Consider the following 62,112-nt stretch of genomic DNA (forward strand, 5'->3'; position numbering starts at 1 on the left):
CTGTTTTTAATTAATACTTTTATTTAGGAAGGATACATTAAATTGATTCAAAGTGAAAGTAAAGACATTTACATTGTTGCAAAAAATGAACAGCAAATCAGCATATTAGAATGATTTCTGAAGGATCATGTGACACTGAAGACTGAAGTAATGATGCTGAAAATTCAGCTTTGCATCAAAGGAATAAATTACAATTTACAATATATTCAAATAGAACACAGTTATTTTAAATTGTAATAATATTTGGCAATTTTACTATTTTTGGTTTATTTCTAATCAAATAAATGCAGCCTTGGTGAAACTTTTTTTCAAAAATCATTAAAAAAAATTGACTAAACTTTTAAACAGTATGTACAAAAGTAATTTTGTACAAAATTATTAGACTTTACTTTTTAATAATTAATAAATCATTATTTTGTAATAAAATATAATTTTTAACTTCATACTAATGCTGATCGTGTTATGTTTTTTTTTTGGTTTGGATGCACAATATCACATATTATATGGATACCACTTGACAGAATTTAATAAATTTAATGAACCTACCTAATGTAAAATAAATAAATAAAGTACCTAAAACATGAAAAGAAGCGCTCAGCTCACAGTTCTCTGACTTTAAAATTTGTATTATATTAATTATTTTCTGTATATATATATAATATTTATTTTTTTATTTAATTGACACTTTATATGGTCTGTTATAGGGAAGTACACAAATTGTTTAGTTTTATTTATATTTAAAATTACTGTTGTTTTTCTACAATGTCCTTTGTAAATAAAACCAAAATTATAATATATAATTATTTTGTCATGGTGACTAATCATCCACTAACAGCATATAAATTGAGTTATTGTACAAGACAATTCTCTGAAAATGCTTGTTGACTTTTGTATATTTTAAAGCTATAATAATTTCCATTTTTAGAATATTTATGAAATAGTTCAATGTTAATTTAAAACCACTTCATGCTTCATTTATGAAGTCTATATATTTTCAAATAAAGTATAAAAATAACTATAATATTTAGACTATTTAAAATATTTAGTCCTCATAAATGAAGTGGTTTCATGCCATTCAAAATGGAATCTGTAAGATTTTTAATGTTTTAAAGAAGTCTCCTATGCTCATGAAAGTTTCATTCATTTGATCAAAAATACAGAAAAACAGTAGTATTATAGCAATTTAAAAAAATCAGTTTTCTATTTTATTATACTTTAAAATATAATTTATTTCTGTGATGCAAAGCAGAATTTTCATCAGCCATTATGCCAGTCTGCAGTTTCACACAATCCTTCAGAAATCATTTTAATATGCTGATTTATTATCAATGTTAAAAACAGCTGTGCTGCATTTTTTTTTTTTTTTTTTTTGAAAGTGCGATATTTTTGTCAGGATTCTTTGATGAATAAAACGTTTAAAAAAAAAAACAGCATTTATTTCAAAATGCTGTTTATATCAATTTAACACATCCTTGCTAAATAAAAGTATTAATTTATTTCAAAGAAAGAAAGAAAAACATTTACTGACCCAAAATGTTTTAACAGTAGTGTGTTACAAAAGATTTCCATTTAAAAAAAAAGCAATTCTTTTTAACGTTTTATTCATCAAAGAATCCTGAAAAAAGCATCACAAGTTCAAAAAACAAAAATAATAAGCAGCACAACTGTTTTCAACATTGATAAATCATAGATTTCAGAAGAATCATGTGACACTGAAGACTGGAGTAATGATGCTACAAATTCAGCTTTGCATCACATGAATAAATTCTATTTTAAAGTATAATAAATAGAAAACCACTATTTTAAATTGCAATAATATTTCACAACATTACCATTTTTTTCAGTATTTTTAATCAAACAAACAGCCTTGATGAGCAGAAAATCTTATCTGACCCCATACTTTTGAATGGCAGTGTATATGGTGCACCTGTAAAATGACTGGCTCATGCTCTTATAATAAATGTATTTTTTATGCACAGACAGATAAGAGAGATTTCAGGAAAGACTTTTTGCCGTCCTGTGGGCGTTTTTGTTCCTAACTCCTGCCAGTGACGCGGCTCTCCTCACACACACAGCTCTTTTTGTGTGCAGAACGTCAAAGAGAATATGAAAAGGTATGTCTCTCAAATGAATATCCCCATGACGTGAGAAGCTGCTCATTTTCCATTTGCTGTCAGGACGAAGATTAACTCACCACCCCTCCTCCCTCTCTTCACAACCTCATAAATAGCAAAGCGCACAGTCTCATTGTATTACAACAATTGTAGCACATACAGTTCAAAGACCGACAAACTTGTTTAATAATAAAAAGAAACATCAGCATGTACTCAACTAAAAGCGAGGGACCGCGCAGAGGAAGATCTTTTGACTCCATGAACCTTGGTCTGACGCTGGAAGAGAAGCAACTTAACAATGAGGTAAGTGCTTTTTTCCCAACAATTCTATCATTTTAAATTTTTACTTGTATGGTCAATTTACATAGATTTTATAAATATGTTATCTTTCAGAACTGTTACTAAGTTTTCAACAGGTGAACCTGTATATAAAACTAGAGTTTCCATTCAAAAAATGATGTTATTTAAGGTTTATAATGCCAAATGTTGATTTCCAAAAAGCATAGATTTCTTAAATGACAAATGTGCATGAAACCAAAGTTAACAGATGCACCGCTATCCAATTGCACAAAAGCTTTCCATTCAGTTTTACGAGCTTGACACCGTTACCAATAAGATGTTGCAATCCTTCTTGCACCAAATGTAAAGATGCATCAAATTAAGTGCACTTAACAGAGGTGTGTGTGGAAGAGTGATTAATTGCGTCCTAATCCCAGTGTTAGATTAAAACAAGAAGGCGCTAATAATAGGCTTCCTCGCTCTCCAAATGAGATTGTTTTAAGACGGCAGACACTGGCCCGTCTTTGTTAAAGCGAGACGGTGAGACGCTGTGCTCTGAACCGTGCCACGGTCAATTCACTAATGCTGTCGGGAATCCTGCTGTCGGGAAGACGAGGACAGGGACGATTGCTCTCCCACATGCGCGATAAAAGAAACATGGTCAGTAGACGACAAGCTTTGTTTGAGGGTCAATTAAAGCTACTATTTCGTAGTTAATAAATTGTTAAATTATTAATGAATAATTATTATATGGCATAATATTAAATAAAAAGCAATGCATGTTTAATGTAGATTATTATTTATTTAATACTGTTTTATTATAATTATTTGCTTAAATATTATTAAAGATCTTTAGGTATTTTGGTATGAATTACTAGTGAAGGAGCTGATGGTCATTCTCTCATACTCATAAAGTAATTAAATGAAACAATTAATTCTTATATGCTGTTTAACGCTAATTAATTTAATACTAGGGTTTTTCTGGACCTCTTTTGGCATTTTGGTTTGAACTCTATTTATTGCCAGTAAATGATTGATGGTCATTCTCTCATGGTCAGTAGATTTTAATGCAAAAGCGTTTATTTTAATAAAATAAATAAAACAAACACACATATTTTTTAATGGGAGTACATTTATATACTTCATATATCACTAATCATACTTAATGGCGTAATTTTTTGAACCTAATCCCATGTCTGCAACCTTGGGACAGGGCTTGTGGAGCGTCCCTCTGCTGGCGCTTATGTTAAGCAGGTCATGATGACTGTCGCTGTCCACGGTGCTGAACTGACGCAGGAACCAGCACCTTTAATCGGATGACCTGTTCGTAACTGGAGTTTGTTGTAGTTTAGGATTATTTAAAAACAAACCCCTCAGTGGCTGATAATAAGTAAATCTTAAAAAAAAAAAAAAAAAAAAAAAAAAAAAAAAAAAATACAGCTTAAATGCTGCCTTAAAAAATTCTAGTTAAATGCACGTTTTGACCACTTTGAATTTCACGTCTAATAGAGTTAAAACTCCTAAAAATAAGAAAAAATGACAAAATTAATTTTGATAAATTATCAAGTTACAATATAAATACATACAGGGTCTATAAATTAATAAAAATAATAAATTCACTATAATAAATTCCCCCCACAAAACTTTTTTTATGTTATATTATAACGTACTGTTATTTATATTGTACTATTATTTTTTTAATGTTGTTTTCTAAAGTTTGTCAGTGGATTTTGAGGGATGGAAAGGCAATTAAATTAAATTAAATTAAATTAAATTAAATTAAATTAAATTAAATTAAATTAAATTAAATTAAATTATTACATGGTTCAATATTAAATTAAAATATTATTTATACAATATTACATAGAGATATTAAATTATCATTAATTAATGTATTGTTATGTTTTATTTTATGTATGTATATATGTATGTATGTATTTGTTTATTTATTTATTTATTTATTTGATATTATTTAATGCTAACTAATTTAATACTAAAGATTTTCTAAACATCTTTTAGCAGTATGGTTTGGCGTGATGGCCATTCTCTCATGGTCAGTAGATTTTGAGGGAAAAGCAATTTAATTTAATTTAATTTAATTTAATTTAATTTAATTTAATTTAATTTAATTTAATTTAATTTAATTTAATTCTTATAAGGCTCAGTATTAAATTAAAATATTATTTCTACAATATTACAAATTAATTAATTCATTAATTTAGTTAATATTTATTTATTTATCAATATTTAGTGCTACTTAATGTAATACTAAAGATTTTCTGGTCATCTTTTGGCATTTTGGTTTGAACTCTATTGCCAGCAAAAGAGTAATGGTCATTCTCTCATTTATTTATTTATTTTTAATTAATTAATTAATTTTTTTATTTATATTTAATGCTAATTAATTGAATACTATAGATTTTCTGGACATCTTTTGGCATTTTTGTTTAAACTCTATTGCCAGTTAAGGAGTAATGGTTATTTTCTCATGGTCTGTAGATTTTCGATGAATGCAAAAGCATTAGATTTAATTAAATAAATAAAATAAAATATAATTAAAAAAAAATGTGTAAATATATTCTATAAGATAAATTAATTAATTTATATATCTCAAAGTTTTTGCACAAAAAGTTCAAAACATTTAGACAAATAAAAAGAAAGTTTTACACGTGGCCTTCAGTGATTAAGTGTTGTTTACCACACTCTTTAATCCACATGATCTGATTGACAAGCCATGAGCACAAGACTTAGCGTTGGATTTAAAGTGGTCTGATGTTGTTGATGCTACACATGAACATCAAGTCATGTAAAGCAATAAATGATCATTTTCCTAATTCTACCTGACGTAATTCATAAAATCACATTTATTTATGTTCTGTACTTGTGTTGTACAGATGAACAAATCAGCTTTTCCAAAGATCGAGGAGAACAAAGACAACAAAACCGCCTCCACGGAGAGAGGCCGGGCTGCTGTTGTGTTCTCTTTGAAGAATGAAGTCGGTGGGCTTGTCAAGGCGCTAAAACTTTTCCAGGTGAAGGACAAATTGATTTTTGTTGTGGTTTCTTGCATGTTTTAATATTCCCAAATTAACCATCACATACAAATCAACAGGAAAACCACGTCAACCTCGTGCACATCGAGTCCAGAAAATCCAAACGGCGCAACTCAGAGTTCGAGATCTTCGTGGACTGCGACAGCAACCGCGAGCAGCTGCACGAGATCATTCAGCTACTAAGGAAACACGTGAACGTGCTCGAGATGGATGCGCCTGACAATCGTCTGCCTGAAGAAAGCGGTACATGAATTAAAAACAATATCAGATCGATTTTTCAATTACTATACATATACTCAACACTGGGTTTTTTTGCAGAGATGGAGAACGTGCCATGGTTCCCGAAAAAGATTTCAGATTTGGATAAATGTGCAAATCGTGTGCTGATGTATGGATCAGACCTGGATGCGGATCATCCAGTAAGCAGCAATGTTTAATCTCAATTTACGTCATCAGTATGATGTCATCATGTTGCTCACACGATTCTGTTCCGACAGGGATTCAAGGACAACGTCTATCGCAAAAGGAGAAAGTATTTTGCAGACTTGGCTATGAACTACAAACAGTGAGTTTCTAAATGTGCTTTAACATAAAAGTAATATACATTTAATAACAGACTAATGTTAGTTTTGTCTTTTCCATCAGTGGAGATCCCATTCCCCGTATTGAGTTCACAGAGGAAGAGGTGAAAACTTGGGGAGTGGTGTTTAGGGAGCTGAATAAACTGTACCCCTCACACGCCTGCCGCGAGTACCTGAAGAACCTGCCCTTGCTCATTAAACACTGTGACGTCCGAGAGGACAACATGCCACAGCTGGAGGACGTCTCACGCTTCCTCAAAGGTGAGAGAAAGGGACGTCAGGAAAGGATTTGTTCAGGATTTATAGACTACTTTGTTTATAACACTGCTTTGTTACCTGTTTCAGAGCGCACCGGCTTCACTATTAGGCCTGTGGCTGGGTATCTCTCCCCAAGAGACTTCCTGGCAGGTCTGGCCTTCCGTGTGTTTCACTGCACTCAGTACGTCCGACACAGCTCAGACCCCCTCTACACACCTGAGCCGTAAGTAATCAAACAATCAAATATCAGCCAACTTATGACATGAATACACGTGTGTATATATATATATATATTCTGTTATGTGTGTGTGTGTGTGTGTGTGTGTGTGTATGAATGAAGTTTATTTGCAAAAACAAATAATCATGTAATAAAATAATCATTTTCAAAAATCATGTTTTTTATTATTTAATGTTTTTGTGTGTTTTATTGTGTTAGTTAGCTGTATTGCTTTTTTTTTTTTTACTTAATCAAAATTACTCAACTGCAGTTTAACTGAGATTAACTGGAATGCACAATGAAAAAACAAAAAACATTGAAAACAACAAAGAAATAATATATACATTATTCGTTCTATTTTGTATTTTTATCTATAAAATAAACACAAAAAATATAAAAAGAAATCTATTACAATTATCTACTTTTTATCTATCAATTTATTATAAGTTGAATTAATAATATATATAGAAAAATTAGTATAGATAGAAATAACATTAATAAAAAATTATTTGCTTTATTTTGTATTTTTATCTGTAAAATTAATTCGCTATTATATATAACATTTATATATATATATATATATACATTATTTGCTCTATTTTGAATATTTATCTTTAAAATGAATTTACAATTATATATAACATTAATAAAAAAACAGATAAAAAAATAATATACACATTATTTGCTCTATTTTGTATTTTTATCTGTAAAATTAATTCACAATAATATATTACATTAATAAATAAATACAAATACTGTTATATATAGTATTTTTATCTATAAATCTATAAAATTAATTCACAGTTATTATTACAATTATAATTTACTTTTTACTATCTATTTATAGAATTTATTTTATATATTTATTTATTTTAATATTTAAATTTATTAGGTACACATTATTTGTTTGTATATTATATGTATATAATATTTATATATCAGAATATGATTTATGTATTTACATATTATTTGTTTATTTTACATATACTATAATTTAGTTTTTATATGCATAGAAATTATTAAATGTCTTTTCTATATTTCATGTTATATACACATTTTTGCATGTCTTTATGCACTGAAATATTATCTATTTATATATATATATATATATATTATATATATTTCTTTATGCATAAAATATGTAAAATGTGTATATAACAGATTTATTAAATAACATTTAATATAAAAATGTACTGCATTGCACATACATAAATACAAAAATAAAAAAAATAAAAAATTAATGAATATATACACATATATGTGTGTGCACGCATATATCTATCTGTCTATCTATCTATCTATCTATCTATATATATATATATATATATATATATATGCGACAGACTTTAATTAAAAATCTGTATTGATATGTATATGCATATGCACATAAATTACATTTTCATATTAAATGTTTTTATATTTCATATGTGTTATGTACACATTTTTTATGACTTTATGCATTATGTGTGTGTGCGTGTATATGTGTGTATTTATATATATATATATATATATATATATATAAACATATAAATGTATGTATTTTAAATTAACTGATCACGTGAACATGTTTGTCTTTTTTAGAGACACATGTCACGAGCTGCTTGGACACGTCCCTCTTTTGGCCGAGCCCAGCTTTGCTCAGTTCAGTCAGGAGATTGGTCTGGCATCACTGGGAGCATCAGACGACTCTGTACAGAAACTCGCCACGGTAAGTAACACCAGGCTTTAAAATTTGACTTTTTGGTAAGAGGTGTTTTGATGTGAATATACTGCAAACACAGAAATATTAACAATTCCATATTATGCTTTAGTGTTATTTCTTCACTGTGGAGTTTGGCCTCTGTAAGCAAGAAGGGAAACTGAGAGCTTACGGGGCCGGTCTGCTATCCTCCATCAGCGAGCTGAAGGTAACGAATCACAAAATGCTTTCTCCACATGATGCATAATGCATGTTTTTCACCTTATAAATAGAGATGAACTGCTTCCTTTTCTTCCAGCATGCACTCTCTGGAAATGCCAGAATCTTGCCCTTTGACCCCAATGTGACAAGCAAACAGGAATGCATCATCACCACCTTTCAGGATGTCTACTTTGTTTCGGACACCTTTGAGGAAGCAAAAGTCAAAATGAGGTGTGTAGAATAGAAACAGAAAACGAAACTGAATTTTTACAGTGAATGGAAATATTTAGCATTATAGTTGTCATTCAAATCTGAATTTATTCTTTAGGGAGTTTGCAAAAACCATCAAGCGGCCATTCTCCGTGCGGTACAACCCGTACACACAGAGCGTAGATGTTCTGAAGGACACGACCAGCATCAACAACGTGGTGGAAGAACTAAGACATGAGTTGGACATCATTGGAGACGCACTAAGCAGGCTAAACAAACAGTTGGGAGTCTGAAAAACTAAACATTTCCTAGCAAACCGTCAGTTACTTCATGTACCAATTCATTTGTTTTGTCACAGTTTTTACTTTACTCTCCAAATCATGCATGGCATCAATATGTCATGCTGTTATGTACCCACCAAATGAAGTCAAATCTGTGTCTGTTTATAAAATTAGTTTGACTTTTAAATGCGTGGTTCTACAAAAGCTGTGCTACATGCTTGCAAGTGGAGTTCTTGTATTTTATATGAGATTTCTACTTGATAAGGAGGTATTTATGCAAGGTGACCACAAAGGTTTCGGTTAGTCTGTTGTGCAAAAATGATGTCTGCTAATATAATGGTGGTTTCAGTTTGCATGTACGTAATTTGTTTCAAATTGGCACCTTATGTTTATTTATTCAGAGATGCTGTCTAAGCAGATATTTTAGTATACAAACAGAAAGTTTTGTATGGTTGTGAGTCTATGAAATATTTAGTATACACAGTGTATGCTACGTGTTATTGTTTCTTTATTTTAAATGGATGTCGACATGGAGTAGAACCTGGAATAATCTGTATTTATTAAAATGCATGTAAATATTGCATTGGACATGAAAGAATATTTTTACAAATTAACTTATTAAATGCTTAGCGTCTCTATATGTAATACGTTTAAAACTATGAACGAAGTATGCCTATCAGTTCAAGTTTAAGCTTTAGAGAAATGTTTTGCTAGAGAATGTATTAAAAATTCATATGCTTATAATAAAATAAATATTTGTTTTTCTACTGTAAATGCCCTCTACTGTTATACAGTTTCGTCTTTTCTTCTTTCCAGTTTTACGCTCTATTTTTGTACTTAATTTCCTGGTTTTTGAACACTGTCGTCCTTTCTGATTCTTGTTTGTGAGTTGTATTTTACATATGAAACAATAAAATAATTTTCAAATATATACGTTTAGTTTTAGAATTAAAATTACGTTATATAATCGCGTTTTAAAATTGTATTTAATACTGTAATTTTAATATTTAATTATTTGTCTTAATATGTGTATTCTTAAAATACTAAAAAAAAAAAAAATAGTTTTTATATCAAGTATAAACAATGTAATATTATATGTTTATCTTTAATTATTGGAATTTGAATACCATAAAATTTAATATTTGTTTTAGTACTTATATATGTATATTTGTTTTAAATACTGCCAATAAATTTAGTTTTTATATCAAGTATAAAAAACTATAATTTTATCGTTGATTATTAGAATCATAATATTTAATTATTTGTTTTAGTATGTATATATGTATATTTTGTTTGGTTTTAAATGCTGAAAATAAATGTAGTTTTTATATCAAATATAAAAAAATATTTTATATTTAATAATGTAATTTTATACTTTACTTCAGTTATTATAATTTAAATACCATAATATTTATCTACGTATCCACATGACCACTCTGACCTATTATATTTTTGTATATAATTTCCGCGTCTTCGAATACTATCGTCCTTCCTGATTCTTGTTTGTGACTTGTATTTTACATATAAAAAGATAAACTAAATTTCAAATACACACATTTTGTTTCAGAAATAAAATTACATTTTAAAATCGCATAGAATTGCATTTTATATATTTTTTAAATAATTACATAATTTAATGTTGTACTTTTAATATTTAAATATTTCTTTATGTCTTAATATGTATTTATGTCATTTTTTAAAGCCTGAAAATAAATTTTGTTTTCATAACAAGTTTAAAATATAATGTTATCCTTTTATCATTAATTATTATAATTTAAATATCATCATATTTAATTATTTGTTTTAGTACGTATATATTTGTTTTAAATACTGAAAATAAATTTCATTTTATATCAAGCATAAAAAATATTATAATTTTATCTTTAATTATTATACTTTTAATTTAATAATATTTAATTAGTACATATAAATGTATTTTTGTCTTAAATACTGAAAATAAATTTGGGTTTTATATCAAATATAAAAAATATTTTAATTTATATTACAATTTTCTACTTTACTTTAATTATTATAATTTAAATACCACAATATTTAACTATTTGTCTTAATAGGTATATGTATATAATTTAAGTGTTAATATTTAAAAAAATATATTTCATTACTGCAATTCTTTCATTTCAAATAAACAATTCTAACTGTAATATATATTCATATAATTTGTTTTTAAAATATTGAAAAAGTGAAATCTAAAAAGAATGATAATGATATTTAATATTATAATAAGGTAGTTAGAATTTATTTATTTATTTTAAATTTAAACAATGGCAATAAATAAATATATAAAATATTAAAAATACTTAACAGAAGCTAGACCCGAACCGCTAAGCCCCGCCCATTTTGGGACTCATCGTTTCCATTCTACCTAATAATATTTCCTAAATCTGGGGAACCAGTGACGTTTATATGATTTCATGGGGATGTCATCATTTTGCGCTTAAATCTGATGGAAGGAGCTCAGCTGTCAAAATGTGTATTGTACACGTGGGTAAGTTTTATTTACTTTTTATTGTGCAAAATGTACACACTTGCAGTAATGATACTGTGGTCCACGATCATTCAGTCCACGAGAATACGCGAAATTCACATTTGTTCAAGTATAAATCAATATAAATAATTTGAAATAATCATACAAAGCGTGATTTCGCCTCACAGGGAGCCAACAGTTACGGCCAGCTCGGACAGGGAAACACGGAAGATCAAGCCGAGCCGCGGCGTGCAGACGGCGGACTGCAGGCAGAGCAGATTCGCTGTATAACCGGAGGAGGCGGACATTCGGCTGTCATCACTGGTTAGATGACCTATAACACTATGAAAACAATATATATTAATGCAAACTCTCTGAAAGGACACGTCATTACTTGCCTGAATTGCTGACCTTTTATTTGTAGAAGAGTATCGCACACTAGTGGTCAAGCTGAAGTATTACAACAACATTTTTCCCCAGAATCAGGGGATCTGCTGATGTGTGGACAGAACCACAAAGGTCAATTAGGGCTCAGTCACACGTCAGAGGTCATAACCTTTCAACCCTGCCCTTTGCCTGGGTGCGCAAGAGTTCAGCAGGTGTCCTGTGGTTGGGACTTCTCTGTTATCCTGACTGGTGAGTGATCAAATTCATATTCTGGACTGTATGTGACAGATTATGGGTAGAAAAATAAAAGGGCTTGGGTGTTGCAGACATCAGTTATTTTTGAGTGGTTCTGTTTAGAGTTTGATTAGATCAGGGGCTCTTAGATCCGCCTGTGGAGACTTCCTCTCGTTTAATTCAGTGCTGAATAACTGATATCTGATCTGTGTCTTTCAGGTGACGGTCGGGTTTTGGCATTCGGCTCCAATGCATTTGGACAGCTGGGCGTCTCGCCAAGAATAACACACTCAGCAGAACCTTTACACGTGAAGGTGGGACTATAATGAGACTCTTGCATGCTCGTATGTCTGAGGACTGTAATAATATCAAGCTTTGTTTTGCTTGCAGACCCTGGATGAGCCGGTAACTAGTGTGGCTGCAGGGCTCAGACATGCATTAGCAAGTACAGGTATTAAATATAAATATATTATTTATATGTGTGTGTGTATATGTATACTGCCAGTCAAAAGTTTTTGAACAGTTAGATTTTTCTTTTTCTTTTTTTTTTTTTAAAGATGTCTCTTCTGCTCACCAAGTCTGCATTTATTATTATTATTATTATTATTATTATTATTATTAAAAGGTAAAGCAGATGAGTATTTTTTTTTTTTTTTCAGGATTTTTTGTTGAATAAAAGGCTTTTGTAACATTATACATTACACCATTTAAAAGCTTGAAGTCAGCATTTTATTTATTTATTTATTTATTTTGGAAATTTTGAAATTAAAGAAATTAATACTTTTATTTAGTAAGGATGCTTTAAATTGATCAAAAGTGATGATAAATTCAGTTATAATGTTACAAAAGATGTCTATTTCAGATAAATGCTGTTTTTCTGAACTTTCTAATCAAAGAAACCTGAAAAACAGTTATTTTAAATAGTACAAATATTTCAAAAATAGTGAATAGTTTAATTTCATAATTTAATGATTAGAGTTATTATAATTGAAATATCATAATATGTAATTATGTGTGTGTATATGTATATTTGTTTTAAATGTAAAAATAGATATTTTATAGCAAATATAAGAAATGATTTGGTTTAATAGGATCATTTATATAATATAATAATTATTATTAAATATCATAATAATATGTATAAATATGTATGTATATTAAAAATGAAACTTTTAATTTTATATATAATATATATATATATATATATATATATAAAATATTTTACTAATAACATTTAAGTATTGAAAAATGTTATTATAATTAGATATTAAATATATTTATATTCATTTTATTTTTAATACTATTTATGTGTACAGGTATAACATACGAATATGTAACATCACATTGTTTATATCATGTAATTATTATAGTATTGAATTATTTGTCTTAATATGTGAATGCATATATCTGTTGCAAATATCAAAAATCAAATTATAGTTTATAGTTTATTTATACTCATTTTATTTTTAATACTAATTATGTATATTGTAATATATTGTAATGCTAGTATAATTGAACATTGGATAATATGTGTGTGTGTGTGTGTGTGTGTGTGTGTGTGTGTGTGTGTGTGTGTGTCTGTGTCTAAAGCATCAGGTTGTGTTTATCAATGGGGAACTGGCCTGTCGAGTCACGCTAAGAGAATGTTAAATCCCCAACCTGTTCCTGCACATCTATCCTCTAAGGAGCCCTGCCTTGTCCCGGGTAACATTCACGCACACGCAGTTGAGCTTAAAGCTGAATCAACCTCACATTAGATCTTATAAAAAATCAATACCATTTATTAGTATACCACATTAATGTCTGTTAAATTATAAATGTCATTTAATAGTTATTTCTAGCACTTGTGCTGACTTTCTCATCTGCAGGGTTTGATCATGTGACCCCACAGAAGGTAGTTGCCGGCTCCACCCACTGCATTTGTTTGATAGGTGAAAGTACTTTTCAGTCAAATCAAACTGATTTTGCTTTCTGGATCTTAAAAGTGTCACCAATTCATTTGAATCCCATATTTCTACAGTCGAAGGTGACGTGTTTTTCTGGGGAAGCAATAAACATGGTCAGCTGGTCAGCGAGAGCCTCTTCCTGCCTCTTCCTGTGGCTCTGGATCGATCTCCGCTGCGGGGAGAAAGAGTGACCGACGTTCACAGCGGCTGGACGCATCTTGTCGCAAGAACAGGTGAGTCATACTACACAAATCTTTCTTAATGTTTTTTTCTGTTATTACAGTTAACAATATATTATCTGTTCACAGAGAGTGGGCGGGTCTTTACATGGGGCAGAGCAAATTATGGACAGCTAGGACAGACCAATCAGAGTACGGAAAAAGAATCTGATGTTTCAACAAGTTTTGGCCAAAGTATAAGCCGCCCCGTCGAGGTTAAAGCTTTATTTGGAGCAACACAGGTATGTGTTATGTATGCTTTGGTAAATTTTAAATATGAGATTAAAATTATGAGATACAAAGTCAAAACTATGACTGTCAAAATTTTTTGAGATAAAAAGTCAGTTTTGACAGTCATAATTATGAGATAAAAAGTTGACATTAAGAGATAAATAATTTAAATTATGAGTTTAAAAAGTCAAAACTATGACATACGTATGGCATACTTAAAAAGGTGAAATTATGAGATTAAATAAAAATTATGAAATAAAAAAACTCAGAATTATGACTCATAATTATGAGATAAAAAGTTGAAATTATGAAATAAAAAAAAATCTAAATTATGAGTTTAAAAAGTCAGAACTATGACATAAGTCATAAATATTACAATTATTAGATAAAAGGACAAAATAAGATACATTTAAATTATGAGATAAAGAACTGAAATTATGAGGTTTATAAGTAAAAATTACAGGTTAAAAATGTCACAATTTTGACAGTCATAATTATGAGATAAAAGGTTGAATTTCTGAGAATAAAATATCAAAATAATGAGATCAAAAGACAAAATTCTGAGATAAATTGAAATTATGAAATAAATAATTGAAATTATAAGGTTTAAAGGTCAAAATGATAGGATAAAAAGTCACAATTTTGACAAATTTGAGATAAAATGTTGAAATTATGAAATAAAAAAATTAGAGTTTAAAAAGTCTAAACTATGACATAGTCATAATTATGAGAAAAAAAGTCAAAATGATATGATTAAGAACAACATTTGACATAGTAATAATTATGAGATAAAAAGTTCAAACTATACAATTTTAAAAATCAAAATTATGAGATAAAATGCAGTTATGAGATGAAGAATCTAAATTACGAGGTTAACGGGTCAAAATTATAGGATAAAAATGTCACAATTTTGACAGTCATAATTATAAGATAAATAAAATAAAATTATGAGATAAATAATCTAAATAAAGAGATTAAATCGTCAAAATGATGGGATAAAAAGTCACTTTTGACAAATTTGAGATAAAATGTTGAAATTATGAAATAAAAAGTCAAAACTATGATATGCTAAGTCATAATTATGAGAAAAAAAGTCAAAATGATAAGATTAAGAACAACATTTGACATAGTAATAATTATGAGATAAAAAGTTCAAACTATACAATTTTAAAAATCTAAATTCTGAGATAAAAAGACTTATGGGATTATGGGATAAATAATGGGATAAATAATCTAAATTATGACATTAAATAGTCTACATTTTGAAATAGTCATAATTTTAAGATAAAAAAAATAATTATGAAAATGTTTTTAAAAATTGTAGGTTTAAAAAGTCAAAACTATGACATACTTATGAGAGAAAGTCAGAATTATGAGATAAAAACATTCAAATGTCGAAAGTCATAATTATGAGGTAAAAAGACATTATGAGATTAAAAATCAAAATAATGACATACTAAGTCATAATTAGAAGATACATAGACAAAATAATGACACTGTTAGAATGAGATAAAAAGTTGAAATTTTAACAGTCATTTATTCAAAGACTTATGAGACAAGTCAAAATTATACTAAATTACAGTAAAGGCATACAAAAAGTCAAAATTATGGCATACTTTTGCTTTTGTGATGGAAATGGGCTTCCATACATAAATGACCCTTCATAAGATGTACTTTTATGCTTATGTATATGTATATGTATATGTATAGAGAGTTAAGCTGATGTGTGGCCACATGTATACATATATCTTTACAATGGTTTTGAACGTAACTTATCCAATCAGAATTTAGAGCACAGCTATAGATATAATTATTGCTAAACTCATTGGAATAATGTTCTTTGCTCAAAGGCAAGAGAATGCAGCATGTATTGTCTTCCAGCAGGGGGCGAACACATTCTTTACATTCCCACAATGCTTTTCTCATCCTGCCCGGAGACACAGCGCTGATTTAAATTGAAGGTCATCGCTTACCTTAGAGAATGCAGCATCTGTGGGTATACGTATTGAAGAGAGTGACTCAACGACACAGTATTTTATGCTCAATCTCAGGCTTTATGTGTTTGCGTCACTGGGCCTTAAAATTAAAGAACAGCCTTCAGGTATTGTGAGCGAGAGAGTCTTTTTGCATATTTTTGAAGTTCAAGTTCTGCGGAGAAGGACACGCTGTTCAGACATTGTCATGGCTTGCGAAACATATTTCTGGTTGTCACGATCTCCTTGCGTGACTTTGTTTTGAGCTTTCGCCATTCCCCGCCTGGTCGATGGACCTCACGTCATATTTAATCCTCAAAAGTTGCTTATGCTACAATGTCCTGCCACTGGCGACCCGTCCGCACACCGTACACTGATGAGAGGAAACGAGGACGGTACAGGGGACGGTATCCTCTGTAACACCTCAAAAGGGAGGGAGAAAGTGTAGCAGCGTTTTGCCCTCGGTGACAAACAGAATCTAAAGTTTTAGGACTGAATTGTGGTTGACGGAAAGACTTTGCCTGAGGCTTAAAGGAATTTTATCATTGAACTCCTCATGTCGTTCCAAACCCATGTTACTTTCATTCTTCTGTGGAACACAAAATTAGATTTTGAAGAGTCCTATAATAGCTGTGTGTGTGTGTGTGTGTGTGTGTATGTTATATAAAAAAAAAATTAAGCTATTTTAAATAAGAACTTAAACTAATTGAAGGTTTAGCTTTGACAACTAATTAATTAATTACTAACTGAACATGAAAACTGAAATAAAAATCCATTTCAGCTATTTATACTATTTAATAACTATTTAATAAATAATATTATTTATATTGTAAATATGGAAGCCCATTTCTGCCACATAAGAAAAAAATCATAATTATGAGATTAATAAGTCAAAGTCATGACATAAAAAGTCCAATTATGAGATAAAAGTGTAAATTATGTGATTTTAAAAAGTTGTAATTATAATGTTTAAAAAATCAAAATTATTTAAAAGTCAAAAATGTAAGATACATTTCACAAAATGATAAGTCATAACTATGAGATAAAAAGTTACAATTTTCAAAAGTCATTTTGTCAAAATTATAACAAAGGCAACATTTTATGTGGTAATTTGAATTTTTATCTCATACTTTTAACGTATCTCATAATTATGTCAATTATGATCTCATAATTTTAATCTTATAATTAATACTAAACATGGCTGGAAATATTTTTGAAATAGAAAAACTAATGACGGCAACAGCACATAATTGTTACAAAATGACTAAAAATTTAACTAAAATTAAAAATAGACATGAACATAGACATGAAAATACACTATCCAAAGTTAAATATTTATAATTCATGAACGAAAACGTTTTGTAATATGATTTTGATGTACAATTTGCATGATAATGCAATGTCTGATTTTAAAATTGTTTTCAAAGGACTAATTTTTAGATTTTAAGTTTTCAGTTGATATATAATTCCACATAATTTTATGTGGTTATTTGAACTTTTATGTCATACTTTTGACTTGATTTCGATCTCATAATTATAAGACTAGAAATATTTTTGAAATACGAAAACTAATCAAAATTACAAAAGCACATAACTGTTACAAAATCACAATAACAATATTAAATATACATATTAAAAAATCAAAAATATTAATTAAAAAGATGAACTATGTACATAAATCATCCAAATGATTAATCCATAATCATAATTAGTTGAACATAAAGTCATAATAAAAAGTTGAATTGTGAGTTTGAGGACAGAATTATGACTGATTTTAAAATTGTTTTCAAAGGACTAATTTTTAGATTTTAAGTTTTCAGTTGATATATAATTCATAATTATGAGATAAAAAAGTTTAAATTATGAGATAAAACAGAATTATGACCAAGACAAAATTTTGTGTGGCAATTTGAACTTTTATATTATACTTTGACTGTCTCATTATTTCGATCTCATAATTATTACTAAGTAAGACTAGAAATATTTTTGAAATACAAAAACTAATTAAAATATTTAAAAAATGATAAACTATGTAAATAAAACATAAACAATTTGACTTAGTCATAATTATGAAATAAAAGATTTAAATTACGAGATTAAAAAAACTGAATTATGACACACAAAATTTTATGTGGTAATTTGAACTTTAATGTCAAAATTAATAATCTCATAATTATTCCTAAGTATGACAAGAAATATTTTTGAAATACAAAAACTAATCAAAATGGCAAAAGCATAATTGTTACAAAATTACAAAAAATTAACCTGAAATAAAAAATGAAAAATATTAAATATAAATATTAAAAAATACAAAATATTAATTAAAATTATGAACTATGTATATAAATCATTCAAATTTTGACATAGTCATAATTATGAGAGAAAAAGTTGAATTTATGAGATTGAGGGGAAAAAAAACTGAATTATGACCAAGACAAAATTGTATGTGGTAATTTGAACATTAAAAGTTGAAATTATGATATAAAAAAAAAAACGTATTATAATTTTGATCTCATAATTATTACTAAGTATGACTAGAAATATTTTTGAAATACAAGAACTAATCAAAATGGCAAAAGCAAAATTATCTAAACTAAAGTTAAAAAGAAAAATTATATATAATAAGAAAAAAGTTGAAATTATGAGATTAATACTATAAAATATTACTACACAAATGACTGAAAATTTAAGTCATTATTTGCTGACAATTGCTGCTACTAAATTTTGGAGTCACTGAGTTAAACTTGAGTATCAGAATTAAAAAATAGCGATTTAATGAGATTGGAAATTGCTGCTTCACTAATGAACTCATCTGTACTCTCGAAAGAGAGCTAGGCCGGATATTACAATTTTCAATCGATAATGCCTTACATTTTAGTGGAATATAATGCATATGGGACAACTTTTATGATAGTTTAACACTGCTTTTGTGTCTTTTGAATCTTGACAGCATCAGTTTCAGCCTCATGAAGCTTTTAAAACCTTAAATTGTACTAGTCAGTTTATTTGAACACCCCTGACAGTCTATAATATTGTGTCTAGACTGTTGTCAGAAGCATTTTGGCCAATCACAGGGATTGCCTCCAGACCGTGAGATTTCCTATCAGTAGATGAAACACAATACTGTGTTCCAGCCAAGATCTGGAGCTGAACTCCCAGTAATGTGCGGTATGATTCTTAAAATGAGTTCATTCACACTTGGAGGTGCAGCCGACAGCATGTTTCACACTTCCACCCAGAGCGCTGGAGTCTAGCTGTCTGTGTCTGAACTCCCACAGTGCAGTGCTGTACCTGAGGCTTCATCACAGCGCCTCAACATGTTTGGTGTGGGGACATTTATCCTGCACTTCATTATCAGAGGCAGATGGGAACAACTGTAGCTAAATAAACAGCTGTCGGCACTGGCTAGGATGTCAGGGTTCTGTATTTATATCTATATCAAATATATAAACAGTATGGTTTCTATTTAATTTTGCAGTAGATTTTATAATGTTGGTTGTATATTGTTGTATAATAAAGAGTACACACACATATATTTACATATTGCAAACATCAAATGCATTTACTTGATTTACATTATATTATATTAATTACTGAATTATATGTCATGTCAGTGTTCTATTTTTAGCAAATATCAAATCTATAATGTTTTATATTTAATTTTATATTTAATTTAGTTTTTTTTTTTTAACTTTGTAATTTGAATATGAATAATCTATAATTATATAAAGTAATATTAATGATATATTATTTTATGCCTTATGCTTTATTTAAAGGAGCATTTTATTATTTTTAGGCCTGTGTATAATTAATTAATTGTATTAATTATTTAATTTATAATTTAATAATTTAAAAAAAAATTATTAAAATGTATTTTGTTGTTTTTATAATTCATTTTAATTTAATTTTTAATTTAATATAGATATAGATAATATTTATGACATTAAAAAATCAGCATTGTTATTTATTTATTTAATATTAATATATGTAATCAACATTAATATTTTAAGATAAAAAGCCAAAATGATAAGAGATGTAGTCAGTCTATAATTATATAAATTAAACTTAATATTAATTATATATTATGGATTTTTGCTTTATTTAATGGCACATTTTATTCATTTTAGGCTTATAATTAATTAATTTTATTTATTTTTTCGTTTAGTTTATTTTTATTTATTTTTTATTTATTTTTATTGAATTTTTATTTTATTTGTATTATTTATTTATATTTATTTATTATTATATTTATTTATTTGTTATAATTTAATAAATTTAAATTTATTTTTAATTTAATATATATAGTGTGTGTGAACAATGTTTTATATTTTGTTTATTAATTTGTTTATTATTCAAATTACGAAATATAAAACATTGTTCGCACACACACACGCACACACACACTAAATATATTAAATTAAAAATAAATTTCAAATTATTAAATGATAACAAATAAATAAATATAGTGTGTGTGTATATATATATATATATATATATATATATATATATTTTTATATTTTGAAATTAATATATATATATATATATATATATTTTGTAATTTGAATAACATGAATAGTTATATATTATCTATATATTAAAATTCAAAATAAATTTTTACTTATTAAATAATAAAAAATAACCAAATAAAATTTCAATTAAAATAAATAAATTACATTCAATAAAAAATACATTAAAATAAAATACAAAATAAAATAATTAATACAATTAATTAATTATATATGTGTTTAAAAGTCAATATTTTAAGATAAAAAGACAAAGTTATGACAAAGACAAAATTTTATGTGGTAATTTTGTCTCATAATTATTAAGTATGTCTCGATTTTGACAAGAAATATTTTTGAAATATGAAAACTAATCAAAATAGCAAAAGTACAAAACAGTTACATGTGTTTTATTTATTTTCATTGTTGATATTAATGAGTTCATCATTTTACATTAATTTTTGAAAATTAATTACATTAATTTTTAATTACATTAATTTTTACATTTTTATTTTAATATAGATAGATATAAATAATATACATTATTCATATTATTCAGACTACAAAATCTAAAATTAAATATTTTAATATTTTTCATATATATAATAATTTTAGGGAGGATTGTGTCATTCAAGTAATCTCTTTTTCTGAAACGTTGGTTCTTGACCAGAATAAGTGGACTAGACTTTATGCTGATAGTCAAAAGCCTAGCTAAGCAAGACTAGTGTTTAGTCTACATGTTGCAGCATCTCTTGTCACTGATCTGACAGCAGTCCTTAATGTTTGGACAGTCCCTGTCCCCCTGTCCTCAGTCCAATGCTGTTTTGACTGGCTGTGTGTTGTGTTTGTGTGGTGTGGGGTCAGCTGGGGACGGATGGGTAGATGTGAGGAGGAGTTAGGCTTGTTTTGTTGGTGATGACGAGAGGAACAGACTACATCAGGACACATCATTCAGTGGAGTCTGACAGGAGGCTCCTGCTTTTGTTTGTACTGTATCTGCAAAAAACCTTCCTTTGTACTTTTACTATTAGTTGATGCAGAACTTCAATATTAAATTATTCCTATAACAGTAGACATTGCTGTTTTGTTTGTTTGTTTGTTTGTTTCATCACCAACTAATATTTCTGGTGTGTGGCCTACCAGTATATCATCTCTCATCTAAATAAATAAATAAATAAATAAATGGAAAAAAACATTATTCAGAATGTTCTAAATTAATACATAAAAGCATTTTCATATATTATAAAATCACAGATTTACACAGAATTACACAGAAGTTGTCATTATGACGAAGTCGAAATCATGAAATAAAAAGTAAAAAGTTACAGTTACACAAAATCAGAATTATGGTTAACAAAAACAAAATTGTAAGATAAAAATTGTGACGTGGTTATTATTATGAGAAAAAGTTAAAATGATGAAAAAGTCATGATTATGGTAAATATGAAATATTATGCTCAAGTTAGGAAATGATCTGTAAATTATTTTACATTAAAAATAAATACATTAAATAAATGCATGCATAAAGATATTCAGTAAATCATTCTAAATAAATTGAAGTATTCTATAAATTATTACATTATTAATAATGTAATAATAATAATAATAATATATTATTTATAATATATATATTATTATTATTCAATTAAAAATGAATACATAATGAATAAATAAATATATGCATAAAAATATTTAGTAAATCATTCCAGATAAAGTATTCTATCCATTTAAATTATTAATAATATAATAATTAATAATAATAGTGAGAAATTATTAAAATAATGATTAAATATTATGCTCAACTTTAAGTTTAAATTATTTTACATTAAAAATTATTATTATTATTAATAATTATTAAAGCAAAAATTAAAGATTATGCTCAAGTTAAGAAATTATCTGTGAATTATTTTACATAAAATTAATACATTAAGTATATGCATAAAAATATTCAGTGAATCATTTTAAATCAATTTAAGTTTTCTATAAATTGTAAAATTATTAATCATTTAATGATTAATAATAATAACAGCAATACTAGTAATAATTAAAATAAAAATAAAATATTATACTCAACTTAAGAAATGATCCGTAAATTGTTTAACATTATAATGAATACATTAAATACATGCATAAAAATATTCAATGAATCATTCTAAATAAATTGAAGTATTCTATTAATTATTTATAGTTTAATTAATAATAATAATAATAATAATAATAATAATACATTATTAAAACAAAAATTAAATATTATGCTCAGCTTAAGAAATTATCCATAAATTATTTTACATTCAGAATTAATACATTAAATGCATGCATAAAAATATTCAGTGAGTCATTCTAAATAAATTGTTTAATTATTATTTGTTTAATAATAATAATAATAATAATAATAATAAAATTAAGAAGATAAAATATGGCAACATAAGAAATTATCTGTACATTATTTTACATTAGGCATGAATACCTTAAATCCATGCATTAAAATATTTAATTAATAATTCTAAATAAATTATTACTAATTAATAATAATAATACAGTATTAAAATTAATTAAAATCTGTAAATTATTTTCCATAAAAATATTAAGTGCATGCATAAAAATATTCAATGAATCATTCTAAAAGAATTGAAGTATTCTATAAATGATTCCAAATTAATGCATAAATGAAAGTATTTGATAGTTTATTCTAAATTGAGTATATTTTTAACTTTTAACTGCATGTATGTCCATTTAAAACAATATTGAAATTATAATGCTCAGTTTGTGACATGGTTTGTTTTCTAATTATTCTTATTTCTAAAAAAATATAATTATCTTTTGTTTCTAACTGTATGTCTTAATAAAGTAATTTAATTATTTATATATATATATTATTAGATTTTTTTTTTTTTTAATAGAAATGCATTAAATCTAAATTTGGGAATTGTTCTGTAAATTATTTAAATAAATAAATAAATACTCTGATTATTCTAAATTAGTAAATAAATAAAAATATTTATAATTTATAATATTCCTTAAATTATTCAGAATTGATAATAACAAATTAATAAATCATAATACATACATACATAATTATTTTACCATTTTTCACCAGTTTTACTGTGTCCTCATGCTTACAGTTGATATTACAGGTCCGTATTATATAAACCTTATGAGATGGTGTTACGTGACTGTAGCCACTTCCAGAGTAAACTCAAAGACAGAGCAAAGACAGAATATTTGGTCATGAAACAAGAGAAGTTTCAGCCTGCCATTTCCCATGATGCATTGGTATAATTTCCACTAATACGAGAGTGTCTGTGTGGATGGCATCCTCCCAACTCCGGCAGAGAGCATTACCGATGTGTTTTTGTCCACGAGCAGCCCATTTCCTCCGCATAACGAGCTCTGATCACCAAACATTAATAAACCAACCAGAGACGCCCAGTCACCCACTCACATCCTTGTGGGTCGTCATGGTAACGGACATATGACTCCAGCATCGGGGGCCGCTCGTGTGTTTGTGCTATTTTTGAGTGCAGGAAGCATCTCTGCACGGCTGGATGTGTAAATCACCCCTCCCCACCCCTAAACCGCTGTACGCCTCAGTCCTCGTACCCGTTTCCCAGCAGGGAATGTTCGATTCAGGCATCCCGGCTCCTGTTACAGGCATGGAGAGAGTGTGTTTGGCTGTGTGACGTGTGTGTGAGAGGGTCAAATTGAGGTCTGACAGGGATTATTGTGTTTGGACTGTAAGCGGACGACATAACAGGAGTTTTCTCACAAACTTCATCTCTGTTTTTTTGCAGATTGCATGCGGATCTGAACACAACTTGGCTGTTGTGGGTGAGTACAATGAGCGTTTTATTTTATTTTTTTATTTTATTTTATTTTATTTTATTTTATTTTATTTTATTTTATTTTATTTTATTTTATTTTATTTTATTTTATTTTATTTTATTACAATCTAACACATTTTGCCCCCAAATAAAAAAAAAATACTATATTATTTTTATATATATTCTGAACTTATATATATGTATATATTTATTTATACACTTTTAAATAGTATTTTTAAATAAAGTAAAAATTATGGTAATGCAATATTTATTGTTTTTTAATAAGAATATAAATTCTTCTTTTTCATATATATATATGAATATATTATAGGATATAGGATATATTATAAATCCTAAAATCCCACAAGCATGCATAATTCTTTGCACAGATCACTCTGTGATCATGTTATGAATGTTTTTGGTATCTAGTCTTAATGGCAACACCTGTGGTCTTCATGTATCTAATTTCCCATAACAATCATTGGAAAATAAAGCTGTCAAGGCCTTTGTCACACACTCTTTGAAATGAATACTGGGAGTCAGTCAGTGCTGCCAATCAGAAAAATAAACATCAGTCATGAAAGATCTGGGGTTTTCTGTTTTTTTTGTGAGCATCATCAGGTGAATCTCACATAGTTCAACAAAAATGCATTTATTTGCTTATTTATTTATTTAGCATATAATGAAGCCATTACTTTCCTGATAGTCAAGCATATTGTCCCCCAAGTTTTCTTTACTTTAATAAAACTGTATTTTAATCTGTTTGTGAGAAAAAAAAAAAGTTTTATAGTAAGAAAAATGGTTTTGAATGGACTCTCATTACTTTTTTATATATTGATTGAAGTTTTTTTAATTAATATAGTCTAAAAAGTAAAAGAAAAACAATATTTGTTTATATATATATATTATTATTTTGTGACACATTTTGCCCCCGAATTTAAAAAAATACTATATTATATTTCTATATATTCTGAACTTATATATATGTATATATTTATATATATATACTATTAAATAGTATTTTTAAATAAAGTAAAAATTATGGTAATGCAATATTTATAGTTTTTATATATTTATATATTGTTTTATATATCATTTATGATATATATTATATATATATCAAGAGTTCAGATGCAAAACCAGCTAAAAGCCATCTCGGTCAAAAATGAGATAATGATACTGAGTGAATGCTCTCAACACACATTATACGTCCATCAAATACTTTTTCTTCAAACTCGCTAAAATACCAGCCACAGCCCAATCAGAAGCAAGAGTTCAGATGCAAAATTTGATATATAATTTATATATATAATTTTTTTTTATTATTATTATTATTTAGTGACAAACACATTTTGCCCCCGAATTAAAAAAAAAAAACTATATTATATTTCTATATATTCTGAACTTATATATATCTATATATTTATATATACACTTTTAAATAGTATAAAGTAAAAATTATGGTAATGCAATATTTATAGTTTTGTATATTTATTGTTTTATATATATATATATATATATATATATATATATATATATATATATATTAGGGCTGTCAAACGATTAATCGCGATTAATTGCATACAAAATAAAAGTTTGAGTTTGCCTAATATACGTGTGTGTACTGTGTGAAATTATTATGTATATATAAATACACAGAAATTAATGTATATATTTAAAAGATATTTGTTATTTATGTACAAAATATTTGTATTTATATATAATATAAATTATATAGAAATTATAATAAATACATATACTTGTAAATATTTCGTAAATATATACATGAATGTGTTTATATTTTTATATACAGAATAATTACACAAAGTAAACACACATATATTAGGCAAACTCAAACTTTTATTTTGTATGCGATTAATCGCGATTAATCGTTTGACAGCCCTCATATATATATATATATATATATAAATGTACATTTTTTGAAAGTGAGATTTATAATACATCTGAAAGCTGATGGTTTCCACTGGTGTATGGTTTGTTAGAAAAGGATAATATTTTTCTAAGATACAACTATTTGAAAATCTGGAATCTGATGGTGCAAAAAAACAAAAAACAAAAAAAACGAGTAAATGGCCTTTAAATTTGTCCAAATGAAATTCTTAGTGATGCAGATTACTATTCAAAAATTACGTTTTTATATATTTATGGTAGACAATTTACAAAATATCTTAATGGAACATGATCTTTACTTAATATCCTAATGATTTTTGGCATAAAAGAAAAATCAATAATTTTGACCAATACAATGTATTGTTGGCTATTGCTACAAATATACCCGTGCTACTTAAACTGGTTTTGTGGTCCAGGGTCAACAGTGTAATTTGTTTTTTAAAGCTATGTACATTTTTAAGCTTTTTACATTATCGTATATCTTAAAATAATAACTCAAGTCACTAACAATTTAAAGAATATATTTTATTTGTGAACTTATGAACTTACGTTCAGTTATTTTATGGATCATCAATCATCAAAGCTTGCTAAATATTGTTTACAGACACTAAGATTTACTTTAAATTGCACCAAGCTGATTACTCACTAAAAACCTACACAGATCATGTTTTCATGCCAGTTAAAGTATTATTTTATTGTAACAGTGGCTATATCTAAGTGCGTGAGTTGTTTACTTACTTTTTAAATTAGTCTTCCCATTAACACCATTATATTGTTCATTCAGACTGATTTCGCGAACGCGGAACATGTGCTAACACAAGAGGCGGGATTATCCAATCATATCGCGATGGAGGCATGCTGAGGTTCCATCACATATACTGTTGCCATGGCAATAATTCTACAGTATCCTTATGTGTAAAGTAGCTTATTATGGGATGTGACTGCTCTGACATTGAGCCTGGGAGAGAAAAAGACAGGATTAAAGTAAGTAAGCCAGCATTTGGAGATTTCACTAAGCCTGATGGCCAGAATTAATGCTGAGCCCAGCTCTGGCTTCTGTACTGTTGAGAGTTGAACGTCTGGATTTCAGTAATAGGACAGTTTCAGCGCCACGTCTTCAGCTTTAGTACAGATGAGTATCTGTTGCTGGAGTAATTAAGCTGCCGGCTCCGTGCTGTGATCTTTACTGCTATCATAGAAGGATGCTGGGAATTAGTCCTTGTGCCTTTGTTTAAGGGCATCAGAGGGAAATGAGCCATCGCTGCAAGAATATGAAGTTATTGATGTTGAAGCTATTTCTATTGCTTCCAATCTTTTAATTCCACAGCAATTTGGACAGAGAGGAAAAAAAGAAGGTCACATCCTTGACTAATTGCAGTTTATGTAGTTTGTTTGTGAGCTTTAAAACTGCATATATATAATGTGTATATATATGTATGTGTGTGTGCATGTGTGTGTGTTTGTGTGTGTGTCTTTGTGTTTGTTACACAACATTTTCACACTATTTTAGTGTCTTTGTTACACGTTACGTGTACTTACTATAGTTATAACAATAAATTATGCATTATACATAAATTATGCAATATACATCAATTATGCATGCAACTAAAAATGAGAAATTATATTTTGCATAAAGAAAACCTTTTTTGCATCATTATTATCTATCTATCTATCTATCTATCTATGTATCTATCATCTATCTATCGTGTATATATATATATATATATATATAGAGAGAGAGAGAGAGAGAGAGAGAGAGATAGATAGATAGATATAGATATATAGATATAGATATCTATCTATGTATGTGTATATATATATATATATATATATAATAGACCTCTTAATAATTTAGATGATAGATAGATCATTTAAAGTAATTTATTTATAATAATTTTAACATTAAATCATTTAGACAATTTTATTTTTACAAAGTAGCCTAAATTAAAATAAAATTAATTTTGATAAAACGTAGATATAAAGTAATTTATTTATTATAAATTTATTTAGAATTTTTGTTTACAAAATAAATGAATTTAAACAAAATTATTTACATTTATTGTATTTTATTTTATTATTTATCCATTTTGTTTACACACACACACACACACTCATATGTACATACATACATATATGTATGTATGTGTGTGTCTATATTTACATTTACATTTTACCATGCACATAGATATAAAGTAATTTATTTATTATAAATTTATTAATAATTGTTTTTTTAGCAAGTAACATTATTTAAAATAATCTAAATTATATATATATATATATATATATATATATATATATATATATATGTATGTGTGTGTGTGTTTACATTTAACCATTTGTTGTGTCTGTTGTGTCATTTGTATACTATATTGAAATACAATCCACATTTCTCTATTTCCATGACTCCACAACTCTCCAAATCAGCACTAATAAATGTTTGTTTTTTTTTTTTGTTTTTGTTTTTTTGAGGAATGGTTTATTTCTTTTCAAGTTTTTCAACTTTTCATCTTTGGTTAAAATTTCTGAGTGGGTCGGCACCAATAGCCTTGTGGTTAGCGCCGTCATATAGCACCGTTGCGCTGCAGGTGTCCCGAGTTCAAATCCTGGCTTGTGGACCTTTCCCGATCCCGCCCCCTTCTCTCATTCCCACTTCACTTCCCATCCAACTACACTGTCCTATCTAAACACAGGCATAAAAACGGCAAAAATAAATCTTTAAAAAAATTCTCAGTGGTAGTGTAAAACAACACCCTTTTTACAATGTCAAAATCATCCCTTTTCAAAGCAAGCCGTTTTGTTGCATTTGCCTTTAAATGCTAATGAGCTCTACTCACCCCGCCCCCTCTCTTCTGTGGGCTGTAGAGCAGCAAAACTTGCTAACTAGCACAGTATTAAGAAATTAATTTTGCAAAGATGCATAAAAAAATCCTTACACTCACTTCAGCTGTAGGACAAGCTAGATCACATTTGATTCACGTGAACATAGACGCATTTATGTACGTAAATGTACATTGCCGTGCGCATTTCCTTCACAAACAAAAGTAACGTTAATCCTCTGCGTCTTCAGCAGCTCAGATATCGGGAGTAAATGATGACTGCTATGTTCATTATAACATCCAACAACAAAACACCTCAATCGCTCGATCTGAGACTTTCTTGTCTTCCCCTGCACCGGAGTCACACAATGGTGGACAGTTCTCAGCTCATTAAGGGGGGTGTAAGGTATCATATGAGTGGCCTGGGTTTTTGTGACGTCTCATAGATAAGATGCCAAGCTTGATTTGAAAAATGGGATTTTATTTATAAAGATTTAAAAAAATACCACTAGGTGGATTTTTATCATTATAGGGCGGTTGTGCACACACACTGCCAACACACATTCATGTTCAAACAACATGTAAAAGTGAGTTTTGCATTCGATGACTCCTTTAATTACCTTGAAAAGAAGTATTTATGATTGTTAAAGTAGTATCTTGGGGAATCTTTTGTTCCTTTGTGTGATGCCCCCCTGAGAAGATGGGACAAAATCATGACGTCTTACGACACAACAGAGCAAAGGAATAACATCCCAGCATGCCTTGGGAATCACATAGCGTTCTCTAAGCACGCATGACACTTCTGAGAGGACGTTGTGTCGCTTCTTTAAATGACATTAAGCAGAGACACTGGCGTTGTGCATTTTTACAGCGGTGACCGTGTTCACCCATCTCTCTTGTCTAGATTAGTATGCAGTTCTATATGTTTCTATGGTCTGTAAGTGTGTTGCCATGGGAACAGTTGTGCTGTGCATCAGTGAGTGAACACTAGAGCTCTTGTGTTCTGAGTATACATCATCCACATAGACAATGATTCACTAAACGAGACGTTTGTGTTAACAATATCATTTTTGTGCACAATAGTCTAGCTTTTCTTTTTGGTAAGCTTTTTTTTGTATTTAAATTAATGATTTTGTATTGTAGAAAACAATGAATTCATAAGGACGCATGTGTTGAAGTTAACAGAACAGGCTGTTGGAGTGAATGGGGGAATGTAGGCGACAAAAGCAGTTACCCTTGAGAAAGCATGCTCGCTCCTGGTTGCCATGGCGACGGGACCTGTTATGTAACCATGTTGCCGTGGCACGTGCTTCCGTGGCGATGCAGGCTTGACCACACCCACCAGCTGGACGTGTTGGAGGTGTTTGAGTCCAAGACGTCTCTGTCAGACTGATTCACCAGTGTGATGTGTGTACAAGCAACCTGCGTCATGCCGCCTTTTTCATTCACAACAATTATTATTTATGTCCCTGTGACATTTGGCTTTCATTATTGATTTTGTAGATGCTTTTAGCAAAATTTCAGTATGCGTGTTTGCTGAGAATCAAACCAGCAACCTTGGTGTTGTAAGTGGCGTTCTCCATCAGTTGAGCAAATAATCCCTAAAGAGTTTATATGTTTGTTTTACTGATTTATTTTTGAAACATGCTTTTCCATTTTTATAGCGGTTTTAATAATATATAAAATAAAATACGTTAATATTAAAATTAATTATATCTATCTCTCTATCTAAATTAAAAAGGTATTATTTATATAAATGTGTTTTTATAAAATGTAATTAATTAATGTAATAATTTTGTTCATTTGTAAAAAATAAAAAAATCAACAAAATGTTATAATAAATAAGTTACTTTATACATACATTTTACCTATTTTAATTTAATTTTGGTTGCTTTGTAAAAATACAATTGTCTAAATTAATAAAAAATTTATTTAAAATGAATAACTTTAAATTATAAATCTGTCTATCTATCTGTCTAAATTAAAAGGTTTTATTTATATAATTATATTTTTATAAAATGTAATTATTTAATTTAATAGTTTTGTTAATTTGTATTAAAAATTAAATTTTATAATAAATTAATTATTATCTAAAGTATTTAATGCTAAAAAATTAATTTAGAGTAAATGTGTTACTTTAAATTATAAATCTATCTATGTATCTATCTATATCTATATCTATCTAATTAAACATGTATTATTTATATAAATATAATTCTAAAATGTATTTATCATTTCATTAAATAATTTTATTAATTTGTAAAAAAAAAATTATAATGAATAGATGTATTTTTTTAAATCTATTTTCATTTAATAATTTTGGTTAATTTGTAAAAATAAAATTGTCTAAATGATTTAATGATAAAAATGTAATTTAAATACATTATAAATCTTTCTATCCATCTGTCTAAATTAAAAAGCTCTTCTTTACATAAATATATTTTATAAACTATTTATCATTTGACTAAACAATGTTGTTAATTTGTTTAAAAATATATAAATTACCAAAAAAAAAACAAAAAAAAAAACTTCCAAATAATTGTATAATAAATAATTTTTTTTAAAAAATTTATAATTTTGGTTACTTTGTAAAAAATAAAGTTGTCTAAATTATTTAATGCTAAAAATAATTATTTAAATATATCACTTTAAATTATAAACCTATCTATCTATAAAGGGGTCTTTTTATTTCAATGTTTTTTTTTTTTATTTGTAAGAAAACTTCAAAATTATTTAAAAAAAAAAAAAATTGAAGAAATTAATAAAATAAAAAAAATAAAAAATAAAGTCTGTCTGTCTGTCTATCTATCTATCTATCTATCTATCTATCTATCTATCTATCTATCTATTTATCTATCTATCATCTGTCTGTTGTCTAAATTAAGAGGACTATTTATTTTTATGAAACCATTTCTATAAAATGTATAATTTTATCATTTCATTCAAGTTTTTATTCATTTGTGTAAAAAAACTGTTAGCATCTATCTTTTGTTGTGAATCAAGTGGTAACATTTGTCATGGAACATATTTTACTGTCTCCCTTTAGGGGGTCGGATCTACTCTTGGGGCTGGAATGAACACGGAATGTGTGGAGACGGTTCCCTTTGTGACATCACACAACCGCAGCCAATCCCCCGCCTTAGAGACACTCCGGCTCTTCTGATTGGCTGTGGATCAGGACATTCAATTGCACTATGCAGTTTGAAGAGCAACGAGGATTCGGCAAGCTGAACAGGTTTGAGCATTTGGCTCTCAGAGTCTGTGACAAAGACTGTTTGCTTACGTTATGGTTTTAATGAATTATTCAGAAAGATTCGTTTAAACCTTTAAAGGACAGATTTTAGATCAAAGTCTCAGAGATGCAAATACTACCCACGGATGCACACATTATGCTTATGACATCAGGACGCGCCCAAAATAAACATGTTTTAGAAAGAAGAACACTAGGTCTATTTGTAGCTTCATGCAAATATTCATTGCTTAAATTAGAGACATATTCTAAATTTGAATATATTAAATGTTCATGTTTAGTTGGCCATTAAGGAAAACTAGAAATAAAAATTCTCACTCTCACTTTGTTGTAAACCTGTATTGCTTTTTTCTCCCACTGAATAGTAAAAATAGATGCATTTACTGATATATCTGGGCTTGCACATACTGTACTAGCGCCTTTGCAACCATTCAACCATTGGAAGAACAGACAAATTCAATCAGATGCTCATTCTCTGGATGGGTTTAACAGTTCACTGCTGAAAATGACCATTTATGCTTCCTTTGTTGTAATCGACGGTCAAGGATCATTTTCTCTGACCTTTTACCTCACCGTGAGAGAAAATACTCTTAAATAACCTTCACTGTAGAGCCATTAACTGAAACAGATTTACTGCTTTGAAACGACCTGTCTAAAAGCACTTAATCTCCCAGAATACCCAGTGATGGGGCAATCATTTGATCCCAGAGTGGTAATCTACTAAAGACTGGGCAGGGGGAGGTTTAAAAAGTGATTTTTCACTATTATTTACAACAGGATCTGATTTTTGGTGGGTTTAAATCAAATATTTTTGTTATAAGAAACAATAAATACAAGTTTGTGAATCAAAACAACTCCTTTTCTGGTTAAAAAAAAAAAGATTTTCAAAAGCCGACTGTAACATTTTGTCCGTCAAAAAAATAACATGCATGGTAGCATTTATGAGCACCCTGCTACTAGATTTTTTTTTTTTTTTTGTAAATGAATTGTAAAATAAAGTATATCTATCTATCTGTCTGTTGTCTAAATTAAAAGGTCTTTTTATTTTTATAAAACATTTCGATTAAAAAAAAAAAAAAACCTAAGTGTCTATATTTTGTTGCGAAAGTAGTAACATTTGTCATGGAAAATATTTAACTGTCTCTCTTTAGGGGGGCAATCGTTTGATCCCAGAGTGAAAATCTACTAAAGTTTAAAAAGTGAATTTTTTCACTATTATTTACAACAGGATTTGCACGTTCATAGGTTTAAATAAAATATTTTTGTTATAAGAGAGAATAAAAACAACTTTGTGTATCAAAACAACTTCTTTCCTGGTAAAAAAAAAAAGAACATGATTTTCAAAAGTCAATGAATTTGCGACAACCGACTGTAACATTTTGTCTGTCAAAAAATAACATGCATAATACATAGTAGTATTTACAAGTAGCCTGCTACTAGATTTTAGACTGCGTCATCACTTTCTGATAAGAAGAAAATGGAGGCCTGAGGCGCTTCAACATACTGTCTGTCAGAAACGTAACGATGGGGCAATCATTTGATCCCAGAGTGACAATCTACTAAAGACTGGGCAGGGGAGGTTTAAAAAGTGGTTTGTCACTATTATTTACAACAGGATCTGCATTTTCATGGGTTTAAATAAAATATTTTTGTTATAAGAGACAATAAAAATAATTTTGTGCATCAAAGCCACTGATTTCTGATAACTCTGATAACATTTCTGAAAAAATAACTTTTTTTTCGAAAGACAATCATTTGCGACAGCCGAATGTAGTATTTTGTCTGTCAAAAAATAACATGCATAATACACAGTAGTATTTATGAGTAGCCCGCTACCAGACTTTTGACTATGTCATCACTTTCTGATAAGAAGAAAATGGCGGCCTGAGTGACTTCAACATGCTGTCTGTCAGAGATGTACATGTAACATAATGGGGCAATCATTTGATCCCAGAGTAATAATCTACTAAAGACTAAGCAGGGAAAGTAACTTTTCACTATTATTTACAACAGGATCTAAATCAACAGGCTTTAAATAAAATATTTTTGTTATAAGAGACAATAAAAACAGCTTTGTGAATCAAAACCACTGTTTTCCTGGTAAAAACAGAACTTGATTTTCAAAAGTCAATGAATTTGTGACACGTTACATTTTGTCTGTCAAAAAATAACATGCATAATACCTGGTAGTATTTATGAGCAGCCTGTTACTAGATTTTTGACTACATCATCACTTTCTGATAAGGAGAAAATGGCAACCTGAGTGGCTTCAACATGCTGTCTGTCAGACACGTAACATACCTAATATGTAACGCACATGAGAATAGGTGTTTTTTTGTTTGTTTCTTTTTTACAAAATATAGTAATGGAGTGGTTTCAACATGCTGTTTGTCAGAAGCGTAACATAATGGGACAATAAAAACAATTTTGTGCATCAAAAAAACTCCTTTCCTGATAAAATAAAAACTTAATTTTTAAAAGTCAATGAATGTGACAGACAGACGTAACATTTTGTCTGTCACAAAATAACATGCACAGTAATATTTATGAGTAGCTAACTACTAGATTTTTTACTACGTCATCACTTTCTGATAAGAAGAAAATGGCGGCCTTAGAGATCGACAGCTGTTTTTTTACAAAACGTGCTAATGGAGTGGATTTAACATGCTGTTTGTCAGAAACGTAACATGATGGGTCAATCATCTGATACCCAAGTGATAATCTAGTACTAAAGACTGGGAGGTTTAAAAGGTGATTTTTCACTATTATTTACAACAGGATCTGTGTTTTAATGGGTTTAAATCAAATGTTTTTGTTATAAGGGACGACAAACACAATTTTGTGCACCAAAACAACCTTCCAGGTAAAAAAAAAAAAAAAAAGTTCAGTTTTGATTTTCAAAAGTCAGAGAATTTGCGACAGCCGAATGTAACACTTTGTCTGTCAAAAAATAACATGCATAATACGTGGTAGAATTCATGAGTAGCCTGCTACTAGATTTTTAACTAAGTCATCACTTTCCGAGAAGGAGAAAATGGCGACCTGAGTGACTTCAACATGTAACATAATGGGACAATCGTTTGATCCCAGAGTAATAATCTACTAAAGACTAAGCAGGGGAAGTTATTTTTCACTATTATTTACAACAGGATCTAAATCAGCAGGATTTAAATAAATTATTTTTGTTATAAGAGACAATAAAACCAGCTTTGTGAATCAAAACCACTGCTTTCCTGGTAAAAACAGAACTTGATTTTCAAAAGTCAATGAATTTGGGACACGTTACATTTTGTCTGTCAAAAAATAACATGCATAATACACGGTAGTATTTATGAGCAGCCTGCTACTAGATTTTGGACTACGACATCACTTTCTACATTATCGGACAATCATTTGATACCAGAGCGATAATCTACTGACTGGGAGTGGAAGGTTTAAAATGTGATTTTTCACTATTACTTACAACGTGATGTGCACTTTCATGGGTTTAAATAAAAGATTTGTTACAAGAGACAATAAAACAAAATGTGCATCAGAACAACTCCTTTCCTGGTAAAAAAAAAAAAAAAGAAGAACTTGATTTTCAGAAGTCAATGAATTTGTGACCGGCGTAACATTTTGTCTGTCAAAAAATAACATGCGTAATACACAGTAGTATTTCTGAGTAGCTTGCTACTAAATTTTTGACTACATTATCACTTTCTGAGAAGGAGGAAATGGCAGCCTGAGTGGCTTCAACATGCTGTCTGTCAGACACGTAACATACCTAACACACATGAAAATAGAGATTGACAGGTGTTTTTTACAAAATGTACTAATGGAGTGGCTTCAACATACTGTTTGTCAGAAACATAACATATTGGGGCAATCGTTTGATACCCGAGTGATAATCTAGTACTAAAGACTGGGAGTGGGAGGTTTAAAAAGTGATTTTTCACTATTATTTACAACAGGATCTGCATTTTCATGGGTTTAAATAAAATATTTCGTTATAAGAGACAATAAAACAAGTTTGTTAGTCAAACCACTCCGTTCTGTTAAAAAAAGGAACTTGATTTTTAAAAGTAAGTGAATTTGTGACAGACGTAACATTTTGTCTGTCAAAAAATAATATGCATAATACAGTAGTATTCATGAGTAGCCTGCTACTAGATTTTTAACTAAGTCGTCACTTTCCGAGAAGGAGAAAATGGCGGCCAGAGTGGCTTCAACATGCTGTCTGTCAGACATGTAACATGCCTAATATGTAAAGCACATGAGAATAGAGACTGATAGGTGTTTTTTTTAATAAAATGTAGTAATTTGTTAACATGTTTTTGAAGTGTTTTATAATTGTTTTTGCATTTAATTAGTCAAATATGTATTTTCACGCATCTACTACTATTTTCTACTACTGCCTTCACACAACTTGAAAAACCCACAGAACACAGAAAATTTGTGTTTTAGTGCTTTTTATTTTCATCATTTTGTTTTCATTGCTTTTTTTTAATTCTCTCTTCAGAAAAAGACACAAAATTGCCTTAACAATATGTCAACTCAAACCATCAATGAAAACACCACCTGGTTTTAAATAACTATCCATACTATGCACTGCAATGTGCTGAAAAACACAAGGAACGTCTCACAAAACAGCACAAACTTTTAGGATGCCGCCTTTTGACAGGAAGTTCGATGTTAACTGTGTTCAAAAACTGTGCAGTCAGAAAGACTTTAAACCTTTGGAGGTTTATTCATAGATTAGATTTTTATTACATACTGCTGTTTGTGCTCTGATGTGGTTGGGTCTTTAAACAGTCCAGCATATTTAAGGAAACGACCCAACTTTGACATTTCCCGTGGTGCAACTGGCAGTGCGCTAGTTTGGTCCCAAAGAATTGGGTTTACTATATGTTTTCACAACAATGAAAAATAAATGTCGAAACAAACTTAAGACACAGTATCGGTTCCTTTCGTTTATCCCATCGTAAAACCCTGTAAGTTCATGTACTCTATAAAGAGTGGTGTTGTTGTTCTGTGCAGGATTGTCTCTTGTGATGGTGTCTACGAAAACCGCCGTAATTGTGGCTTTCAAAATAGCTTGTATGTTCAGACTAGTTTCAAATGCAGACTAAGCATTTATTAAACATTTTCCTCATCAAACTCAATGATGGTGTTGCCATTCCTTCAAGAATTATGAGTTTGGTCCCAGTAATGCGCTAACAAGCCTTGGTATTTTACCTTCAAATCCAACACCGCGTTCCAACCAAGCGTGACACATCGAATTTTTCAGACGTCTTTTTATGCTGCAAATGCATGCCAATCGGAATATTGGTTGCTGTATATTAAACAATATAAATAAGTAATACAAGTGAAATTTTAAACCGATGAGATTTCCTCAGTGTTGGGGAAAGTTATTATTAAGTTAACTTATTGTGTTACTTGCATTACGTTACTTTTGCGTTACTTAGGCTGGGCCTATTTGTTTTTTGATAACAAAAAACCCCAAAGTTATATTTCTGGCAACTGTAAAGGCCCTTTAACACTAAAAGAGAAATTATTAAGCCTCAGGTTAAAGGAAGTACCTCTGCGCCCCAACACGGGACAGTGAATAAATGGGAAAACAAAGTTGCGTAACTTGCGTTACTTATTTGAAAAAGTAACTCCGATGTAAATGTAAAAGTAATGCGTTACTATAGTAGTTACTTTGAAAAGTAATCTGATTACATAACTTACCCCCAACATTGGATTCCATTGTGGGCGGAGCCTGATTAGTCATGTCCGATTGGTACGCGGTGCATCTCGAAAGTTACCAGCCAAACATGTGAGCTACAAAATATATCAAACTGTCGTTTGTTCTACAGAAAGGAATGTAAAAGTGAACGGTGCAAACAGTGCAAAAGGCATTTTCTACATGGTAACTACAATAGTACAAAATACGGGAAAACAATTGCTTTTTTTTTTCTCCCTACTCAAACATGATCACAGAGCACATGGATTTTTTTTCTTTTTTCCCACTGAAATGTGATTGGTGACTGGAGTAACATTTTACAACATTTAAACAACCTAAAACAAACACTTCAACGAGATAAAAGAAAGGTCATGTTTTCACAACACCAGCACACACAAGCACCATGTACAACACTGACACTCACGAACGGAAAACACCAGGCACTTCGCACAGCACGACAGCACAATAAACCACGAACGGAACAACGCTACACACGGCTGAACAACTACAGCTTCTCTTGGTTACTGTGCTACATCTACGCTGAATTGATTCTCAGTCACAACTCGAAGTGCTAATCTACAACAAACGCACAGCACACGCTCACACACACGCGGTAAATACGGTACTATCAGGTGGGGGATGTGGCTTTATGGCTGACACACATAGTGGTTGGTACACCATGGTTCATTACACACACTGACTCGGTTGGTTGTCTGCTTCGGTTGGCGCGCTGGGTCTCTAAAAAAACACGAAGAGAAAACAACAACAACAAACAACAAGGAAAATCATATTAATACACCAAACGAACGGCACAGAAACATGGGGGAGGGGGGCGGATGGAGAAGGCTGGCGGGATTGTTGTCCCTCGAACCGTGCAAGCAAACGGGTTGACGTGTGTCAAGCAGGTGACTATGACCACCGTTGTAGGCTCATGGTAAACTCAGGGTTTACCATGCACTCTCCCATGCTACATTCATTCAGATCCGGTGTAAGTCTACAGGTTATTGTTAATACGACTAACTCGTGAGGTCATGCTGTGATTAGGTTTGTACGCAGTGGGACGGTGTGACATGCTCGGTTAATGACTTGTGGCATGCTACCGGTGTGCGAAACAGGGCACGATCACCGCTAGTCCTGCCTCGGCTCTCCTGTTTCAATCCCCCCCTGCTTTACCGGGAGGTCACACGTTCTCTCTTTGACCTTTCCGACCTTTTAAGATCCAAGTGTGATTGTGCATCCTTTTACCAGGATTGAATTATGAGCTAGTAACACTGATGCATAATTGCAATTTTAAATATGGACTGTAAAGTCCAAAAATAGCTGCTGGGAAAAAACAGCTCTGTGATAAAGACGGGTGAAAGATCAAAGAGACATCACAATACAGGCACAGCTTATTGCCAAGCAACTGGGGGAGTCATGTATGCATGTTCTGTCAAAGAAAACCAGAGTCTATATACAGATTGGATACAAAATTTATTTCATGCAAGGTTCATATTTACAGTTTTGTCATTCGCATATGTATTTTTGCATAAAAGTGCATGCATTTACCTCTCCCCAAGTAATCCCAAAAGTACACAGATTTTTCTTTTTTTTTAAAAGACGATTTGTTTTGTCAACTGCACGATACATCTATACTGTATATTTTCTGTGTGATTTGCTACAGTGTTACATGTTTAAAAATGTAATATACACATGTATGTATTCCAGATAAATCACATTTAAAACTGAATTTATGAAAAATATGGGTTTTTGTGAAAATAAAACCTTGTTCATGTAACAGCTGGTATTGTAATTTAAATTCTGCTATTTAAATTTGCCTGCTCTGTTTAAGAGAAAGTTAAAGTGCATTTTTACTATTTGCATCTCAATTTGTTCGTCAAAAAGTCGAATGGTCGACTCAGTTGCTGCTACTAATAGATAGAGGGTGTTTAAAAAACACTGGAGATCGTAGTTTGGGGAAAGGCAAAAAATGTCTGCAAAAATAAAAAAACCAATTGCTACATATATTGTATGTCATCGTAAATGATATCATACTCTGCATCAGATATATTTAAAGAAGCTTTGGATGAAAAAACACAATTTTTCTTACATATTTTCAATAAACTTACATTGTTTTCTCAGATAGTTTCCCATGCAAGGCATGCAAATGCAAATGAGGTTTCTTCAATCAAGTTTCTATGTTGGTGACGTGTGCATCACTAGAATCATGATTGTTTAGTGTCACTTCAAACTAGTTTTGTCTTATATCATATATGAAATAGCCATTGTCTCATTTTTTTTTCCTTTTAAATGGTGTCCAATAGCACCTAATGAAAACCACAGCTTAAAACACTCAGGGTTTGGGGAAAAAAAGAAGGAGTTATGGAAGGAGAGAGAAGGGGAAGAATGAAAGTGTAGAAATTTGAAAGTGAGGAAAGGAATGAGACAGCAAAGAGAAGGGAGGGTACATGAGACCATGGCATAGGAAGAAAGAAGAGAAGAGACAGATGGAAGAAGGAGGAGGAGGAGAGAGGAGGAAGGGCACAGGAAGAGGAAGCAGAAGATAAGAAATTTGAGGAAGGGGAAGGGAGGAGGAAGAGGACAGAGAAGGGCAGATAAGGAAAAGATGGAGAAGGAAAAAAGAGGAAAGGGTAGACAAGAGAAGGGAAGAGGAATGGGAAAGGAAGAGACCAAGGACAAGGGGAGAAAGAAGAATGCAAAGGGTCGAAGTAGCAAGAAAAAAAAATAAAACAAGGGGAAGGAGGAAGAAAAAGGTGAAAAGAGAGTAGGAAGAGAAAGTGAGGAGAAAGAGGACGGAGAAGAGCAGAGATAAGGAAAAGATGGAAAAGGAGAAAGGAGGGAAGTATAGACGAGAAGGGAGAAGGAATGGGGGAATGCAAAGGGTGGAAGTAGCAAGAAAAATATAGATAGGAGCAGCAAATAAAAAGAGGAAGATTAAGGTGAAGAGAGAGATGGAAGAGGAAGGAGAAGGGCAGAGGGCAAGGAAGGAAAAGAGAATAAGAAGGACTGGAAAAGGAATTGGGAGAGGAAGCAAGATGGAATGAGAGGAAGAAAAGAAGGAGAAGGGAAGAAGTGGAAGATGAAGGAAAAAAGAAGATGGGGAAAAGGTAAAGGAAAAGGAATTGAAAGGAAAAATTAAAGATGAAAAGGGGGAGGAAGAGGAAGATGGAAAAGAGGCAATAGAAGAAAAGAACAAGGATGAGGAGAAAAGGAGGAGGAAGGAAGAGAGAATAAGAAGGAGCGGAAAAGGAAGTGGGAATGGAACCAAGAGGAGTTAGAAGGAGACAAGAAAGAGATCAGGAAGGAGAAGGGAAGATAAGAAAAGGCAGAGAAAGAGAAAAGAACAAGGAAGAGGAATAGGAAGGAGAAACTGAAGAAAAAATGGGGAGGAAGAGGAAGGAAAAGGGTAGAGGATGAGGAAGCCTGAAGGAGAGAAGAGGAAGTGGAAGAAGAAGAGACAATAGAAGAAAAGAACAAGGACAAGGAATAGAAAGGAGAGGAATAGGAAGGAGAAGGGAAGAAGAAGAGGGACAAGGCATAGGAAGGAGAAAATGAAGAGGAAAAGGGAGAAGGACAGAATTCGGAAGGAAAAAAGAAGAAGAAGGAGAAGAGGAAGAAGAGAGAAAGCAAGAGGCACAAGAAGTGGTGACGAGAAGAGTTCAAATGTAAAAGAGTTTAATGAGAGATGGATGGTACACAGTGTGAGCAGGCGTCTCAGCGCAGCACTGCGGAGCGAGGGCCTCTGATTGGTTAGTTTTGTTGTCCATGCTACAGGATGGATGGGATGGGAGAGTGGACCTGCTGCATGAGACAGGGCGGGCTGCAGGGCAGGGCCGACACTGAGGCCACGCCTCCAGACATGCTGCTATGGCTCCATGGCTTTTCATAACCTTCATTTGAAGAGAAAAAGGGCTTTCAGTTAAACCTCAGAGCAGCCTTCAACTCTAGACAAAGACTCTCTGGCAAGGTTTGCTTGTGAATAAATATGGTTCTTAAAGTAGGTACATGGACAGATAGCTGAGGTGCGTGTACTGTATGTGGTATGTCTGCGCAGATTAGATTTGGTTAGTGTTGCCCTGTCATGTACTTGTTATGCTCATGGTTAGCCAGTTGACAATGACTGATTGCCAAGTCAACTGCGTCATCCTCCATGCGCTCTATGCTTCAAACTGTCTACTGCATGCATGGGGTGGTTTCACAGTGCTGTACAGCACAACACAGGTTCAGAGAGACATCAAAGAACTCAGCCAGACACATCAGCCCAACAAAAAACAACCATACATGTATTCCCAGTTTATTAGGACAGTAGCTATTTAACTACCAGATGATACTAGTTCTACACAGGGGTAACTACAGGGCTATCAAGCAAAAGAAGTTTCACTTGTACACTTTCTTATCCTAAAGTGTTGCACCTTATTCCAAGAGTTAAGGAAAGAGTTTGATTCCTAACAGCCCTGGCCTAGTCTTATCTTGACCACCCTGTTGAAACGACCAGCATAGTTGGTTGAGTTATGCATACTGATAGCAGTGTCCCAAGAAAAATACTAACTAGCTTAACCAGCAAGTCTTCTTTGGTCATCCTGCATCACCATGCAGGGTCCATTAGTTGACAAGCCTGGGCAAGCATGGGAATTCATGCTAGGAAGCTGGTCTTTTCAGTAGGGTATTGTGGCTAATGGCACCTGTTTGCTGTTAATGTTCAACTGAGAGCTTTTGACTGGCTGAGTTCTTGTCATGTGACCACATGCCCCATATCCCATGCTGCATCTCTTGTGAGATTCACCATCACCAGGACCACCCGCCATTGTGAATCTGCATGCAAACAAGCACACTGCTAGGCATTATAGTGAAGCTTATTTCATTTACTGTATAAAACCATTGATATGTTACGTTTTCATTTAAAATTGGACCCGTACATAACAGTCCACTGAATCTGCCTGAAATACGCACTGTAAAACGTACTGCATTTGCATGAAAACATTAGGAAAAACTGCCACTGAATGTCCCTCTCACAGATCTTGTTCAGACTGAGCTATATATGAAAAGAGGCCCGTTGACGGCTCACTTGGATATGTCATTTCTATTGCAGCTTTTCCTGTCAACCTTAGAGTAACGGCAGACCTGAGGAGCTATCAGACTGCAAGAAAGAAGACTGAGTGACAGTCGGTCGTTTTGCACTGAAAGAGCATCTTTGATTGACAGCTGCTCCACTTTCAGACACAGCACTGGCAGTGCTCTGACGGATAGCAGTGATTGGCTGGTTACGTACCCTTCCTGACTCTCCCCCCCGTGTGATTGGCTCGTTCTCCTCCGGAGGTGAGCAGGAAGCAGGGTCTCTCGCGGTCCACGGGGCTGAAGACTTCCTCGGGCGACACCGCCTGGTCGATGTGAGGACAATCCTCATTGGCCAGGGCAGCTTTGGACGCCTCTCCATTCACTTTAAAATCTCCAGTCACAGGCAAAGAGAGATGACTCATTACAGATTGATGCAAGGTGACATGCAGGATTTATTTCAGGCTATCAACACTGCAACACATCCTGAAAGCCAAACCGCCCTCAAAGTTCAAACCTGCTGATATATTAATGACATTTCTGCAGTGCATTTCCCACTATGCATTCCCACCGTGTTGTCCTGTCAAGTAACCCTGATCCAGGAAACCCACTGTCCTGTCGAGTTTAGCTCCAGCCTTGAACCAGATAATATTTTTTAGGATTACTTAAACATTAAAGACAGTTTAGCTAAAGTAGGGTTGGTCCTGAACTCTGTGAAAAATTGGGTCTGCAAGAGCAGGGATAAATACCTAGCTTTGCATTTCTGCATTAGGCCGAATTCCAAGCCCGAGAATAACATTTTGGAAGTCCTCAAGGGATAGTTCACCCAAAAAATGAAAATTCTGTTATTTATTACTCTCATTTCGTTCCAAACACGTAAGACCTTTGTTCATCTTCAGAACACAAATTAAGATATTTTTTATGAAATCCGAGAGCTTTCTGAACCCTGCATAGACAGCAACGCGACTACCATGTTCAAGGCTCAGAAAGGACGCATACGTCATAGTACTCTCATCAACGCACATTGAAGGCTGACACAGAAGAGAAGAAATTGTTGAAAAAAGTTATTTTTGTTTTCTTTGTGCATGAAAGGTATTCTTGTAGCTTTACAGAATTAAGGATAAACCATAGATGACACATGAACTATTTTAACAAGGCCTACCTTTTTTGGCCTTGAATGTGGTAGCTGCGTTGCTGTCTATGCAGGGCCAGAAAGCTCTCTGATTTTATCAAAAATATCTTAATTTGTGTTCTGAAGATGAACAAAGGTCTTACAGGTTTTGAATGACATTGTTTACATGAGTAATCAATGACAGAATTTTCATTTTTGGGTGAACCTTTAAAGTACAACTAGTCTTTCTGAAAATCAAAGCTAAGAATTTTTCAACTTTTGGTCACACAATTCAGCATCAGTTTCACAAACCCTTTCCCCGCTACCTCCTTAAATCATACCCTGCCCTTTTAAATCAATAGATTCTGAGTAATCTCTGACATAGCATAAACTCTAGTGTGTGTAGTTATCCTTAATTGCTACGTTGGACTATCTGTAATTAAGATGCCTGTGAAAGCTTAGAGTAGTAGTAAGCTTCCACGACAGCAAAACCACTGAGAGAAATGGAGAGATTTCAGCATTACTAAAACTATTAGGCCTAGCACTTTTTTGTCTAAAATCAAACCTACCAGTAGATGCATTATTCAGATGCATCCAACTCAAGTTCAGTTGATTCTAGCTAAACATCCAGGGCTCAGAAGATCAACGTGCTAAGCTAATAGATTAATGAGTAATATTAAAAGAGTCAAATCATGAAAAATCTCAACAATCTTTCCAAATAAAAGAGTTGTTTTATGTGAACATACTGTAGTTTTAGAATGGAAAGACTTTGTCCTCTAAAAGTCAATCTACTGAAATACTGTTTCAAATATTACTCATCGGTTTGCAGTAAACTGACTCACCCAATTGCAGTAAAGTAAAGACATGCCAAAGCAGGTCTCCAAACTCACTCCTGGAGGGCCAGTGTCCTGCAGAGTTTAACTCTAACCCTAATTAAACACACCTGAACCAGCTTACTAGGCATGCTAGAAACTTCCAAGCAGGTGTGTTGAGCCAAGTTGGAGCTAAACTCTACAGGACACCGGCCCTTCTACAGTCAGAAAGAAGGTTAAAAAAAACTTTGGAAGATCAAATTAGTGAAGCTCTGGGAAAACAATTTTATGATGTGACTCCTTTAAGGATACCATTTCAGTCACATTGACAGAACTTCACAGTTTCTAAAATATTAGCTCCTACCTTGATATCTGATCTCCGAAACCTCTTCCTGTGCCAGAGGGCATGTGTCGCTGTGCGTGCTGGGTCGTGGGGAGTTAATAGCTGACTTGCAGTAGTTGGGAGACCCCAGTTGAGGTGCTCGAGGGATATGCTTATTTTTTTTCTTTGGTAGTTTTTGTTTCGCCATGGCTAGGGAGTAGTACATGCCGAAGTTGTTCACGATTACAGGTACAGGCATGGCAATCGTCAGCACACCTGCCAGGGCACACAGTGCGCCCACCAGCATGCCGGACGTCGTCTGAGGGTACATATCGCCATAGCCGAGGGTTGTCATAGTTACCACAGCCCACCAGAAGCCAATGGGGATGTTCTTGAAGTGTGTGTCGCTACTCGCATTTGGATCGTTGAGGTTCCTTCCAAAACGTTCAGCATAGTAGATCATAGTGGCAAAGATTAAGACTCCAAGTGCAAGGAAAATAATGAGGAGGATAAATTCGTTGGTACTGGCACGGAGCGTGTGCCCTAGTACCCGCAAACCCACAAAGTGTCGGGTCAGCTTGAAGATACGGAGGATTCGAACGAATCGCACCACACGGAGGAAACCCAACGCGTCTTTTGCTGCTTTGGCGGAAAGTCCACTAAGCCCTACCTCCAGGTAGAAAGGGAGGATGGCCACAAAGTCAATGATGTTGAGGGCATTTCTGACAAATTTTAATTTGTTTGGACAGGTAGTCACTCGGATTAGAAACTCAAATGTGAACCACACAACGCAGACACCCTCAACGTAGGTTAACTGCACCATGGTCTCCGTTTCAGGAAAGACACGCGCCAATGTTTCATTACCCACTTCATAAGTCTCTGTGCGGTTGATGATGGGATTGAAGGCCTCGTGAGTCTCCAAACAGAATGTAGTAATGGACACCAAAATGAAGAACAAAGATGCAAATGCTACCCACTGTGGAAAAAAAGAGAGAGAGATTTTATGTAAGACAATTCTTTCAATATTTATTCACCCTAAGTCAGGGATGCCCAAACCCGATCCTGGAGGGCTGGTGTCCTGCAGAGTTTAGCTCCAACCCTAATTAAACATACATGAACAAGCTAATCAAGGTCTTATTAGGCATACTAGAAACTTCCAGACAAGTGTGTTTGAGGCAAGTTGGAGCTAAACTCTACAGGACACCGGCCATCCAGGACTGAGTTTGGACACCCCTGCCCTTAATTCTTCCAAACTTGTATAACATTCTTTCTTCTGTGGAACACAACAGAGAACATTTGGGTGGATAGCACTGGTCTATACTAGGGGTCTCCAAACTCGGTCCTTTAGAGTTTAGCGCCAACCCTGATTAAACACACCTTAACTAGCTAATCAAGGTCTTACTAGGCATGCTAGAAACGTCCAGACAGGTGTGTTGAGGCAAGTTGGGGCAAAACTCTGCAGGATACCTGCCCTCCAGGACTGACTTTGGAAACCCCTGGTCTATACTGATAGTTTTCGTATGACTTCATAAGATTTGATACTTAGTACTTTTATGGTTCTTTTAAACTTACCATTCCCTATTCTTTGTAACTGCCACAAGCAAAGAGTGATCGGTACAAAGTAAAATCCTGCTTTTGTGTTCAACCAATGAAACTGTAGGTTATATAGAAACAACATGACGAAATGACATAATTCCTTTAATGCTTAAATCCTTTGAATTCTTTACAAAACAGCTGTAAGACACAGTTCAGCTATAAATAGGTTTTCCCAACTTCAGAGCAGACAAAAATAAATCCAATTACAGCATCCTAATTGCTTATAAATGCCCATTTCAGCACAATTCAGAGCACGCACACTTGGAAAGTGTCACGTCTTCAGTTTCTCAACATGCTTCTGAAAAGTGCCACGTCAACAAACGGGGGCTTAACACAAGTACAGTAGCTGCTGAAACTCAAGGTCACTTTGCGCCTTCAAGGACAGCATAGAATGACAGAAATGCACTGATATATCTGCCCTCCACCACTCTGGGATATATTTAACCATTGTTCCCTTCACCAGGGACTCTTGGTCAGCCTCTGGCAAGGTTACCACATGCAGATTTGGTGAGATGGTCCCTCGAGCGTTTTGAAAGTGGATGGGGGAGGCTTGCACCACTTACATTATAAGAGCATGGACAGATGGAACTGGATTTCAGTAGGGGAGCCCCACCACAGGATGACGGAATACTGGCTAGTGGAAAAATTACATAAGTGCGAGTTGGCCATGTTTTTGCTACCATGGGATCTTCTGGCGACTGAGAAAAGCTCCATCCATTATGTATGAATTGATTATCCTGCTGGAATAAAATATTAAGTTTAGGCTGTGAATCTCAATGACGAATCATCCATCAGGAGATATGTAATAGGGGTGGAAAAAATGCACCCAACATGGAACAAATGAAAATCCAATGCATTTTTGGAGTTTAATAATCACTGAAACTAAAATTTTCCATTTTCTAAAATAAAATATGTTGGTTGATTGGTGCTTGCCTGTTTAGACGTCGCCACTACAATATTAGGGATGTCTGAGTGGCTGTTTACCAAGTGTTGGTTGCTGAACCAACTGAATTTCAATTTTTGGGTAAACTACTGCATTAAAGTACACTTAGACTTTCTTACAGCTGGTCTCTCTTAAAATCTAATTAGTCAGTGCAGTGTGTTGCAGCAAAACCTAACATTTTCTCAACTTTTGGTCACAATTTAGTGTCAGTTTCACTAACCCGTTACCCACTACATCTTTAAAACATATCATGCTCTTTTAAATCAATAGATTCTAAGCATTCTCTGACATAGCAAAAAAGGCTTTTCTAGGTGGCTGCTTACCAAGTGTTGGTTGCTCACTTGAATGTAAATGTATGGTGTTTTCTCACCCATTTTATCTTCCACCAAAAGTAATAGCACCCCTCTTCTTAACAGTCGGCATGATTTGATGTATCATTCTCGATTCACAAGCCAAAGTTTAATGCTTGGAACTTGTTCAAATCACTAAATCCTGAATAGGAACAATGCCTTGGCAAACAGCACTACCAAATGCATTACATGCTCATTTCTAAATGAGCATGTAATGCTATAAATTATAAATATCAACCATTCCAGATTCTGGGGTTAGAGGGATAGTTCACCCTCAAATTAAAATTCTGTTATTGATTACTCACCCTCACGTCGTTCCAATCCTGTAATACCTTTGTTTATCTTTGGAATTCAAATTAAGATATTTGTGATAAAATCCAAGAGCTTTTTGACCCTGCATAGACAGCAATGTAAGTACCACGTTCAATGCCCAGAAAGGTAGTAAGGACATTGTTAAAATAATCCATTTGACATCAGTGTTTCAACCATAATATTATGAAGCTACAAGAATACTTTTTTGTGCATGAAGAAAATAAAAATAATGATCTTATTCAACAATTTCTTCTTGAATTTAATTTGAATGTTAATTTTTGTGTGAACTATTGCACTAAAGTACACTTGGACTTTCTTACAACTGGTCTCTCTTAAAATCTCATTAGTCAGTGGAGTATGTCGCAGCAAAACCTAACATTTTCTCAGCTTTTGGTCACAATTTAGTGTCAGTTTCACTAACCGTTACCCACTACATCCTTAAAATATACCATGCCCTTTTTAAATCAGTAGATTCAAATAAGGTTTTCTAGGTGGCTGCTTACCAAGTGTTGGTTGCTACCTTTAATATAAACGTATGGTATTTTCTCACCCATTTTATCTTCCCCCAAAAGTAATTGCACCCCTTCTTAACAGGCCAAATGATTTGATGTATCATTCTCGATTCACAAGCCAAAATTTAATGCTTGGAACTTGTTCAAACCACTAAATTCTAAATAGGAACAAAGCCTTGGCAAACAGCACTACTAAATGCATTACATGCTCATTTCTAAACAAAACTTGACCTATTAATAAATCTTGACCTAAGTTATAAAAATCTACCATTCCAGATTCTAGGGCTAAAGGGATAGCTTATCCACAAATGAAAATCCTGTCATTAATTTATCACCACTAAAATCATTCCAAACCTGTAAGATCTACGTTCATCTTCGGAACACAAATTAAGATATTTCTGATAAAATCCCAGAGCTTTCAAACCCTGCATAGACAGCAATGCGGCTACCATATTCAGGGCCCACAAAGGTAGTAAGGACATTATTTAAGTAGTCCATGTGACATCAGTGGTTCAACTGTAATGTTATGAAGCTACGAGAACACTTTTGTGATTGAAGAAAACACAAATAATGACTTTGTTCAACAATTTCTTCTCTTCTTTGTCTTTGACGCACGTTCATGAGAGTACCACAAGAAAAGTATTCTTGTATCTTTATAAAATTACAGCTGAACCACTGATGTCACATGGACTATTTTATCGATGTCCTTACTACCTTTCTGGGCCTTGAATATGCTCTCGCATTCCATCAAGAATATCTTAATTTGTGTTCTGAAGATGAACGAAGGTCTTACAGGTTTGGAACGACATCAGGATGAGAAATTAAAGACAGAATTCATTGGTGAAAATTTTTTGGTGAAATAACCTTTTAAATGAGCATTTTTGCAAACGATTCGCTCAAACGATACCCAGCAACAGACTCAGCCAACTCATGATTACATTTAATTGTATCACTACTGGACCAAAAACAATTACAAACGATTTTTATTTGTGCTACAACCATACACATTTACAAAATGTAAGCTAATATCAAATAACAATGCTTTTTGCTCATATACCATGTTTTCATAAAGTTTCAAAGCACCTTCTCTACTCTGATCTGCCTTTGGTTCTGATGACTACCAACAGCTCTCAGTTCTTCGGTTCATTCTCTCACATAAATTCTTCTTCCACAGGCACTTTATATCTGGGTCAGCCAGTGCTTAGTCTAACAGACACTATTCCCTAGATATGCCTCGTTTCCTGTGTTTGTAGGGAGGAGAAGCGTTTTGTCTGGAGAAGCCTACGAGTGCATACACACAAAAAGGCACATAAATAACAGCCTCTCACCAATCATCAAGATCACTTTGACCTGCTGGTGAGTTATGGAAATGAAGAAACTCCATCTGGCAACTTCTCCATTGATGAACTTTCAAAAAAAGTGCAAGAGAGATTTAAATTGCAAATATTTAAATTTCTCTTGTAGATCTTGTCTGATTTGTTTTTGGAACGCTCCTAAAAGTGTAAAATAGACACATTTTTCAGTTTCACATTACAGCTTGTTGTCGTGACACAATTTCCTACAGCTCCAGAGTAATTATGCCCTGATTCATTCAAAGACAGATGTGGGATACAACTTGATATTCTAATGATGCTCGGAAGATGACGTACAGCAACAGGAATTAATTAACATGGCAATGCTAGACTTCTCAGTGAAGACGTCTCTTTACAAAGGATAAACAATACTACTATGCTAGCATTTGATCTACAATTTGAGTTTTAACGTAGAGGATCACTTTTGTGTTTTACAAACCTGTCTGCAAAGACTGCCTGTATTTGCACAATATCTTTTTATATATGCCTGCTATTGTACCTGGAACGTACGTTTTTCACAAATTCTTTCCAGTTTTGTATCAAATATGCATTGGATGGTCAAAACGGACTGGGACGGTAAAAAAGCAGTTAATAATTCATCAAGGTAAGACACGGATTACATCATCAGCACTGAACAGAAGCTGGTGGCTTTCTCATTTTGTGTAATTCGTGCAAAACAACAAATCACCTCAAAAATTTGTACAAAATCTCTTTTTTAATTGCTGAATCAAAGTGAGGGCGAAAGCACATTCTCACGACCTTGCAAATCCCAGAGGGCAAAAGTTTGATCCACGAGAACGTTTTATCCTCACTCTTCCATTGATCAAGATAAACACAAGAACAGCTTGATCCTCTTGATCTCGGGGGACACAACATGATCCGTTTCTCCCCCTCTGCCCTCCCATCACATACTGATGACTTGAAGTGACAGTCTGTTTTGTTTTATCCCTCCACACACACATCTACTACTTTTGATTAGTCGTCAAAGGAGAAAACTCCATTAAACGCCATCCAACTTAAACTCTGTCCAACTTAAAACTCAGAAAAATATGCCCAGGCCACATTTAACACCAAAGCGTGCATCAAAGCCTGACACAGAAGAGAATTAATTGTTGAATAATTCGTTATTTTTGTTTTCTTTGTGCACAAAAAAACATTCTTCAGGAGAAGTCCACTTCCAGAACAACAATTTACAGATAATGTACTCACCCCCTTGTCATCCAAGATGTTCATGTCTTTCTTCCTTCAGTCGTAAAGAAATTATGGTTTTTGAGGAAAACACTTCAGGACTTTTCTCCATATAATGGACTGATATGGTGCCCCGAGTTTGAACTTCCAAAATGCAGTTTAAATGCGGCTTCAAACGATCCCAAATGTGGTTGTAAACAATCCCAGCCAAGAAAGAAAGGTCTTATCTAGCGTAACAATCCGTAATTTTAATAAAAATAATACAATTTACATACTTTTTAATGTCAAACACTTGTCTTGTCTTACTCTGCCTGAACAGTTTTTTTTTTCCGGTTCATGACAGTTAGGGTATGTCGAAAAACTCCCATTTCATGTTATCCCTCAACTTCAAAATCTATATTGCTGTTTTACCATTTTTGTTAAGGGTGCTTGATCTTCTTTGCATGTTCACTTTGCAAAGACTGGGTCGGTACTTCTGCAGTGATGTAGGATGATTTTTAAATGATTTTTGAAGTTGAGGGAGAAAATACGATTGGAGTTTTTCAACCCTAACTGTCTTGAGTCAGAATACACAGAGTTCAGGGAGAGCAAGACAAGACGAGTGTTTGAGGTTAAAAAGTATTTAAATTGTATTATTTTAATGAGAATAACCGATCGTTTCACTAGATAAGACCCTTCCTCCTCGGCTGGGATCGTTTGAAGCTGCATTTAAACTGCATTTTGGACGTTCAAACTCAGGGCACCATAACAGTCCATTATAAAAATCCTGAAATGTTTACCTCAGTTTCTTCACTGCTTTAGAAAGAAAGACATGAACAGCTTGGATGACAAGGGGGTGAGTAAATCTGTAAATTGTTGTTCTGGAAGTGGACTTCTCCTTTAAGGTTGAGCCACTGATGTAACATGATTTTAACAATGTCCTTAAAAAGTTTTCACCAGTTTTAACTTAAAATCTCAAGTTCAGCAGCTGCCTTAAAATTTTAAGTTAAATCAACTTAAAACTGCAAGTCATTTCAACTCACTACAATAAAGTGAGTTAACATGACTTGTACTTTTAAGTTGATTTAACTTATGAGTTAAAATGACTTATAATTTTAAGTTGATTAACTTAAAATTTTAAGGCAGCTGCTAAACTTAGGTGTTTAAGTTGAAACTGGTGAAAACTTTTCACAGTGTGGGCCTTGAACATGTCAGTTGCATTGCTGTCTATGCAAGGTCAGAAATCTGTCAGATTTCATCAAAAATATCCTAATTTGTGTTCTAAAGATGAATGAAGGTCTAACGGGTTTGGAACGACATGAAGGTGAGCAATTAATGACAGAATTTTCATTTTTGAGTGAATTATCCCTTTAATCCTGGTTGTTTTTTTTTCTTTAAATCTCAGAAAAGTATATATCAAGGGCACATTTTACAGCAAAATTTAATTGTAGATTTTTTTTGGGTCCAGATGGCGTAGTTACTGCATCTACCAGCAGGAGCTAATGCAGCCATGCTCTTCATCCAAACCATGATCTCTTGCAGTTTCCTAATGAACATTAATAGAGTCTCAAGAAGAAGTCTCATAGGGACGTTGGCTGCAGACATATTGACATTCGATCTAAAGCTTCATCATTTGCAGCTGTTTAAGTGGAGTTAAATAGCCCATTTTCATTTTTCAGCCCTTGAAAAAACATGCAAGGTGCAGTGCTGGGAATGCTGAAACTCACTTAAAGTGCTGGTAACTGTATTAGTCGGTGGGCGGCCTGACGCTGATTCATTCTGCGTGCAACTGTGTGTTTGTGTATGATGAACCGATGTGTTGCTGTGATGCTGATGCAGCTGAGAAATGAGATGTTCTCATTAAACACACTCACACACACATACACCAGCCGGGCAGACTAATGAATGACGTGTAGCTTGATAATTACTGTGAGGACAAGTCTGGACAAGTTTACATGCATACAGATAGAGTCTGAACTGATAGGCCTCGTCTGTTCACTTCCTGTTCGCTCATATTTATGGCACAGCATGGCTGGTGTTTATGTTCTGTTTCACAAAAGAATTTCCGGTTCTAAACAGGGGTTTAGATTAAGCCTGACCCATTTACACCAAAATAAGGGGCATCTGCTTGTGATTGCATAACATACAATAAGACAAAAATTAGCTCATGGTTCCCCTAAAAAGAAAAGATATTCTGTCTTAATTGTTTTTTTTTTCTTCTTTAAAACTCCTTAAAACTTTCCTTTAAAAAATATGTCCAGGCCACATCTTACATTAAAATTAAATAAAATGTTATTTAATTAAAACAAAATAAAATAAAATAATAAAATAAACATAAAGCATCATAACAAACACTAACACAATGTATAAATGCTTCACAATTTAATCTGTAACTGTCTTGAAATAATATAAAAATTATATATATATATATACATATGTATAAAGATGTTATTGTTAATGTTAAGAACAGGTGTAAATGTAATAATAATAATAATAATAAATTTATCTTTAAAAAATATAAATTCATAAAGAAAAAATACTGAAAGAAAAAATACATAAAGAAAGAATATTAATAAAAATGTTAATAAAAGATGTTAATGTAAAATAATAATAATAATAATAATAATAATAAAATGTAATGGTTAAGACTTAGTGGTAGACTTCATTGTGTTGAAAAAATATAATTTAGAATATAATCACTTTTGATTTTGAGGTTAAAATTGACCTGGACATGTTCCTGACCGGGTTTTGTGACATTCACACCCTCGCAGGCACTACTGTAGGAGAACAACAGGACACATTATCAACCGCAGAGTGGCATCTGTTGTTTGTAATGCAAAGTACAAACCAGCGAACATCAGAAAACAACAGGACACCCTATTCAAAATGATCTTATTTCCTGTTATACTTCAAAAAAACATGCAACTAAGACAAAATCACCCTTTCATTTGATACTGTACTGTAGCGTCATCATTTTGAAATCGGAACCAATGCCAAGTTTGCAACAGTTAGCTCAAACACCATCTATCAATCTGTTTTGTTGACTAAAATGACCAAATTTATTCAACATATGCCTAGAAAAATATGCATTTTATTTAAAAAACTAACAAAACCTCAAACATTCTTGCTTTTGATTGTCAGTTTCTCCCTCTAAAAAGCTTAAAGCTTTTGCTTATCTATGCAAACGGCATTCCCTCCCAGGCTTCTGAGCTTTTAGTTTAGATGTAGATAAAGAAAGAAGTCATCTGTGATCACAGCAGGTAATTGAGTTGTCAGAGTTGTCAAGTTCTAATGTAATTAAGATATTCGTCCTGATGGAGGCGACCTAAAAATAACTCAAAACAATTGAATTGACTTCACTCAGAAAATTCAGTGAATGCAGTTTACAAGGTTGACCACACCACCTCTGCACATGGCGTCTAGCCATGACTCCAACATCCCATTCATCTGAAGTCGGTGTATTTTTTCCAACCGCCTCCGCTTGAGAAGCAGAGAAGGCGCTGCGTTTAGAAAACGTGGTAAAAATAATCCAGCGCCCCTGACAGAAATGCATATTTGATGCAGAAACCCAACTTTCCCATCACGCATCAGCGATTACTAAGACTGTGTAAAAAAACAACACTCTAAAAAATGCTGGGTTCAGTCTGTTGGGTCAATTTATTGGGTTATTTTCGCCCAGGTGCTGGGTCATTTTTAACGCTGGGTTATTTTTTCTACCCAACCGCTGGGTTGAGCCTGTCTCTAACGAAACAACCCAGCTGCTGATGGTGCGTTCAAGTCATGTCGGACAGATCATATTTACGAGTTGAATGCACATGAATTCCACCACAAAGTCGTTATTACGAGTGTGAAACTCGAAATTTTCTTTAAGCCCCGAGTTTCCGAGTTGGGGGCGTGTCAGTGAAAAAACGTGTCGGATACAATGGACGCAGCCAAAGACAATAGATATGCAGCGTCTGTATTGATGGTAAATTTGTTGAAATTAATAAAATGATTATTTTTTGTAATATACAATAAAACCATAAGCTACATATACAAAATATTATATTATTGTATTATTACCATAGATATAATGATGCAGTTTACATCACCTTCATAAATTGAATAAATACAGAAAAAAAAACACAATGCACATTATTCAGCATTTTGTAGATGCAGAGTTTAAAAAAATCGTTGAATTTTATGTAGAAAAGGTAAATATCCATCTTGTTCCAACCAACGCACCTGACTTCGTGATGACAACTTGTCAACTCCTAAGTACGAACATCCCAGGAGGACTTGAACGCAGCATGAGTTACAGTCAGACCCTGTTTACACTAGTGCGTTTTCGTTTAAAAACAGCATTTTAAAATGAAAACGATCCTCGTTTACACTAGCATTTTCACTGCGTTTCAGAAACGATCTCCGTCTACACTACACACCAGAAAACGCATGTCACATCACCGTTTATATGTATAGGTAGATTTCCTATTATTTAGATGCCAGATGCGTCTGCGTGCTCGGAGAGATCGAATGGTGCATGTATGCATATCTATGGGCACAACAATAAGCATGATGTTATTGTTTACACTGTAGTCAAGGATTCACAGAGAGGATTCGCTGGGTCAAAACGCAGCATGTGTACTGTCCAATATTTACCCAGTGCTGGGTTGCTAAATAACCCAAGTTGGGTTGTTCTTAACTCAGCAATTTTTAGAGTCGTGCGGATTAGCGAAATCACAAATCCTGGCTGTGGTCGATGTCCATAAGCGGACTTCATCAACCCATTACTGCTTGATTTGCTATCAGGCAGCATGGTTCATGTTTCTCTGTGGTGCTGCCAGGAGCCGGGGCCACTTTTCCTCAGCTCCAGCAGCTCTTTGCTATGACAGACAGTGTCGGACAGCCTGGCTCCTGGCAGCGCAGCCCATAGCCAAATGAATAATACATTTCCTTCTAGAAAACCAGTAGCACCTACAATTTAGTTGTTTAGACATGTTATGTGCATTCAAAACCCACTATCTACATTGACAGCCAAAAGTTTAGTAATAAATGCAGTTCAGTGAACTGAAGAATCATAAAAAACAAAATGTAACACCCTAAGCAGCAAAAGCTGTTTTCACTGATGATAATGAGAACCATTATTAATAATTCAGACCCAATAACAACTGAGCAGCAAATCAGGATATCAGAATGATTTATAAAGGATCATGTGACACTGAAGTTTGGACTAATGATGCTGAAAATTCAGCTTTGCATCACAGGAATAAATTACATTTTAAAATACATACAAGCAGAAAACAATTGTTTGAAATTGTAATACTATTTCACAATATTACTGTCAAAATCAGCCTTTATCCTAATTATTCTAAACTTTTGGCCGCCATTGTACATCCAAGTTTTTTTCTACAATCTGCTAGCTTAGATCTTGGAAGACGTCCATCTCCTGCACCGCCAGTGCCAAAGCGGTGGGCTAGAGTCAGTAGAGCTGACCTGTTTTAACCTGGCTGCCAAAACTTGTGGAAATGCTGGGATGGCGTTCATCTCCGATTAAGAGCTTATAGGGTTCCTGCTGAGAGCAATGATGAGGGCAAAGAGCTGACATTTGAAATGAGCTAATAAAATGCCCATAAAATCTCAAGGGGAATGTATTTTTTACAGCACAACTGCCCTTAAATACTTTATGCGAGTGCATCTTTGGTGTTTGTGTGTGAGGGGTAAAGTGGCTGCTTGTCACACATCAAAACAGGCGAGCTGCAGTGGCAGTGTGCTCCTGAACAAAACATGATCTGTGTGGACAAGCAAGGATGTGAGCAGTCTTTGTTTTCAAGCCCTAGTCAGTCAGCAAATCGCAGGCACTTGATAACCTTCATCAGGCAGAGGAGACAACAAAACAAAGGTTCACTGTGGTTACGAGTCACAAACTAATGGAGTTATTGTTTACCATAAAATCATGGCAGTGCATGACGACATTTACGGCTCCATTTCATGGCTTCTTTTATCTCACGAAAGAGAAGGTGGGTATTATTTCAAGGTCACCCAGAGTTGTGGGATGTGCTCGGAGATGTGGTCACCCAGAGGCTCTGTATCTCTCCACAAGTCTGCGATTGGGTCATTCCACCCCCCAAAAAAAGAATTAAAAAAAAAAAATATATATATATATATATATATATATATATTTTTTTTTTTTTTTTTTTTTTTAATATTAAAAAAAATATTTCTCTTTGAGGATGTGATTTTAGTCTATTCTAATAATAGTAACTAAGTCAATAAATAAATAAATAAATAACCTACCAAAATATTTCAATGTTTTATACTATAGTGTATACTATACATATAGTATTTTGTACATAAATATTTTCAAAAATATTTGTTCGATTTTATGTGTATATATATGTGTGTGTGTGTGTTTATATATTTCTCTGTACGGATGTGAAGTTAGCCTATAATAAGTATATAAATATACTTATATATAAGTAAATAAATAAATAATCTACCTAAATATTTTCATGTTTTATTATATATATATATATATATATATATATATATATATATATAGTATTTTGTACATAAATATTTTCAAAAAATATATATAAAAAACTGGCTAGTTATTGCGAAATGAATTATAAAGCTGTATAAACTAAAACTGTCAACAGGTATTGTTATATTTAACTCTATAATAAAATTATTACATTAAGCTTCACTTACGTTTCTTTGGCAGAATGTTTAAAATCTTACAAAAAAATTACTTTTTTCCAACAGAAATCGTCTTTTACAAATGGAAAAGGCACCGTTTTGTGGAATGACCCAGTTGACATGGATGTATTTCTCAAATGATCAATCAAAATCAAGAGTCACCGATGGGCTCATTAGGATCATTTGACCCTCAATTGGTCTGCAAACGGTCTGCAGCTGGTTTGCAGGTCTGTAAGCTGGTTTTAAACGGGTTTGGGGCACTTTTCACCCTGGAAGTCCAGCGGTTTGTACACAGTATTTCTCAATGAACTCACCCGTGCGTATTTTGAGGAATACGGGTCCTCAAAGAGCGCCCACGTCTTCTTCTGCCATCTGCTCCAGCGCCCGGACCTGTTATCGGGCGAGTCGCCTTGCGCCAGTCTCCGGGTCATCTCAACACCCTCATCCCCCTCGGCCGCCTCAGCCACCCCCTCAGGCTCCGGGTCTTCATGCCCGAGATCGAGAGCACCCCCGGCGAAGCTGTCCAAAGCCTCCTCCGCCTCTCGATGCTGCCGGTAGGTCATCCAACAACACGGTTCTACGTCCGTCTCGTCGATCCCCCAGAACGCCAGCTCCTCCTCATACAAAGGTCCACACACGTCCGCCGGGCAATGCAGCTTGCCCGTGCGGTAATAGTTAAGAATGTGGGCGAAAACGCCGGGGTGACGGTCGAAGAAAAACTCCCCGATGTTCGCATCATAATCGAAGTTATTAGGCGCGTCGGGCTCCGCCAGCCAGGAGAGTCGAGTGCCGGGCAGGGTGCGCAGGGTGCTGCGGTAGGTCTGGTGCTTGATTCCTCCGACGTTGATCACGATGCGTTCCTTGTCGTCCCCTTGGCCCATCGCGTACCTCTCTAGTCATATCTCCAACCCATGGACCTTCATCATACCGCTGGGACCCATGTTCAGAAAATTCAAACGTGTTTACGATCGTGCCAGGTGCGCCTCGAAGTGTCCATGCCAACAATAGAAATCCAGAACCCTTCACACACCTCAGTGACTTCTGACGACAGATGCGAACGCGTCTTCCCTCCAATAACCCAATATCCTGACCCCCCGGCTCGGGTTTGAGGGTGCCAGGCTGCTTTTTATGGTGTCATTGGGCGCAAGGTGGTGCTGAACGGACAGCGCCAGTCATCCGTCGAGCCTTCATAACTCCTGTGTCCCTATTGTGTTACAGCTTCCCCTGGAAAAAAAGAAAAACCCGCTACACGTCCGTCTTCTTTGAGAACGATCAGACGAACAGACCTTGCCTTCAGCAATTCTAGTGGCCTTCAGAAAGGTATGCACAATCGATGGTGCTTTGAATAGCCCGACGTCCCACTGAAGCGGATCGCTTGTGATGACGGTCTGAAGAAACAGGCGTCGCAGCAACAAGGGAGGGTCTTTCATTCACAGGAGCAGAGCTCCGTCTAAAATGTGTTTTCACGCGAACAAAAACGCAACATGTTATCGGGTTGGAAGACACGCTGTATGGCAAGCCGTTTTAACGTGTAGTCCTTAAAAGTAACTACAATGTATTATGTTGTTAGCGCTACTTGATGAATATATAACTATGCAATGCATTTGTCCTTCAAAAAATGCAGCTTATTCAACAGCTATTCAAACGACCATAACAGCAGTTAACCTGGTTGCTAGTTAGCCTAGTTAACTAATAGTTGTAATAAGTCTACATAAGGTTGTATGTCTTCTATAATTTACTTAAAATTGGTGATTTGTGTGATAATGTACGAAATATGTAAAATCTAATAAGTAGAAATTGGAAAGTGGAAATATGTAAAATCTAATAAGTAGAAATTGGAAAGTGGAATAGTTATTATTAAAAATAAATACTAATACTACTAGAATTGATACCAGAAGCCATTGGAATACATATGGAAAATTAATTGAATTAATATTTAAAAAATAGCCTTATAGGATTCAATAAATACTTTTCACTTCAGGAATAGTTGTGGAAGCTTATTTACATAACAGAATAAAATTAATAAATAAATAAAATTAATTGCGATTTTTTTTAAACTCACAATTTACATTTTTTTCTTGAAATTGTGAGTTTATAGCTTACAATTCAGTTTTTTTTTTTCAAAATTCTGAAATAAGGAAGTAAAAGTTCATTGTGATTTTTAACTCACAATTTTGACTTTTTTTACAACAGTTTCATTTTTTCTCTTTAAATTGCCAGATATAAACTTAGAAAGTTTGAAATAAGAAAGCTTGTTTCTGCCACAGAATTAAAAATAAATAAAAAAGTTAACTGTGATTTTTTTTAAACTCACAATTCTGACTTTTTTTCCTGCAATTGTGAGATTGTAGATTATATTCCTTTTTTTCTTTAAATTGCGAAATTTCAAAAGTTTGAAATAAGGAATATTATTTCCACCACAGGATTGAACAAAATGAATAAGTTAATTGCACTTTTTTAACTCACAATTTTTACTTTTTTCCTGCAATTGTGAGCTTATAGCTTATAATTCCATTTTTTTCTTAAAGTTGCAAGATAACTTTGAAAGTTTGAAATAAGCCAGTTTATTTCCACCACAGAATTAAAATAAACAAATAAATAAAAAGGTTCATTGCAATTAACCTCACAATTTTAACTTATTTTCACTACAGAATTTTAAAAAATAATAATAGTTTAGATTTTTTAGTAGTAATAGTAGATAATAATAGTAATTAGTAGATTTTTTTTTTAACTCAGTTTTGACCTTTTTCCCCTGAAATTGTGAGTTTATAGCTTACAATTCCATTTTCTTCTTTAAATTGTGAGATATAAACTTTGAAAGTTTGAAATAAGGAAGAATTAAAACAAATAAATAAAAAAGGTAATTGTGATTTTTTTTAACTCAAAATTTTGACTTTTTTTTCTGCGATTGTGAGTTTATAGCTTACAATGTTTTTCTTTAAATTGCAAGATAAAAACTTCGAAAGTTTGAAATAAGGAAGAATTAAAATAAATAAATAAAAAAGGTAATTGTGATTTTTTTTTTAACTCTGAGTAATTTTGAGTTTATAGCTCACAGGTCTTTTTTTCTTTTCTTTAAATTGCGAGATATAAATTTCAAAGTTTCGAAATAAGGGAGCTTATTTCCACCACTGAATTAAAAAAAATAATTAAAAGGTAATTGCACAATTGTTACTTTTTTTTTTTTTTTTTTTTTGCAATTTTAAGTTTATATCTCAACATTCTGACATTTTTTCTTGCAATTCTAAGAAAAAAATCCAGAATTGTGAGATATAAACTCACAATTACACAAAAAAGCCGTAATTGTGAGACATAAACTCGCAATTGTGCAAGAAAAAGGTAATTACACAATTTTAACTTTTTTTCTTGTTGTGAGTTTATATTCTAAGAAACAAAATAATAATTGTCTCAATATTGAAGAAGAAATGATAAATTTTGAGATATAAAGTTACTTTAAAAAAAATTCAATATTCATTCATTGACCAAAAAAAAAAATGTGAGATATGAATTCAGAATAAAAAGTCATATATATAT

At 32.5% G+C, this 62,112-nt stretch overlaps 3 protein-coding genes across 5 annotated transcripts; 2 read left to right on the forward strand and 1 right to left on the reverse strand.

Moving 5' to 3' along the window:
- The first annotated feature begins 2,234 nt into the window (after positions 1–2,234).
- tph1a (tryptophan hydroxylase 1 (tryptophan 5-monooxygenase) a) lies at positions 2,235–9,792 on the forward strand. The gene is made up of 11 exons (XM_051099230.1): positions 2,235–2,417; positions 5,288–5,425; positions 5,506–5,689; positions 5,765–5,865; positions 5,944–6,011; positions 6,092–6,288; positions 6,373–6,508; positions 8,084–8,210; positions 8,314–8,409; positions 8,500–8,633; positions 8,731–9,792. Exons 1-11 carry the CDS (start codon positions 2,322–2,324, stop codon positions 8,903–8,905), a joined length of 1,452 nt encoding a protein of 483 aa, XP_050955187.1. The 5' UTR covers positions 2,235–2,321; the 3' UTR covers positions 8,906–9,792.
- Positions 9,793–11,287: 1,495 nt separating this feature from the next.
- sergef (secretion regulating guanine nucleotide exchange factor) lies at positions 11,288–33,683 on the forward strand. Of its 2 annotated transcripts, XM_051099236.1 has the most exons (11): positions 11,288–11,399; positions 11,567–11,702; positions 11,859–12,014; positions 12,219–12,313; positions 12,390–12,450; positions 13,590–13,703; positions 13,868–13,930; positions 14,020–14,178; positions 14,254–14,405; positions 24,661–24,697; positions 32,464–33,683. In XM_051099236.1, exons 1-11 carry the CDS (start codon positions 11,358–11,360, stop codon positions 32,646–32,648), a joined length of 1,200 nt encoding a protein of 399 aa, XP_050955193.1. In that variant the 5' UTR covers positions 11,288–11,357; the 3' UTR covers positions 32,649–33,683. The 2 variants fall into 2 exon arrangements, with proteins under 2 accessions (XP_050955193.1, XP_050955194.1); XM_051099237.1 differs by lacking the exon at positions 11,288–11,399 and having other exon boundaries at positions 11,573–11,702; positions 11,803–12,014.
- A 3,378-nt stretch (positions 33,684–37,061) lies between these two features.
- kcnc1b (potassium voltage-gated channel, Shaw-related subfamily, member 1b) lies at positions 37,062–60,489 on the reverse strand. Of its 2 annotated transcripts, none has more exons than XM_051099223.1 (4): positions 58,893–60,489; positions 45,714–46,647; positions 43,644–43,820; positions 37,062–39,112 (listed from the first exon to the last, which is right to left on the reverse strand). In XM_051099223.1, the coding sequence occupies exons 1-4, from the start codon at positions 59,457–59,459 to the stop codon at positions 39,003–39,005; spliced, it is 1,788 nt and encodes a 595-aa protein (XP_050955180.1). In that variant the 5' UTR covers positions 59,460–60,489; the 3' UTR covers positions 37,062–39,002. The 2 variants fall into 2 exon arrangements, with proteins under 2 accessions (XP_050955180.1, XP_050955179.1); XM_051099222.1 differs by lacking the exon at positions 37,062–39,112 and adding an exon at positions 40,050–42,264 and having other exon boundaries at positions 58,893–60,488.
- Between the last annotated feature and the right edge of the window lie 1,623 nt (positions 60,490–62,112).

Source organism: Labeo rohita, chromosome 25 (genome assembly GCF_022985175.1).
Source record: "Labeo rohita strain BAU-BD-2019 chromosome 25, IGBB_LRoh.1.0, whole genome shotgun sequence".
Classification (NCBI taxonomy): Eukaryota; Metazoa; Chordata; class Actinopteri; order Cypriniformes; family Cyprinidae; genus Labeo; species Labeo rohita.

Bases quoted from the DNA above. Each gene is read 5' to 3' on its own strand.
- kcnc1b (XM_051099222.1), bottom strand. From the start codon at position 59,459: ATGGGCCAAGGGGACGACAAGGAACGCATCGTGATCAACGTCGGAGGA. The intron at 46,648-58,892 runs GTGAGTTCATTG...TTTTTTCCACAG, and splicing joins ATTCCTCAAAATACGCACGG to TGGGTAGCATTTGCATCTTT. The intron at 42,265-43,643 runs GTACGTAACCAG...CTTCAAATGAAG, and splicing joins GGGGGGGAGAGTCAGGAAGG to GTTATGAAAAGCCATGGAGC.
- sergef (XM_051099236.1), top strand. From the start codon at position 11,358: ATGGAAGGAGCTCAGCTGTCAAAATGTGTATTGTACACGTGG. The intron at 11,703-11,858 runs GTTAGATGACCT...ATTTTTCCCCAG, and splicing joins ACATTCGGCTGTCATCACTG to AATCAGGGGATCTGCTGATG. The intron at 13,931-14,019 runs GTGAAAGTACTT...ATATTTCTACAG, and splicing joins CCACTGCATTTGTTTGATAG to TCGAAGGTGACGTGTTTTTC.
- tph1a (XM_051099230.1), top strand. From the start codon at position 2,322: ATGTACTCAACTAAAAGCGAGGGACCGCGCAGAGGAAGATCTTTTGAC. The intron at 5,866-5,943 runs GTAAGCAGCAAT...CTGTTCCGACAG, and splicing joins ACCTGGATGCGGATCATCCA to GGATTCAAGGACAACGTCTA. The intron at 6,509-8,083 runs GTAAGTAATCAA...TGTCTTTTTTAG, and splicing joins CCCCTCTACACACCTGAGCC to AGACACATGTCACGAGCTGC.